The sequence below is a fragment of the Peromyscus californicus genome, unplaced genomic scaffold (assembly GCF_007827085.1).
Source record: "Peromyscus californicus insignis strain IS unplaced genomic scaffold, ASM782708v3 Scaffold_14__1_contigs__length_90479793_seg_2, whole genome shotgun sequence".
Taxonomy (NCBI): Eukaryota; Metazoa; Chordata; class Mammalia; order Rodentia; family Cricetidae; genus Peromyscus; species Peromyscus californicus.
The window spans coordinates 60,351,736-60,423,824 of NW_026294436.1; the positions used below are offsets into that span (position 1 = coordinate 60,351,736).

The window sequence follows — 72,089 nt, forward strand, 5'->3', positions numbered from 1 at the left end:
ATACGAACTCGGGAAGATAAGAACAAAATGTGTATTAGCAGCTGTGCTAAGGGTAAGGAGGTGGGTTATAGACAGAGTAGTGCCCAGGTCAGTCTACCAGTCTCCTGTCTTCCTCAGCATCTAGAAGCTGGCACCCAATGCCGTCTCTTCTCCATCTCTGCGTCTTCCTTCTGGTTCATTGCCTGTTCTCCTTTGAGCCTCAGCCCCTCACTTCTAAGTACAATATGATAGAGCCCAAGTTATTGAAAATTATTTATAGCTCTCAAGAACCCCCCTTCCTAAATTCCTTCCTCACCTGACTAAGGCCAGACTAAGCGTGCTCCACTCCAGGCTCTTAAATAGTCCTGCGTGAATACAGAGCAGTGACACAGGAAGACATGTCTCCACTTCATCCTCGGGATGCAGGGCTTTCCCTTCTACACTGACGGGTGATGTCTGATGCTCATATAGCAGGCAGGAGGGAACAAGCAGCTTGGAGCTCGTTAGTCTTCGGGGAAAACCCAGGATCGGGGTAAAATCTCAGCAGTTCACAATGGTTTCAGCTGCCTGTACTCACACAGTGCCTTGTGATCGCCCCTTTTAAAGCTTAAAACAAAACCAACATTCAATAGCTTCCTCCTCCTGCTCACCTCGATTCCAGACAAAAGTTCTGTTAGGTTAAATCGCCAATTCAATGAATTTATTCCAAGAAGGTCAATCATTCGGGCTTACCAGTTTTAATCTTGTCTTTGGAAAGTATTTCTTTAAAACAATTACACTGGACTCCCAGGCTTCTCCCCATCATTTCAGATCAGATAGTAGAAGAGGAAGAAAGGAACACACCATGTAGGAGTGTGGTTGTTAATAGGTGTAGGCCTGAAGTCTCCAGTGTTTGTGATTTCTCTATTTTTTTTTATGCCAGCCAGACTAAATATGTAAGAAATGAGTAAGTGTTACTGTCTGTGACAAATTCCTTCACAGACAGCTCCGGAGGGACCTGTTCATTTCAATCCTCTGATTCTCCTCCTTTGACATGTTTTGCTCAAGAAAACCTTTTACCAAAAGTGGAACAAGGCGCCAGGTAGCTGTAATCTCAGTAATCAGGATACTGCGACAGGAGAATCATACCTTTGAGGCCAGCTTGAGCTCCATAGCAAGACACAGCTGAAGAAAAAAGTGGACAGCAAACAGACAAGAATGAAAAGGCAGGGCAAGTCCCTGGCCGTCTTCATGTTTGTCCACAGGTGTCAAGGGACTGTCTACTTCTCTACCCTAAGCCTGACAGTTTTGCAAGACTTTGACCCTGTTTGTGCTGTTGTTTTGGTTTTTTGATTTTTTTTTTCTTTTTTTAAAGACAGGGTCTCACTATGCGGTCCTGCTAGGCCCTGACCTCATGGAGATCCTTCTTCCCTTTGCCTGAGTGCTGTTATTAAAGGCCACCACTCCCCACCTGCCTATCTTTACTGGGAATAGGATTTTTCCTATTAGCACCATGGAGGGGGGAAGGGAGAGAGGAATCGAAACCTAACTGAATAGTCTGAGGACTGGAAAATGCCCTTGGAGGGGGTTCTGCTGTGCATTGTGTTCAAAATCTCTCTGGCTTCAACCAATTAGGTTCCTTCCACAGTTGTTGACACCCAAAGTCTCTGGACTTTGCTAGATGTCTCCAGAGGACAAGTTTCCCAGTGCAAACATAAAGTTAACCTTCAATTTGAGCATCCAACAGAGAATTCTAGAAAGCCTTCTTCTACGACATCACCCTGTACTATTTTGCTTCAGCACCATCAGAGATGACAGTCAATTCAAAGGATTCCTTGGCCTGTAATAGGCTGGGCTGAATCAGTCATACAAATGCTATTTGAGAGGCTGGGAACCTGATGTGTTGTTATCGGTATTACCTAAGTGGTCTCTAGACAAGCTCACTAATGACAACCTGCTAAGGTAGACATCAGCATCTGAACAAATATGTCGCAAAGATTAAGTCTCACAACTACCAGTTATTTGCAAGTTTGGTTGTTGCTATACAATCTAATTGATTTTTATTAATTTCAAAACCTTTCTTAGAAGGAACTAAGAGAAACCACACCCTATCCTAAAGCAAGCTGTAGAAGTATTACAGTATCACCATCTAACGATCGCTGGAAAGACAGAACTAGAGGTAAGAAAATATCTCAATGGTAAAGCCTGCCTAGCATGCTTGAGACGCCAGGGTGAATGCCCCCTACACACACACACACATCAATCATACGGACTAAGAAGTACAACCTTACAATTTCTGCAGTTATGTAAGAAAAAGTTTGAAACTCTTTACAGTAAAAGTGCCTAGGGCTGGAAACATACCTTGGCTGTAAAAAGCACTGGCTGTTCTTCCAGAGGACCTAGGTTCACTTGCCAGCACTACACAGTGGCGCACAACCATCTGTAACTCCAGTCCCAGGAAATCAAATGCCCTCTTCTGGCCTCTAGGGCACTAAGCATGCACATGATGCACAGACATACATGCAGGGAAAATATCCAGACACATAAAAATTAAAAAAAAAAAAAAAAAAAAAAAGAAAAGTGTAATGTCCATTCCGCCTTAACAAATTAGAATTCAGCAAGCTGTGATCCGTCCTGTAGTCCTAGCCCAGGAGGCCAAGAAAGGAGGCTTGCAAGGTCAACACCTGCCAGGACTACACAGACCGTTCAAGGAAACTGGGCAATGCCATGAGGCCTGGTCTCAAAGAGGAAAAAGAAGGCTAGGGATAGAACTCAATGGGAGAGTGCCCAGCATGTGTAAGGACCTGGGTCCCACCTCCAGTACCATCGGAAAAATAAATTCATCTTCCTTAACACTTTTAGATTAGTTTTAATTACTCGTTTCTTCTATATAAGCAACAACTTTAAACTGCCACAGAGGAGTTGGTGGTATAATTACTTTCCCAACAACAAATATTAAGGGATTCTTAGCCCAAGCATACCAGTCTTCATAGCTGTATTATAGCATGTACATGTTTTTAATTAATCCTATTTCCTGACACTAATACACACACACACACACACACACACACACACACACACACACACACACACTTAAAAACATTTAAAAACACAGTCTTGTTTTTTAAATTTCATACAAGTTTATTTTAATATAAATTTATTTAAGTCACTTTGGACCCAGCATGTCCTTGGGCTTCACCCACTCATCAAACTGCTCTGCCGTGAGATAGCCAAGTTCAATGGCCGTTTCCTTTAAGGTTGACCCTTTCTTGTGGGCGGTCTTGGCAATCTTCGCTGCTTTGTCATACCCTGAAGAGAAGACACACAACACACACACATTGGTAGTGAAATGTTTCTAAAACAAAAGGCAGCCATCATTGTTTACTGATGTTGATGTTACAGGCCTCTTAATGATGTATTCTATTTTAAACTATGTAAGAATGACCATGTCAATAACTGTCATGTCTTCTATAGAATACAACCTTGATGTTCTTAGGAAACAGACTGAAGTATACCTCGTTTTATCCAAGATTTGTTCCTATGTTGAAGTGGACCAATAATTGAAAGAGAACATAAAAAATTGAAAATAAAGTACCACGGTATAAAAATCCACATTTGGGTACATTGTGTGTGTCCCCCCCCCCCCCCCCCCACACACACACACCACAGGGTTTCTCTATGTATCCCTGGCTGTCCTGGAACTCACTCTGTAGATCAGACTGGCCTCGAACTCATAGAGATCGCCTGCCTCTGTCTCCTGAATGCTGAGATTAAAAGCGTGTGTCTGGCCATAATTATCTTTCTAAGGAAGCACGAACATTTAAATGTCGCAGGCCTGCAGAACAGACAGCCTTGTAACAGACAGCTGTCAGGACTGCCCCTGGAGGGAGAGCTAGGAAGTCCTTGCTGAGGCAGGAGCAGCCAGACTGAGAGGTTGTCATTCCCTGGCATCTGTTTAGATGTTACAGGATGAAAAGGGTAAGTTTTAGCAGAAATGTGTATTTGGAGAAAGGAACCCAGGCAACCCAATGCACTGTAATCCTAGCATCCAGGAGATAACAGTGAGTCTCAGCCCCTGCCTGAAAACAAAACAAAAGATCACGGGCACTGGTTTACTTCAGTCATCTGCTTTTTAAATAAAGGTGGCACTGGGAAGTTCTCAAGGTTGTTTTGACCTTAAAAAATGGCAGTTTCAAAAAGATAGAAGGCAAAGCAAGGACAATGAAGTCAGCGAGGGAAGACAGAAATAAAACTTCAAAGTCAGAACTATGACCATAGCAGGGGAGCATGTGAGGCAATGGAATAACCAGGGGAAAAGCGGTCCATGTCTGGATGCAGCCACGACTGAACTGGGCCTGCCTGACTTCATTCTCTGATGAATCTAGGAGTGCTCACTGAGCTGACAAGGGCGTGGAGTAACCAGAAAGAATGTGCACATTCAACTCTTGGGTCAACCTGTTTCTGTGCTCTTTATGTGAACGAGGCCTAAAACATAAGCATCCCTGCTCACCAGCACAAAGCACTATTAGCCATCAGCTTCTTGCATCACAAGGCCCTTGAGAGCCCGTGACCAGGACTCACTCAGCCAGTGAGGTGGTACTTGGTGAGCTCATGAGGCACACCTGCCAGAGATGCTGCCCATCCTCACAGGTGGATCTGTCCTCACAGAGCCCAGGAAAGCTTCCCAGTCATTCTGCTCAGACAAGACCTGTAACCTAGAAGTGTCGGAGTATCTCTCACATGAGCCTTAGGGATCACTTTGTACCTTTCCAGGTGAATATTGGTATCTAACAATTTTAAATGAAGTCAAACCATTCTACCAACTTTATAAAATGAGGAAACCACAAATAAAATCTGCCCCCCAAAAGGTCAGGATTATAGAACATTCTAAAGTGAGAACTACGTCATACCACATAACTGCACCACTCATTCAAAAACAGACCAAAGCCATCTGCTCGGCAGAGGGAACATAACGCAGTGACTGCCTCAAGCTGTGGAAACCAGAGCAAACGCCTATGGGCTGGGCAGTGGTGGCCGGCCTGCGACCTAAGTCTGTATAAAAACAGTTACAATCTGGAAAAGGTGAGGAACTCAAAGGGTAATTTCAGAAAAAGTGTTCAATTTTCTCCCCTTTCCCTATAAGCATCAAATATTTTGCCATTCTCTTTTAATTAGTAATGTTCCCTATCTGAATTGGATAAAACAATATCCAAGTATTACATAGTATCTAGAAAAGGAAAACAGTAAGTGGATCCACTTGCTGTTGGTAATCCGGCAGTGCCACCTAGTGACATTACCAACAGCAGGTCTTAGAGAGAGAACCTTCCCCAACTGCATGCAACACCCAGCATCTGGGTCCATCAATATGAAATAAGGGCTAGTGGGAGAGCTTAGTGCGTAACGGTGCTCTGCCAAGATGGGGGATCTGAGTTCTGTCCCACAGACGCACGTGGTGCAAGGAGAGGACGGACCCCTGCAACTCTTCTCTGACGTCTGCGCGCATCCCATGAGACAGATGGACACACAGACAGACACACAGACACACAGACAGACACACAGACAGAGATACTCATGTACACACACATGTACACACACACACACACAAAGGAATGTAAACTTTTTTTTTTAAATTTTTTTAAAGAAGAGTTTAAAGCCATCCTAAGCCTTATACCTGAAACCCTGTCCATAAAACAAGTCACTTGAAACTTTTGGGACCAGCAATGTACACAATGGCACACACGTGCACATACAAACATACACACACAATTTTTGTTTTTAATTTAAGGCTTTTTGGTTTTTTTTTTAAACTTTTAAATGCTGTTTTCAAAATGGCATTATCCTCCAAACTCACCTATATGAGGATTAAGAGCTGTCACCAACATTAAAGACTCATTCATTAGCTTGTTGATCCTCTCTGTGTTGGCCTGGATCCCCACCACACAGTTTTCCGTGAAAGACACTGAAGCATCCCCCAGCAGCCTGGCTGAGTGTAATACATTCTTAATCTGTCAGAGAAACAGAGAAGACGAAGGAAAGAGAATCATTTCTCAGCCTGTTTCTTTTGTTTTGCTTTTGTCCAATGACATGTGTTATTTGATATTCCGTGATGGATATTCGATAACCATACATCACTCCTACAAATTTGGCAGTATATACCCAAGAAGACAAGTGAAAAAAGCACTGAGAACACAAAGTTACAAATCTAAAAATGATAGAAAAGACATAAGTGTTGAGTAATTAACACAAGACAACCCATGATAGACAACTAACACAAGATAGGCCTCAATGAGTGACTAACACAGGATAGCTCATGGTGGATAACAAGACAGTCCATGGAGAACAACTAATGTAAGATAGCCCACAGTAGATAACTAACACAAGATAGCCCACGGTGGATAACTAACACAAGAGGCCCACAGTAGATAACTAACACAAGAGGCCCACGGTGGATAACTAACACAAGAGGCCCACGGTGGATAACTAACACAAGAGGCCCACAGTAGATAACTAACACAAGAGGCCCACAGTAGATAACTAACACAAGACAGCCCACAGTAGATAACTAACACAAGAGGCCCACGGTGGATAACTAACACAAGAGGCCCACGGTAGATAACTAACACAAGAGGCCCACAGTAGATAACTAACACAAGAGGCCCACGGTGGATAACTAACACAAGAGGCCCACAGTAGATAACTAACACAAGAGGCCCACAGTAGATAACTAACACAAGAGGCCTACAGTAGATAACTAACACAAGAGGCCCACAGTAGATAACTAACACAAGAGGCCCACGGTGGATAACTAACACAAGAGGCCCACAGTAGATAACTAACACAAGAGGCCCACAGTAGATAACTAACACAAGAGGCCCACAGTAGATAACTAACACAAGAGGCCCACAGTAGATAACTAACACAAGAGGCCCACAGTAGATAACTAACACAAGAGGCCCACGGTGGATAACTAACACAAGAGGCCCACAGTAGATAACTAACACAAGAGGCCCACAGTAGATAACTAACACAAGAGGCCCACAGTAGATAACTAACACAAGAGGCCCACGGTGGATAACTAACACAAGAGGCCCACGGTGGATAACTAACACAAGAGGCCCACGGTAGATAACTAACACAAGAGGCCCACAGTAGATAACTAACACAAGAGGCCCACGGTGGATAACTAACACAAGAGGCCCACAGTGGATAACTAACACAAGACAGCCCACAGTAGATAACTAACACAAGAGGCCCACGGTGGATAACTAACACAAGAGGCCCACAGTAGATAACTAACACAAGAGGCCCACAGTAGATAACTAACACAAGAGGCCCACAGTAGATAACTAACACAAGAGGCCCACAGTAGATAACTAACACAAGAGGCCCACGGTGGATAACTAACACAAGACAGCCCACAGTAGATAACTAACACAAGAGGCCCACAGTAGATAACTAACACAAGACAGCCCACAGTAGATAACTAACACAAGAGGCCCACAGTAGATAACTAACACAAGAGGCCCACAGTAGATAACTAACACAAGAGGCCCACAGTAGATAACTAACACAAGAGGCCCACAGTAGATAACTAACACAAGAGGCCCACAGTAGATAACTAACACAAGAGGCCCACAGTAGATAACTAACACAAGAGGCCCACAGTAGATAACTAACACAAGAGGCCCACAGTAGATAACTAACACAAGAGGCCCACAGTAGATAACTAACACAAGAGGCCCACAGTAGATAACTAACACAAGAGGCCCACGGTGGATAACTAACACAAGACAGCCCACAGTAGATAACTAACACAAGAGGCCCACAGTAGATAACTAACACAAGAGGCCCACAGTAGATAACTAACACAAGAGGCCCACAGTAGATAACTAACACAAGAGGCCCACAGTAGATAACTAACACAAGAGGCCCACGGTGGATAACTAACACAAGAGGCCCACGGTGGATAACTAACACAAGAGGCCCACAGTAGATAACTAACACAAGAGGCCCACAGTAGATAACTAACACAAGAGGCCCACAGTAGATAACTAACACAAGAGGCCCACAGTAGATAACTAACACAAGAGGCCCACAGTAGATAACTAACACAAGAGGCCCACAGTAGATAACTAACACAAGAGGCCCACAGTAGATAACTAACACAAGAGGCCCACAGTAGATAACTAACACAAGAGGCCCACGGTGGATAACTAACACAAGAGGCCCACAGTAGATAACTAACACAAGAGGCCCACAGTAGATAACTAACACAAGAGGCCCACAGTAGATAACTAACACAAGAGGCCCACGGTGGATAACTAACACAAGAGGCCCACAGTAGATAACTAACACAAGAGGCCCACAGTAGATAACTAACACAAGAGGCCCACAGTAGATAACTAACACAAGAGGCCCACAGTAGATAACTAACACAAGAGGCCCACAGTAGATAACTAACACAAGAGGCCCACAGTAGATAACTAACACAAGAGGCCCACGGTGGATAACTAACACAAGAGGCCCACAGTAGATAACTAACACAAGAGGCCCACAGTAGATAACTAACACAAGAGGCCCACGGTGGATAACTAACACAAGAGGCCCACAGTAGATAACTAACACAAGAGGCCCACAGTAGATAACTAACACAAGAGGCCCACAGTAGATAACTAACACAAGAGGCCCACAGTAGATAACTAACACAAGAGGCCCACAGTAGATAACTAACACAAGAGGCCCACGGTGGATAACTAACACAAGAGGCCCACAGTAGATAACTAACACAAGACAGCCCACAGTAGATAACTAACACAAGAGGCCCACAGTAGATAACTAACACAAGAGGCCCACAGTAGATAACTAACACAAGAGGCCCACAGTAGATAACTAACACAAGAGGCCCACAGTAGATAACTAACACAAGAGGCCCACAGTAGATAACTAACACAAGAGGCCCACAGTAGATAACTAACACAAGAGGCCCACAGTAGATAACTAACACAAGAGGCCCACGGTGGATAACTAACACAAGAGGCCCACAGTAGATAACTAACACAAGAGGCCCACAGTAGATAACTAACACAAGAGGCCCACAGTAGATAACTAACACAAGAGGCCCACAGTGGATAACTAACACAAGAGGCCCACAGTAGATAACTAACACAAGAGGCCCACGGTGGATAACTAACACAAGAGGCCCACAGTGGATAACTAACACAAGAGGCCCACAGTAGATAACTAACACAAGACAGCCCACGGTGGATAACTAACACAAGAGGCCCACGGTGGATAACTAACACAAGAGGCCCACGGTGGATAACTAACACAAGAGGCCCACAGTAGATAACTAACACAAGAGGCCCACGGTAGATAACTAACACAAGAGGCCCACAGTAGATAACTAACACAAGAGGCCCACAGTAGATAACTAACACAAGAGGCCCACAGTAGATAACTAACACAAGAGGCCCACGGTAGATAACTAACACAAGAGGCCCACAGTAGATAACTAACACAAGACAGCCCACAGTAGATAACTAACACAAGACAGCCCACAGTGAATAACTAAGAAAATAATATAACCAATGACTGATAACTAACACAATACAGACAATGGTGGATAACTAATACAAGATAACCAATGACTGATAACTAACACAAGAGAGGCAGTGAACATGCAAAACAGGAGAGGTGTGTTGTAGCCACAATCCAGGAGGAGTCCTACTAGACACAGACCAAGTGGACAGCCAAAGACGGATGAAGACTCATCCATGCAGGGGAAAGAGGTGCAGAGGTGTAGAGGCCTGAGACAGTTGCTAAATGTTGGATTCTCTTGTTTTATGCTTAATGGAACAAACACTGCAACACTGTTTTAAAGTAACATCACACAACGCTTAAGATCATATGCAGCCAACTGGTACTTAACTGTTACTTCTTTTGAGCAACACTTCTCATATACCTGTCTAACACCCCAGGAAGATCTGGAAGCTATACTTCCACCAATGGACTCTAACAGAAGCTAGACATTAAAGCTTCATTTGATTCTAATGACTTAATTGTAAGTTAAATATTATCTTGATTTTCTAACTAAAGCCAAACTTTTTTTTTCTTCTTCTCAATTAGGTCTATCCTTGACCATAATGTTCTCCCATCTCTCAGGGTGATATCATAGTTTTACTCTATGTGATGGAAAAACTGTTTCTACCAAACTCTTTTTTTTTTCTTCTTCTTCATTTTTATAAAGGAATAAGACAGCATTACTTTTAAGACATAGTAAATGATTAAAAATCTAACAATAAACAGTTGTTATACATCTGTACATGTCAGGCAGCTGGTATTAACTGTTGGGAATATAGCCTTGATGCAAAAGTACATAGATCTGAAGTTCACTTTGGCCTGTCTTTATTTACCAATCCCAAAGGCAAAAACCAAAAACCTCATTAGGTTTATTGTTTTATTGTGAACACCTAAAACTGTATGATCCAAAGTGAAACTTAATGAATATACTAGTAATAGTCATCTGCATATTCTTATCAATTAGACTTCATACCACAAACTAGTAAGAAATAAGCCTCTAGTGTATTTCAGATTCAGCACTGTACAAATACAAATGAAGGACTTAATGGTGACACAGCTCGGCTGTCTGAAGCTCAGGAATCTGCACACAGGATGGATGACACCATCTTGTTCCATTTTTGGAGTATTGAAGGAAAAAGGAGACATTCGGAGGACAGTTTCTGGGGTACATGGACAAGGCAAAAGGAAATTAAAGAAAGCCTTGTTGGAGACAGAAAGTCCTGAAGAAATGGAGAGACGGTCAACACGTCATCCTAAGAGAATGGGGGATGTCCACTAGAAGGTCACTGATGATGGAGAACAATGCAAGCAATGTGAAAGGGCTGAGGGCTGGACCACAGTGATCAAGCATAAAGCAAAGTGACAATGGCTGTCTTTCCCATCCAAACCTGAGGAAGGCACAAAGCAGCAGGCTGAGCAGGAGACAGGGCTGTAAGGAAGGCGTACTTTTTAAGCTAAGCAGACCTGAACTGATTTCTAGCTACTGGCATTCACGGTGGGAGGGGACAAAGGAACACCCCCCACCCAGAAGTTTCTCCGGTCCTACCCAGCCCCATGGTCCCACAACCACTTATAAAATAATCACAGAGAGGCTTATATTAACTACCAACTGTATGGCCTATGGCAGGCTTCTTGCTAGCTAGCTCATTCATCTTAAATTAACCCATAACTATTAATCTATATATCGTCACATGTTCCGTGGCTTTACCTGAGCCCCATTACATGTTGCTCCTTGGACGGCAGTTTGGTGTCTCCCCCCTCCTTTCTCCTCTCACTATCTCTCTTGGCTTTTCCTGCCTGGCTCCATCCTGCCCTGCCATAGGCCAATGCAGCTTTATTTATCAACCAATCAGAGCAACACATATTCAGTGTACAGAAAGACATCCCACAGCACCGTCTTACTTCCAGACTTCTACTTAAAAAAGCAAACAATCAAATCACTTGAGCTGAGTAAGACTGAATCCCAATATCCCAAGTTATTCCAGTAACACTTCAGTGCATTGATTTGCAGTTGCTACATACACCACATACTACCTAATGTGGAAGCTCCAGAAAATTTCAGGAAAGACAAGAACACTGGCAATTAGTCTTCAATTAAAAACTGCTAAAAGTCAAAATGAAAGCTTACCATCATTGGTTTAAAAACATTCAACTCAAAATGTCCATTGCTGCCTCCAATAGTAACAGCAACATGATTCCCCATGACTTGAGCTGCAACCATGGTCATTGCTTCACATTGAGTAGGGTTCACCTTTCCTTTGAGAAAACAGTGCAGAATCTCATCAAATATGCTCATGGTTTCCCATATCACTTAAGACTATTTTTATATCAAAGAAAGAAATGTAACATTATTAAATAAAGACATAAAATAAAACAAAGCTGATGCACAGGCTTCTAGTCACTCAGGAGGCTGAGGCAGGAAGATTCCAAGTTCAAGGACTACCTGAGTCAAGGCCAGACTAAGCAAGATCTCTTAATAAGATCGTGACTCAAAACCTAACAAGAATTCTAGGGTTATACCTTAAAGACAGAATACTGCACTGGGGGAGATGTTAGGCTGGAACTCTATATGCCACCCAGGTCCCCACGGCTCTAGCTCTGCAGTGCTCCTTTAGTAAGCCCAAATCCAGGCTACACACAGCAGACTCCTCTATCCAGTGTAAGGGAATGCATTGGAGGATTGTCCCTTTGTCTATGACATTCTTCCATTTGTTTTTATTTGGGAAACAGGTTTTTGCTTTAGTTGCCCAGTGAGGCCTAAAATACTGTTTGTAGCCCAGGTTGGCCTTGAACTCATAATCTTCCTGCCTCAGCCTCCTAAGTGCCAGGATTAACCACATGCATTACCACAGCTGGCACCATTTCTCTTTTTAACAATTATTTTGAATTAGCAATCAACTAAACCGTATGTCATTTTTCAACACAAAGTATTACAAATTGAGATCTTTTGGTCTTTGTATACATATATAGTTAAAGGTCTAAGAAAAACATTTTCTATATAATAAACTATTAAAAGTCACTTTGTCAGTTTTAGTACAACTCAACTGGCCTCCAGGGAGTCTGTGAACCTTGACTCTGTTATACAACATACTGCCACCTCAACTTTTGCTATGGACTAAATGATTAGCAAGTGCTCCTGGTCTCTACCAAGTCACCAGTAAAAAGCAGTAAAATGGTTAGAGCCCAGTATCAAGACATTTCTCCAAGTAAAGTCAACTCATTAGTCACTCCCTTAAATGTCTATTTGCCCAACTACATTCTCCTCCCAGACTCCAGTGTCTGTCATTTCTATTTAACAGGCCAGAACCTGAGGCAAAGACGATGTGAGGACTTCGGTAGGGGGCTCATATTTATTCAACCCAGCCTGACTGCTTAACTCTGTTGTTCTCTTGGCTTCAGAATGAGGATTCAACTATCACGCAGGCTCCAGTATGAGAGCCTCAGCATGCCCCTCACTCAAGTCATTTTCTTGACTTGGTAAGTGATATTTCTAAAAGTTCTGCAATGATCCACGTGGATACTGTGGAACAAGTGCTCCTCACATGTTCCCATCACTTCAGGATGGCAGTCAGTGCAAAGGCATGTTCTGTGATTGAGAGTCCCTAGGTCTAGGAAATTCCAGCTCTAGAATTCATCAGCTATGGGCTCACCTGGCATGATGCTGCTCCCTGGTTCATTCTCAGGCAAGATCAGCTCTCCTAGACCTGACCGAGGTCCGGAACCCAGGAAGCGGACATCATTGGCTATCTTCATCAGGCTGCAGGCGGTCGTGTTCATGGCCCCACTAAGCTCCACCAGAGCATCGTGGGCAGCCAGGGCTTCAAACTTATTGGGGGCAGTGACAAAAGGCAAGCCTGAAGGAAGGAAAGAGTGCCGAGGGTGAACAGAGAAGAGTAAACACACCGGCCAACCTGAAGAAGTTAAAGTCCAGCACACACAAGGCGAACTGGAACAGAAGGCTGGGTGTGCACTTCAGTGACAATGCTCGCCTAGCACGGGCAAAGTGCTGGCTGAGTTTAAGTCCCAGGACTATGGACATCTAGAACTCAATAATAAGTAAATAAATGCAAATTTCCACTTGAGGAGAATGCTTAAGAGTCAGTCTGGGTCAACACTCCTTTAAGACATCCCAAAGGGCTTAACCCGACTCTAACGAGCACATGTGAAGGAGGCCAGACTACTTCCAAGTAACAATGCGAACTGTGAAATGCACTCTAGTTTTTGTCCACACTCGGATCTTACACAATTATTTTCAATCTCTTTGTCTACCCCAGTCTATTCCACTTGAGAGAAGAGGGAACACAGATAAGCTATGGTCTTAGTCCATCCATCCCACAAGCAAAGAATCTGAAGTCTGTGTACTCTAAATCCTAACACAGTTCCTTTGTATTAGAACATGATTTTCAAAAACAAACACACGCAGCTGGAGGATAAGCAACTATGTGCTCAGCCATAGAAAGCACATCTATATCACCTCGGAAGATGGGGAGGAGCGCTGTGAAATGCTGTCCTCTGGACATGGACACTGAACGTGAACATGTGAACACCAGCTGTGGGTGTCTCACAAGATCAGGTCAGTTAGAAATTCCTGCACGGAGCACCCCCACCCCACCTGAGGAGCTACCGCAGCAGCCGATGGCTGCTGAAGGAAGAAGAGTCACTTTTCTTTGGGGGATGGCTACTAGGGCAGCACAAATGGAACTTGGGGATACACGTAGAGAGAGTGAGAGCAAGAGGGAGAGCGAGAGAGGTGGGGACCTGAAAGTTGGGAGGTGGACATATTTGGTGTGTCTGAGAGATGGGGGCTAAATATGGTCAAGATACACTATATACATTTATGAAATTTTAAAAATTTTAACATGCCTTTAATCCAGCACTCAGGAGGCAGAGACAGGTGGATCTCTGTGAGTTCGAGGGCAACCTGGTTTACAGTGTGAGATCCAGGACAGCCAAGACTGTTACACAGAGAAACCCTGTCTCAAAAAAACTAATAATAAATAAATAAATAAATAAATAAGCACGAAAAATAAATGAATATTTTAAAAACTCACCTACTGGCCTGTGGTATGTATTATATAGTTATCACTACCCTAACCTTCTGGTAACAACTGCATCTTAAATCAATTTTCTGGACATGACAATCTGGTTCTAATAACAATAATAACAGTAATTATTATTCAAATTATAGCACTGTTCTGGTGGGAAGACAGCATTTAAAGATGTTAAGGCAAAGAAAGACCACAGTGTGACATAAAAAACAGTAAGCTTATAGCAGTTATCATCTGGTAAGTTTCCCAACAGTAACTGTTTCTGCTTTTGAAAACTGTTCTTAAAACAGCTTTGAAGGGGAAGGACTGACAAGTACCAGCACGCAAAGCCAGCACGGAAACGTAACTGCATGCCCATGAACTCTTATACGGAAGACTCTAGAAAGTAAAATGCGCTTGATTAACTTCGGAAACGGACACGTTTAATAGGAACACATTGCTCCTACATTTCAGGAGAATGCAGCCTAGAAACATCTAGCCAGTGCGTAAGCTGGCACAAGACAATGAGCAGTGACGCGTGCGGTCCCCACCTGTCAGTGCGGCCACTTTCGCAGCCACCTTCTCTGCGAAGCCGACCCTGGTGTTTAAACCCGTCCCAACAGCAGTGCCTCCAGCAGCGAGCTCGTAGATTCTCGGCATGGCAGCTTTTATTCTTGCCATTGCATACTGGACTTGCTGAACGTAACCACTGAATTCCTGAGAAGGACAATCACAGTAAGAACCAACTTCCTAACAGCATACCACTTACTCTAATGGCGTCAAACAGGAGCTTTTAAAATGCACATCAGATTATTAAATTACATGCTACTCAATGTCAATTCATTCACACAATGAAATAAGAGAAAGGAGGAAGGGATACAAATCGACAAGGCAGGACAATGCAAATAAAAACATGCAGCTTAGTCTGTTTATAACTTCATGTTTTAATAGTCCAAGAAAAGAGCTACAAAATAAACCTTTAAGAACAGTTGCGCTACATTAAACTACTGCTCTACCTACCATCCACCCAATGAACTGATCCCCCCGCCCAATACTGAATATTCTCCAAAGAGAAAAGAAAGTGGAAATATTTTCTATATAATTTCAGCTGAAAGACCTAAGAGGGAACCCAAGGGGCTCCTTTACAGGGACCGGAGAGTGAAGCAACTCATTCAACAGCCTGAGGAGGTCACAGTGGGACAGGCTCAGGCTCATAGCGTCACTGTACAGTTAATTCTGCTACAGCGTAACATGTATTACAGTGTAATACTGTCACATTGCTTCCCACACTACAACACTTTAAAGCAACCATCAATCTATCATGTTTTGATCACTGTAAACCATTAATAATTATGCAGAGATAAAAACATTATGCCCTTTGTATTTTATAATGGGTCTTATCTGGGTAAACCAAGATATACACATAAACTAAATCTTTTCTTTTACCTAAAAATACTGAAACACTGAATACTTTATATTAGGATTAGAGTTTGTGGGAGTTTGAATATAATTGACCCCCATAAGCACATAGCGGGTGGCACTATTGGGGGTGGCACTATTAGGAGGTGTGGCTTTAGAGTAGGTGTGGCCTTGTTGGGAGAAGTGCGTCACTATGGAGGCAGGCTCTGAGGTCTCACATACGTTCAACCATGCCCAGTGTCTCAGACTACTTCCTGCTGCCTGCGGATCAAGATGTAGCTCCTCCTCCCCTCTCAGCTCCTGCCCCAGCACTGTATCTGCCTACATGCCATCATGTCCCATCATAATGATAATGGAATGAACCTCTGAAACTGTAAACCACCCAGTGAAATGTTTTCCTTCATAAGAGTTACCATGGTCATGGAGTATCTTCACAGCAATAGAAACCCTAATTAAGACAGGGTTTCATTATATTCTAAAGAAAACATTCTCAAAGGTAGACCTAATTCACGAAACAGCAACCTTTTCTCATTCTCTTCCCATCTCCCCATCTCTCCCACAACCCCACATGACACACTCATAAGCAGTATGCACTTAGAAAATGGATATTGAAAACTGCAAAAACTCAAAAGACAATTCTAATCAAAGCAAATATACATGCTTCTCATAAAGTAAAGAAAAGGAAAACAGAATTGCTGTCATGATAAAAGTGTGATGATGTCATATAGGAGACAAAGTCGTGGCTCAAACGGATTTTTAATGTAGTGGCTTTCAACATGCAACAAATCAAAAAAAAGTAAAATTAGAAACCAGGGAAAACAGACTAAAATGCATATATTGTTCCTCCTTAGAAATTACACACAGCCAGGCGGTGGTGGTGCACGCCTTTAATCCCAGCACTCGGGAGGCAGAGGCAGGCGGATCTCTGTGAGTTCGAGGCCAGCCTGGACTACAGAGTGAGTTCCAGGAAAAACACAAAGCTACACAGAGAAACCCTGTCTCGAAAAACCAAAAAAAAAAAAAAGAAATTACACACAGAACTAAGGGCTAAGGATATGAATAAAATTCCCAAAGAAGCAATTTAATCCAGTGGGTACAATTTCATCTCTTCATTCATTTTTAGCTAAGCCTTTGAAGTGTTCCTTATTCCTTCTGTAAAAATTTTGCTAAATAATGAAGCTTTATTTATTATTTGCCACAGAACAACTGAGAATCCGTCCAAGTGGGCAGCAATCAAGTTCCCACCCTCACCCAGTTTTCATAAAACCATTACTTGGTAATTATCAGTTGATATTTGGCAATGGATGGCTATCTCTTGACACCTAAACTATACAAACTCTGCCTCCCAAGCTGGAGTGTGAGCTAAGACAAAAGTGTTTCATGAATTAACTTTTGTTTCTTTGCAATGCACATTATTAGCTCTCCCTTCAGCTGCTGATACAGAAACAGAAAAATATTTTCTGCTATCCTGAAGAGTAATATCTCTTCCAATGTAGTCAAAATAATTGTAAAGGGAAAGATCAACCTCACTTAATTACTTTTTAAAACTCCGCTTTAGTTAAATAACCTCTTAATTTAAGGCGAGACAGATGAAGCATCATGACAATGGAGTGAGAAGATGTGTACCAGAGATGGCTCTAGACACTCTTTGTCAACCAGTGCACTACAGCCTCACAGTCATGCATTCTCTTCACTTTACAACCCAGACACTGAAGCACAGAGAGATAAATAACTTGCCTGCAGTCATATAACTGGTCAAAGCAAAACTTGAACCCAGTGATCCAACTGAGTCCAGCTCACTGCCAGCACGCTCTCATCTCATGTGGGCACTACTAAAAGGTGCTGACTGGTTAATTCTGAAAATCAATACTGACCTTGGTTGTTATAAACTTGGCCTCTACTTTAAAGGCAATTTTAAGTAATTTAAAGGGGAAACATTGACAATCGGTATCAATCCCTAAACTGAACAAAATGAGTCAAACTCCTGTACCTGCCCAAGAGTAAGTGGAACAGCGTCCTGCGTGTGCGTTCTCCCAATTTTGATGACCTGCGCAAACTCTTTAGACTTGGCACTGAGCGCATCGTGTAGCTTCTGTAGTCCTGGTAACAAGACCTCGTGAACTTCCACTGCAGCGGCGATGTGCATTGCTGTGGGAAAGGTGTCATTTGAGCTCTGTGGGGAATTTTTAAAAGAAACGGAAAGTGTTAACTCGGAAAGAGGACTTCACAGCCCAACATACACAGTACTCAATAGTGTCCGTGGGGCAAATAATAGGACAGTTGGTGAAGTGAAAAGCAATCTGGCTTCTGTAAGGAACATACTCAGGACTGTCTCATATACAAGTGTACTTGACATAATATTTATTATAACTAAGCATGCTAAATCCACTATACATTACAAGTGCTCCCTAAGAAAAGACAGTAGACACAGGAGTTAACAAGCACATTTGAAGGGAGTAATGTGTCCTAGAATGCAGCCCTTCTTTTATAAAACATTTACTTAGTAAACTTGAGAAAAATCCTGTGAGGCAGAAAGCCAAAATAAGCCAAGCTGTGAAGGAGATAATGTGACCTGCAAAATATTTAGAACTTGTGAAACTGACAACCAGGTGCGCACATACTCAGTACACAGCTGTCCTCGTACTTGTAAGGCATGATGTAATTTTAAAATACATATTCTCTATTCAGCTATTTCAACTGTTTTTTATGGCAACCATCAAAGCACTTATACAGTTCAGTGAACAGTACAATGGCCACTTATCCACCTCCCCCTGAATCTAACCAGAAATCCAGCAGTGTTGTGACAGCTGCTTCCTCATCCTGTTACACCATTCTGAAGCAGACTTCAGACTATAAACCACATTTAATAAAACCATACTTAGAGGCAATACTGAGTTTGAAAAGTACTATAATGAATTATATAAAAGCGTTGCTTTTGCAGGGAGATGGGGGGAGCAGGTTTGAGACAGGGTTTCTCTGTGTATTCCTGGCTGTCCTGGAACTCACTCTGTAGACCAGGCTGAGATCTACCTGCCTCTGCCTCCCAAGTGCTGAGATTAAAAGTGTGCACCACCAATGCCTGGCTTTTTTGGTTTTTCAAGACAGTTTCTCTGAGTAGCCCTAGAACTCACTCTGTAGACCAGGCTAGACTGGAACTCAGAGATCCTCCTGCCTCTGTTTTGCCAGTGCTGGGATTAAAGAAATGCATCACCACTTTGCTTTTGATACTTAAGAAAACATTAGACCTAGCACCCAGGCCCTTGCTTCTTAAAAAAAAAGACCATTTCCACAGGCTGGAACAGGGAAAATACATGATAATGGGCTTGGTTATCTCAGTGGGCTTAGATATCTTACCATGGCAACATGTAAGGGTGTGGGTTCAGAGAAAAAAAGAGTAGCATGCCTAAAGGACCCAAAAAGCCAGCTGAACAGGGCCCCCAAACTCAGGCAATCTTAATAATATAAATAATAAAATATAGGGTTATAACCAAAGGAATAGCAAGCCACTGTGAATTTAGTGCTAAACATGACTGAAGAAATAAAAAACGGGAGAACAAAAGTTCTTCACAGTAAAATTCCCATTAATAAATGTAAACAGAAGAAAAACTGAAATCATTGTTAAGACACCAGGGCAGTGGGCTCAGCGGTAGAAGAGCTGCCCAGCACGCCGAGGCCTCGGGTTCCATCCCCAGCACTGCAGACAGCTAAGAAACACGATGAAACAAAACAAGAAACGACCAGAGTGGTCAGTGGGTAAGACCCACTGACAACAACTTCTCCTCGTTTCCAGTCTCAAGGTATCTCTGGTAACTTCTGCGGGGAATCTAACACACATCCATAAATTTCCTCTACCTCTCCTCTAACTGGTACTCCAGTGTCATGCCAGGAATAGGGGCAAAGAGTGACAAATACACATGGAAACAAACACATGTCACGGTGATGACACCTAGCAGCATCACCTTACAACCAGTGGGTAAAGCATAACATCACCACGGCAAGTCAGGCTGCCATCGAGTACTCGACAGGTCACAATAAGGGTCTCTCGCTTCTGGGACAGTTAGTCCCTCTAGAAGCTCACAGCCTCTGTCTGTACACCAAGTGAAGGCACTGCTACTGTTACAGACTATATATCCACAACCTGTCCTCCTTTGGGGAACCCTAAACTCAGTGAAAACTCAGTGGAAAACAGGGGAAATCCTAAAAGAAGTTTTTTTTTTTTGTTTTTTTTTTTTGGTTTTTCGAGACAGGGTTTCTCTGTGTAGCTTTGCGCCTTTCCTGGAACTCACTTGGTAGTCCAGGCTGGCCTCGAACTCACAGAGATCCGCCTGGCTCTGCCTCCCGAGTGCTGGGATTAAAGGCGTGTGCCACCACCGCCCGGCAAGAAGTATGTTTAAGAGTACTGTGCCCACAGCAACTTCTTAGTTCCAGTAACTGAAGCCAGTTATAAGAGACATTAGCATTACAGGAAGGTAGCAAGCGAGTAAACTATCTTTACAAATCGATTTTGAAATAAAGAATGTTCTAAATAAATGAAACAATTAAAATGTATTTATACACTAAACCAAGATGTCCTAATAGTGATTGTTTTGTGAAGTTTGAAACCAGCCACGATTCCTGGAAGAAATAAAAGTCTTCTCTAGAAAGAACACAAGCTGGACAAACTCTCCTCGTCAAAAAAGCACATACTTCATCTCCCATATGCGGCTCAGTCTGTCCTGACAGAGCAGAGCATGCACCCACCTGGCTCTTATTAACATGATCATTGGGGTGCACGGGCTTCTTGCTGCCAAGTTCACCTCCTAACATCTCAATTGCTCTATTGCTAATGACTTCATTTACGTTCATGTTTGTCTGAGTTCCTGATCCAGTCTGCCACACCACCAGAGGAAAGTGGTCGTTTAGTTTACCTTCAGCTACCTGCAGGAAAGAAAACAGTAACAGTAAGTCTTTTTAAAACAAGGAATACTGGGTATTTATTTAGCTATTAAAATGACCATGATGGAGTAAAGTTCTGCTTATAGAACTATTTTAAAGATGTCAGTTGTTTCATATGCTGAATGGCTTGCTAATGATTTCAAGACAGTTTAAGGGCAGCTGTAACACAATCCTAATATCTGTGGCAACACTTTTTCTAGTTACAGTTACTTTGAAACACCAAACTTTACATATTCTGAATGATGACAACTCACTGGCTTCAAACGGAAACTGAATGAAAACCATTTTCTTGTTTTCTTTCCTTTACGTGGATTCTGGGAATCAACAGGTCTTTGGGCTTGTGTAGCAGGAATCTTTACCCACTAAGCCACCTCAGTGGCCCTGCCAGACTTTTAAATTCTCAATTTATGTGACAGCTTTTAAACTGTAGGCTTCCTAAAATAATGACTATTTAACTTCACTACAAAACGACTCAGAAGATCAGAATGTATTTCAGCTCCATTAACCTGAATAACTGGCTCCTTTTCCAGGTCTACAAACGTCACCTGTCACCTGCCCAGAGAACTCTGAGAACAAAGGGAAGTGTAACTCCATCACAGATTCAGTACTGCTCCACGTGCCTGTCAGCACCTGCTTCCCTCTCCCCTGCAACGTGTGCTTATGACGGCCCTCAGCAACCGTGGACTCCACCTTCATGGATCCAACCAATCACAGGATGAAGACATTCTTTGGGAACTTTTTAAACGCTGCAGTTGTACTCTTACACAGCATTTACAGTCTCGCTATTACAAGTAAGTGAGAAACAAAACATATGACAGGCAGTGTGCAGGCTTTATCACATATTTTACAAAAGGAACTTAAGCATCTGTGGATTCTACTACCCAATCTAGGGGGGTGGAGGACTGGCATAGGGAAACACATTTTCTGTCCACTTTCTTCTTCTCATCAAAATTAAGATCCTAAGATGTTCAGACTCTGTTCTATACCAATCTTTAAGTACTAATTTCTATTACTGATACCATAACCAAGGTAGCTACCTTACACACACAGCTGTAGTGATGAAAGTCCTTCCTTTCCATCATCATAAACACTGTAAGGCAACACTGTAAACAATATTTCAACTCACCTCTGACCACTTCTTTAAGACAATGCTTAAGGAGATTATATTCTTGATAGGTACAACCAAATAATCAACTAGTTTAAAAGGAATAATTTATGTATGGGATAAAAACCTAAACTTCAAACCATCTGTTTATTTTTTCCATTTATTTACTTATATTTTATGTGCACTGGTGTTTTGCCTGCATGTGTGTCCCCTGAAACTAGAGTTAGACAGCTGTGAGCCGCCATGTGGGGGCTGGGAATTGAACCTGGGTCTTCTGGAAGAGCAGTCAGTGCTCTTAACTACTGAGTCATCTCTTCAGCCCCCCCTTTTTGTTCTTAAAACTATATAAATCAACAAAGAGATTTAATAAGATGCAAAATTACCTAGAAGTGTCACTGCAAGATAATTTGAGCACTGTATTAAATCCTCACTGAATAATACTACCACCCTACCCTGAAATTCATTAACCTGAGACTTCAGAGTGCCCCTTCCTACAGGCAGAGCTTCCTGTCACACAGTGGACCTTGGGACTTTGATGCCATTGTGTAAGCACACTTATCGCCTCCTACCTCATCTGCTGCCTTCATTATTGCGCTAGCAATCTTTGGATCAAGACCATAATCCTGGTTTACTTCAGCAGCAGCTCGCTTCAAGATGCCAAAAGCTTTAATGACTGGGATCTAAAATTAATCAGAAAAATATCTTAAATTTGCAATTTTAGATAAGCACAACAATTTGTTATTTTATGCAGATGCAGAAACAGTACCAATACTGTTACCCTCAAGTTTACAAAACAGAGGAAATTACCTAAGTGAATAATGAACCAACAAAATCTCGAGGCTTGTCTATATGTATACATATTTATAACCAAAACACACACATGCACACAGAAATGTTCCTATAAGGACAATGCCAATGATAACTGTGCTTCATGGATGTATACTGTAAAGTATGCATCTATTTTACACGGTATGTATTAAAGTAAGTAGTATTCAACATCTCCCCTAACAGATGCTGCATCATCATTCTATACCTGACTTCAAAACAACCAGAGGAGCGGGGCATGGCTGGTGCGCACCTGGAATTGTAGCACATGGAAGGCCAGGAGGGAAAATCGTGGCCAGCCTGGGCTACACAGTGAAGAGGAAAAGGAGAGGGGGGAGAAACAGATGAGTAGGAAGATTAAGAAGAAGGGAATTCGAGTATTGAAATAAAAATGTTTGCCAACTGTGAAATCCTGACAAAAACAAAAACAAACAAACAAAAAAACAACCAAACCTTTAAATTGCCCATTTTGGTTGTCAACTTGATCACATCTGGAATCACCTAAAACCTAAGCAGGTGGGCATACTGTGGAGGATTTTCTTGGTGGATCATTTGAGGTCAGAAGACCTACCCTAAATCTGCACCACACCTTCTGGTGGCAGACCATGTGAAACGACATGGAAGAAGAAAGCTTCTGCTTTTTTGCCTGTTTGCTCTTGCTCTTACTGGCAAGTTCATCTATCCTGATGCTGAGGTGATCCTTCATCGGTTATTAGAACCTACTTCTTCAGGATTCCAACACAGACCGAGGTCTAGCAGCTCTCCAGGAATTCCCTGGGACCCAGCAGCAGATTGCAACTGCTGAGACATCCAGTGTTGTGAGTGGAACAACTACCAGATCCTTTGCCTTCACATCAGGAGTCAGCTATCATTGACTACTCAGATCACAGCCTGTAAGCCAGTCTAATAAATCTCACACACACACACACACACACACACACACACACACACACACACACACACACACTTCTGTTCCTTTAAAGAACCCTGACTAGTGCAGCCCATTAGCAAATTATTTAATTATAGCAGCTAAAAATCCAAAGTAATCAAAGCCTTGGCTGAAAGTAATAGCATTCTAAAACTTTAATAGGTTCCTGGCATCTTAATGAGTGAGAACTTACTACTTAGAAAGCCAGCAACTTTGTTTTAATTTTATAAAGTATTTATAACGAACCACGGTTCTAAGCCACCCTCTCCACAAAGCCACCCTCCCCACAAAGTCACTTACTGGCATACGTTCTGTCGCACCTCCGATTTTAAAGTTCATCGTAGATCTCACGGTCTGGGCGCCATAATACTTATCAGTTGGGACCTTCAGTTCGCCAAAGGTGTCATATTCTATACGGAAGGAATTTTGACTTGCCTAAAGACAGAGATAAGACATTATTTTAGCTTGGAAAGAAATCCAGGATCAAAGCAAACAAAATCCTGATCAGCTGTAAAAAGAAAAAAAATTTAATAAGTATTAAAAAAAACAAAACAAAAAAAAAACCATGGTCATCATGTTACTCTATTCCTCACTTTCACTTTTCTTTAAAAAATTTGACATCCATATTTACAAATTCAGGTATTAAAGAAAGCTTATTTAATTAACATACTGCAAACATAGAAAGTCTTTGAAATAAAAAAAAAAAGTGTGCCTATTACTAGTCAAGATTTGACCAATTCAGACCTCACTTAAAATTTATTTCACTGGAAACTTTTGAAAAGTATAAAACACTTTGAGATTTTTAAATTTACTTAAGCAAGGCTAAAATTTAGCACAACGGTCACTGTGCCTGAGACAGCAGCTGTGTCGCCTCTATAAGCCAGCCTTTCTCACCTGTAAACTAAGGGCATCTGCAGAGGAGAGACGCTAAGTCACTGCTTCATCTTCTAGGGCAGTGCAAGCATTTCAGAACCTGAGGAAAGCTACGGAACCTCTCTAGAAACATGAGCGTGAATGAATGCATGCAAATCTTCTGTGACTCAGGAGCCCCCCACATCCTGAAGGTAAACAGTCAGGCAGAGTAAGAGCAGGGACCCAAGGATCCTGTTTCTGGAGAAGCTGGGATTCTAGCAAGTGCATCAACTTAAACTAATGAAAAAATTTAGCAACTACTCAACAAATAATTTAAAGTGAAATATTCTAATATAAAACTTATACAATATTGAACAGTAAGTGATAAATGTTTAATACCTGAGTAATCTTAGCAGAATATTCCTGAAATATTAAGAGATCTCTACCTTTTTGGGGAGGAAGGGCTAGTTAAAATATAATTACATCATTTCCCCCCTCAAGAAATATTTTATAACCCTATAAAAATCTAAAAACTTTAAATTTACACAATATATTCATTGAAGAGACTTCAGAGTGACACTCAGAACTTTAATATATGCATATTGTATGACCGAGGACATAGGTAAGTTAGAGTACAGATGTCCCGCATCCACATAAAAGCCTGGTGGAGCAGCACATGCCTGTCACATCAGCCCTGGAGAACAGAGCCAGGGAGACCCGTGAGGCCCACTGGCTTATCAGTCTAACACAAATGCAGGTTCAGTGAGACACCCTTTCTTGTATTTTTGGTTGTGAATCTAGCCTTTAATAGCTGAGCCATCTCTCCAGGCCAAGACACCCTTTCTTAGGAGGCATGGTGCAGAGCAATAGAGGATGCCTGAGGTCACTCTCTGATCTTTGCACAAGAAAGTGTGCACACATACACACAAAACAATATGCATCCTACATTATTATAACTAAATATAATCAGATGGTTTCAATTTTTTTTTAACCCCCAAGTAATTGCTTTAGTACACAGTCAACTGACAAGGAAAAGTTAATTTGTGGTTTTCTCCTAAGACTAGAAAGAGTCACAAAACATTTTAAATTATAAAGGCTTAATTTAAGGCATGAAGAAAAAAATTATCATCACCTACCCAGGCCCCAAACATGTAGATATACAGGGACTGACCTTGGCCAGTAGGAAGCAGCATTTAATATTTTATATGCATGTCTCATTTGATCTTACAGGGACCTCAGGAGTCCAAAATTAAAGGAGACACTGAAAAATCAACAACCAGCAAATCACCCCAATCACAAGGCAGTGGGTCTGGACTGACTGTGTAGACTCCCGACTATCAACACTCCCTGAAGTGAAGGAAAGACAGCAATTCCCAGGCAGCCCCAAGTCCTCGAGTGCCACCTGTCCTATAGATGGGCACTTCCATTCTCCAATTTGTTTCCCACCTTGTACACCAACAGCGGAAATTTATATGTGAGATGCACAAGTAAATAGCTTGTATCACAACCTTTGTTTCAGATATCCTAAAAAGCACCCTTATGTTACAATACACTCTAGAACAAATAGCAGATGATAACAGAGGCAAACAACATCAGCCCTTCTTTTCTTTCTTTTTTTTTTTTTTATGTAAAAGCAAAGAGTCTTTATTTAAGCTCTGGCTTGGTCCCTCTGTCTGTCCGACGCAATGGTCAGGCAGGGTGGGATTTTTATCATAGCAGAAGTTGGGGTGAGGGGATTTCCAGGGTTCAGGACCCTGGTTGGCTGACAATTGTCTAGGGGTATCTGTAAAACAAAAATAGGTGTGTGCTAGATTCAAGGACATCTGGCCACCTTATGGTAGGAATGTTAGGTATTTCCTCATCCCTGGGTGGTATCAGCTTGAGGCTTTCCTGGATCTGGGTGCTGTCTGCCCGTAAGCCTGTCACAGAAGCTGTGTCTAGGCCCCTAAGCCTGTCATGGCTGCTGTGTGGTCAAGCTATTCTGGGGCCCCTTCACATTCCCCCCTTCATAAGTACCAATGACAGGACCCAATCATGGGTCCTGCCTGTTCATAGGTTCAAGGGGTGGTATTGGGACCCAAGAACCATTAGCTGACCAGTACTGACCTGCTCTCGAATGAAGATAGTCTATTAATAAGGCAAGGGCCAAGTGTAAGCAAAAGAAGCAAAATCACTAAGCCAGCCCTTCTTTTGTTCCTTACCTTCTTAGATAGTACCAGGATGTGGGGTCCCAAGGGAGACCAACTCTCATCTCTAGTTTATGAAATTAAGTTTCAGGTTTTAAATTTTTATGATCACCTTCTGTGTTCAAAATTACTAAAATTTCATCATTAAATAACCATAATGTACCTCCTAAATGGGTTACTGTAATATTTGGAATTAAAAAAAATACTTGACAAGATTCCTTTTAGTCGTGTTCTTCAGCTTTAAATCTTAAAGAAAATTAATTCAAATCGAGTTTAATTCCTTAGAGGGGAAACTTAACAGCTGAGGACTTGCATGTGGGAAACCACAGGTCCAAGCAACAGCACCACAAATGTGGTGGAAAAGATAGAGGGACATCCTAGGATATTGATACCCACATTTTAAAATTAAAGTGCCGAAAAGTGAACTGGTGCTAAAATCCCAATCTCAGCAGCCACTTCAAAGCATACCCAGTGTATAACCACAGCAAACACTGCCGCATCTCAGTTAGCACACAACAAGCTCTTCCAAAAGCTACTTAAAACCTTTAACCTCAGATGTGATGGTTAATACAATCAACCTGACAGGGTCCAGAATCACCAGTAAGACAAGCCTCTGGGCCTACCCATGAGGATCACCTAGACTAGGGTAACTGAGATGGGAAGGACCTATGTTAGCAGTGTGCAGCACCACTGTGTGAGTGGCGCCATCCTATACACTGGAGTGGATTTCCAATACCAAGTGCTCAGCCCTGAAATCATGCACACAGAAGGAGCACTACACTGTGGTTTTTGTATTTGTATATTTAGGCATTTCTTATGTCATGGTGGTTTGAGCAAAATGCCCCCATATTCTCATTCTTGGGCATTTGAATGTTTGGTCCCCAGACGATGGCCCTGACTGGGCAGGCTCAGGAGGTATGGCCTTGCTGGAGGAAGCGTGTCATTGGGGAGCTTAAAGACTAGTGCCATTTTGAGTTTGCTCTCTCTGCTTCCAAATCAAACTCTTCCTTCTATAAATTTCCTTGGTTATGGTATTTTATCATAACAGAAAAGTAACTAAGACAGACAGACAGACAGACACACACACACACACACACACACACACACACACACACACACACACTAACCAACCACTATAGAAACAGAGGCCTTGACTTTGAGATGGAACAAGAGGGTGAGTACATGGGAAGGGTTGAGAGGGAGGCAAGAGAAGGGGAAAATTAAGCAATTACATTTTAATTTAAAAAATAAAACATAAAATAATTTTAAAGGGATAAAGCAAGCTGAGTACCAGCATTTCTCTTTCTCTCTGGTTCCTGATTGTGCACCCAGTGGGACCAGTTACTTCAAGCGCCTACTGTCATGCCTGCCCTACTGTGCTATACTGCACCCCTAAAACATGACTCGCATCTTCCTTCCTGAAGCTACACAGCAGGGACTCTGGCCCTCTGAGCCATCTCTGCAGCACTTCCCCCCCAATCTTCTCTTCGACAAGGGCCTCTAAATTCCAAGCACATACCCACCATCTTATTTACAAGGCCCCAAACAAAGAAGGCAATCAGCAGTGTGTCACATGACGCACTTCAGGTGAACTTTGGGGTGTTCTTTTAAATCACTGGCAACTCAGGGCTTCCAGGGTTATGTGAATTTCTCAACACCAGAGAACAACTTTTAACCAAATCAATAGACATGCTGGAAACGACAAGAGGGTTAAAGGGCAAATGACCTTGGAACTACGGAGAACGAAAACTATCTTGATTCTATTTTCTGACATCACAACCCTAAAAGCAAAGAAGTGCTACGTTTTCACATTTGCCAGGATAGATTCACTCCACTCTTCTATTCCCCAAACAAACTCTAAAACAAAAGGAAACATTCTTCTTTAAGAAATTTTTTAAATGCATTCAAACCACCAAAGCAAAGTTCCAAGAACTCAAAGCAGCCTGGACTTTGTAGTTTTTCAGGATTTATGGTATTGTGTGTATATGCAATATGTGTGTGTGTGTGAGTGTGTGTGTGCAAGCATGTATATGTGTGTGTGTGCACATGCATGTGTCAAGGCCAGAAGAGTGTGTTGCAGATCCAGAGCTGGAGTCACAGGTGGTGAGCCACCTGACACAGGTACTGAGATCACACTCAGTCTTCTGTTCTTCACTGGAGCCATCTCCCCAAGCCCCAGACTTTGTGGCTTTCCGTATAGATTCAAGTTTCTTTTAGTCCAAAAAAAACCGTCTTGGCCCTTTCAAGTACACTAGAGGAGGTATACTTAATGAGCACAGTGTTACATAGTATTTTCCCCAAGTTCAGTCTTGCTGCGCCTCTGTAATTATCTCAATTTTACACGTGGAAACTGAGGCACAAAGACAACCCGCCTGAAAGCCTCAGTGGGATTTGAATCACTTCACACTGCAGAAGGCACCCTAAACTTCGGAGTGGTCTTCCTCACTATTCACATTCTCAGGCCTTTTCTAACAACACACATCCACATTCAAAGCTTTCTAAAGCACTCTAAATAGCAAATGGACTTAGTGAAGCATGTCATACTTTGGGCTTGGCCCTTTAAATTCCTTAGCTGTCTTTCCAACAAAATATTGATTCGGCTACAGTTTGGTCCTATCCAATCTCATCAGGCATGCTTCAGAGTTCTTATGTTCATATTTCCCTAGTTATGGATTTCAGAGTTTTACGAAAGTTTTGAAGGGAAAACACGTGTAATCTCACAAGCTGAGTACTCAAAATTCTTAGGAAAAGCCTTCAGTTCAAAAGACACAAGGGCTTCATCCTTGAGGGCCTGAAAGCAGGAGAGCGCACCTTGCAAGAATCCAGAGTTGAGGGGTCCCCAGCCTAGCGAAGCACTATGTCAGTGCCAGGCCAGTCAGGGCCTGCTACACGGGCAAGGAGGGGGGCTGCACCTTTTCCCGTGCCCTCCTCCATCTCCGCACTTCCTGCATCCCTGCATGCTAAACCTTCCCTGCTACTCCTACATCCTTGCATCCTGCATCCTCCCCCATGCACGCACAGTCCCAGAAGTGTCCAGGGCCGAGGGACTCTGCAAGCTCAGGCGTGGGGCACGTCTGCCCTGACGCCCATCCTGCCCAACAGGAGCGCGTCCCTCAGCGGTGCCTGCAGCCTCAGCACACCCGGCTGGAGGCGGCGCCCGGGAGCGGAGGGTAAGAGTGCGCGCGGGCGCTGAGCCCAGGACCGGCCCGGCCCGGCCCGCGGGGACACCCGGGACATGCTGACATGAAGGTCACCCCGGGGAGGCCCAGCCCGAGATGCTCGCTCACCATCCGCGCGACGTTTGGGGCACACCGCCGGAGGGTGCCTGCTTCCTCTGAGACGGCAGCACCGGCGGACGGGGTCCGCAGGAGGCGACGCGAGAGGGCGAGGACTCGGAGTGCTCGGTACATGGTGCAGCGGAAGGTGGGAGGAAAGTGGAGCCTGAGCCACGCCCCCTGGAGACGTCAGAGCCCGACCGCTCTCATACCCAATCAAACGCCTCAGCCTGAGCTTGTGGGGCGGTACTAAACATGACTGGCCAATAATAACGTAGGGGGTGGGTTGACCTCCCGGGGCGTGTAGTGAGGCTGTTTGAAGTCCCCAGGTTTATGGGAAACTAGTGAGGAAGGAATTATGGGAAAAGAGATGAGATGGGCGGACCTATCTTTCAGCAGCACTTTTAAACGGGGCTGCTAGGAGGCAGGATTACTAGCTGGTGGCGCCTGTGGTACTAGGTCTGTGAAATAGCTTAGAATGAACGTGTTATCAAGTTATTATTTATCATGCAACCACCCATGAAATGAATTCGTTTCTTTCAAATCCTGCCTTCCTAGAAGTTTTAGAAAGTGCCGCGAACTTTAGACAAGGAAGTAGTTATTTATTGTCCCACCACTTACGGTTGCTTTTAATGGTCATGTTGGAGTCAATTTTCCTCTGTCTTTTAGCATGTGCTCCGATAACGTTTTTCAGTGTGTCCACAGTCTTTGGGATTTTTCGTCTCGGAATTTTCTTTGTGGTTACTGGTTAATGTATATGCTTTCAAGCTAAGAAAAGCGTATTGATTCAATGATGACTAGTGATAGAAAATTGCATCTGATCCACCATTTTAATCTCTTCTTTTAGCTTTCTATTGCAGAGCCAGAGGACAGTTTAAAGAGAAAGTTCGGGGTATGGTGCCTCCAATTTATAATCCAGGTATTCTACAAGCCACTGTAGGGAGGTGTTAAATTCAAGAACAACCTGGGCTTTATAGTGAGCCTGCCATGAACCTGAATGGTAGCATTGGCTTGCAATCCCAACACTTCAGAAATGGGGGTAGGAAGTGCAGTAGTTCAGGGTCATCCTTGGCTACACAGTGAGTTTGAGGCCAGCCTGGGATACAGGACACCCTGTCTCAAAATAAGACTCATAAAATAAAATAAGTAAGATTGAGACTAATAATTGGGCTAAAATCAAAATGCTTAAACCAGTATCAATTTTTCAGACCTCAGTATCGGTCTCTTTCCTCTCTCAACTAATGGTTGAGAAATTTCTAGAATATTTGATGAAAAGGTGAAACCAAGTTTGCCTTAAAAGTTAGGCTAGAAAAACCAAAGCATTAAGATAAAGGCTAGTCATATAAAGTAATGAACCTCCTAACCCAAGTGTTTAAACTTTCACCATTAAAGGGCAGCCACAAGTTAATTGTGAAGACGAGTGTGTGTGTGTGTGTGTGTGTGTGTGTGTGTGTGTGTGTGTGTGTGTGTGTTATGAGTTTGAGTTTGTTTAGAGGCATGGATCAGAGTTCATAGGGCACTTGCTGAGGTTTTCAGGTTCGTGTGTCCCAGAAGGAATTGGAGCAGAGACAAATGGATAGTGATAGAAATATAGACTGTTTAGAAAGAGAAGGGGAAGACACTTTCCAAAGTGGGGGTGCGCTACAGAGCTGGGACAGGTTCCCCAGTCTCTTTATAGGTCCTTTACATGATGCTCATGTACGTGGTCTGGTTTTTACATGCAGCCTGCAGTGAGTGATGTGTGTGTAGGGTTGGGTCAGGGTGAGAAGTACTGGGAGGAGTCAAAGGTACTGAGGGTTGCTGCAAGAGCTGGCCAGTATCCACTTTGATATGTAAATAAGCACCTCAGCCATTTGTCAGGGTTTCTGAAACCCAACACCAGTCTTCTCTTCTTCTGCTATTAGTTTATTTTACCTGTGATCTTGAGTCTCTTTCTCCATGTCCTACTCTCCTGCTACAAAATAACAAACATTTATCATTCCTGCTATTTCCTCGAAAATGGTAACAATGTGTTTGTTCCATACCCTTAATGAAATAGAAGATACTTTTCTAAATTTGAATGGCATTTTCTTCTCCCCCTTCCCAGAGGCGCTCATTTTCTTCATATCTGTCTTTCCAGTTCATCCGTGTATGTTGCTTCAGTCACTAATACACAAACAATGGTTTTACAACTTCATTTCAGGCCTGGTATGATGGTGCACCCGTTAGTCCCCACACTAGGGAGGCAAAGGCTTGTGTATTTCTGTGTGTTAAATGCTACTATAGTCTACACAGTCAGTTCCAGGACAATCAGAGCTACATAATGAGACTCTGTCTCAAAAAAAAAAAAAAAAAAAAAAGTCATTTGGAGCCCAACATCAGGCAACGTAGATCCACATAAAACCTGAAAAAGCATTTAAAAGAAGTTCCAAACACACAAAAATGGAGTCAAACGTAGCATCTTGGTAACCACCTTTTCTCAGGTAAGCTCTGTTATGATATATTGTGCGGAGGGGGGGGATGCTTTTATTTCCTCAGGAAATGAGAGGGTATGGATTCATTCCAGGTTGATACAGATCAGGTTTGATCAAGGAAGACCCCCTCAAAATCCTGACTGTGAACTAAGAGATAAACCTAAAGAAACCCTACAAGTCATGTAATGTATATTTTACCTGCTCAAACATAAAACAAAAAATCATCCTTAACTGACGTTTGCATACCATATATTCCATACTTATAATATATGTTACCTTTTGAAAAATTATGTATTTTCAGAACGAAGGGACCAAACACCAGTGAAAATGGATGGCCCAAATGATCCAACATCTCAGAATGCCTCTATTGCAGTTTGTGAATTCTGCATCCAGAACAGCTTCAAGGCTGCTGGCTGAGATAATCCAGCCTCACAAAATGCTCCATTCAATACCTAACAATTACCCTGATTTTTCTCAATGTTCCCCAAAAGATACCAGTGCCCACAGACAAGAGGAAGTAGTCTAGAAAAGGACATCCACATTCCCAAGAGATGGGGTATGGCTGGATTTTGGTTATTTAATGGATTATAAATGTTCATCATTGTTTAGGGGGTGAATTATAAGTTGTTATTAGACATAGTCAAAAAAAAGCTAAACAAAAGAGTTAAATTCAAAGATTTATTTCTTTCTTTCTTTTTTTTTTTTTTTTTTTTTTTTTTTGGTTTTTCAAGACAGTGTTTCTCTGTGTAGTTTTGGGGCCTGTCCTAGATCTCACTCTGTAGACCAGGCTGGCCTCGAGAACTCACAGAGATCTGCCTGGCTCTGCCTCCTGAGTGCTGGGATTGAAGGTGTGCACCACCACTGCCCGGCATTCAAAGATCTCTTTCTAAAGGAAAAAAGGGGAATATATAAATGATAAGATAAAAGGGTAGGTCATTGAATCTACTTTTAACAACTATTAATCTCAAAATATTTTACATTGGTATGGATTTTAGTTTAATGATACAAATTTAAAGTTAATGATGCTATACTGTATGTATGTTTCTACTCTTGTTTGGCGTATTGTGCTTATATAGCTCATTTAAAAATATAATATATAGTTAAGAATTACAGATTAGTAGTTAGTCATCTATAATAGTCAAACTTATAGTCATATTAGGTATGTTTTCAAGGTTAAACAGATATATTTAGATAGAGAGATGGTCTTCAAAAACTTTAAAGACCCACAGAATATGGCATGTAAAATGTTTTAATAACAAAAGTCTTTTCATGACAGTGAGATATATCAGCTCCTGACAGCACCAATTTACTTCAAAAGAAGATGATGGACATCAAAGAACCTCCATATGGAGTTTGTTTTCTTTATGGCAAAAGCTAGTCATTTGGGCAAAGAAGCTGCCCTTGCCTCAATTGCTGACAGTATACTGTCCAAACTGGACCAGCAGGATGCAAAAGAAAGCAACTGCCAGACTTTGCCAAGATAAGGTAGGACAGTCCTTCAAAGTTCCCTGCATCTCAGAAATGTCTGTCAGATATACCAGGCCTGTAGGCCAAAGTTGGATGCCCCAACATTACAGAAGAACCTAGGGTGGTTGTTCAGGCAGCCAGACATTCCTAACATTAGGTAACATCTTACCCTTCTGGGATCTTTGATAGAGTTGAAGACTAGATAGTCATAGTTAAAGTTTTCCTTAGTTATGATAAAAGGTAAATTTGGTATAAAACTTTAGACTCACAAAGATAAGATAAATAATAGAATATTTTCTCTAAATTTGCCAAATACAAATAGACTGGATATTGCAAGTAAAATTCTTACCTAACAATTTATTTTTGTTACATATAATTTTACTATATTCAAGTTAAAACCTTCCTTTTAAATTAGACAAAAAGGAGGAAATGCTGTGGAACAATTTTTTGTACAATATGAATATGTATTAATATGTATTAGTAAAAAGCTGATTGGTCAATGACTAAGCAGGTTTTTTCGAGGCAGAGAGAATTCTGGAAAGAAAGGTGGAGTCTAAGGAGTCGCCAGGAGACACAGAGGGAACAAAACATGCTGGAAGACAGGTAAAGCCATAAGCCATGTGACAATATGTAGATTAATGGAAATGGGTTAATTTAAGTTTTAAGAGCTAGTTAGTAACAAGTTTGAGCTATCAGCCAAGCATTTATAATTAATATTAAGTCTCTGTGGTTATTTTGGAGCAGCTTCCAAAACACAGAGAAACTCCACCTACAGTCATTTTAAAGCCTACTTCTGAAATGGAATCCTGTGTCGGGAATGTAATCATGATCTTTTTAATTTAATAATATTCTATTTCATGAATTTAAAATTTTATTTACATTTTTTAATGTCATTTTGGGCTTGGGTTTTGGTGCCACAGTACACACATATAGGACAATTTGTGGGAATTGATTCTCTCCTTCCACTATGTGGATGCAGGGAATGAACTGAGGTCTTCTGGCTTAGTAGCAAGTACATTTACCTGTTGAGCTGTCTCCAGGATCCAAGGATGTCTATTTCTATTACTGTTTGTTATTTTAAGTTCTTTTTAATATGGGTATTTGTACAAATTTCATCTGATTAGAGTTATCATTTTGTTTTTGTTTGTTTGTTTCATTTCTTTTTCAAGCATATCTCCAGTTCCTACAGCCCAGTTTAACTTTTTGAAATCCCTCCTGATGAGCTTTGTATGAGTGGGTTGTTTAATATCACCTATGACACATAAAATATTCCAGAATTTTTCTCTTTATAGTTTTCATTTTGTTGAAATACTGTGTAGCCCAGGCTGGCCCTGAATTCACAGTCTTTTTGCCTCAATGTTTCCAGGGCTGAGATTACAGATGCCTTTCATTTAAAATGTATTAATTCATTAAACACTGAGAGTAACTTTATGAGTATGAGATAATGAGATGGTCCATTTTGCAAAGAGAACATTAATATCCAAGAACTCCCAACTATTAACTTTTAATTTTATTTACTAATGAAGGTAATTTCTACTTGTAACAGCAATATAAAATTCCATTTTAGCTAAATAAAATGTACAGGAACATAAATAAACAGAAACAAAAGGTGAAGCATGTAGAAAAGGTAGAATACAAGTGACTGAAATGTGGAGAACAGTGGCTTAGTTAATTGTTGTCAATAAAGAAAATGTTTTTAAAGCCTTTTCATTAATGGTTGGCACTGCACATCTTTATTTTAGGGTGCAACCTTATATCTGTGTATAGTAGTATTTTTGCATTGCTTAAAGTTGTATTTTTTTAAATTCTGGACTTGTCTGATAATAGTGACCTGTTTTGTTCTCATTGACACTTGCTGATTTTTTTGTGTTTCTGATTTATTTACACTCTGTTCTTTATGGGATGTGACCTTTGTCCTGCTTTAAGAGACAAGTGCAAACCTAGCAGTTTTCCCTTCTGCTCCAAATCTCAGCTCCCAGCTGACAGAATTGATCGCACTGTTCAAATCTGGTCAAATCATCCCGGGGCTTGGATAATAGTTAGCAGTAAAACACGTGCACAAGAGCTGGAGTTCCAATCTAGCAATGAGGCAAGAGACTGAGCAGGGGAGAGACCTCTCCCTCTTTTAAATAAAGATCTTGAGATGTAAATACACCACCTAGCTTGGGTGGTTAGGAGGGAGATTTTATTTTGTTTTGTTTTTTGAAACCTTGTTTAAAAATATAACTTATAAGCTGTACATATAAGAAAATTCTATGTGGATTTCTGTGGGCCTCTCTAGCACTTTGCTTCTTCCTATTCTCATGTGGTCTTCATTTACCATGGTCTCCTATTCCTTGTTCTCCCTCTCTGTTGTTGATCCAGCTGGGATCTCCCGCTCCCCCAAGCTCTCTTTCCTTCGACCCTCACCCTTCATTACCCCCACTCATGTCCAGGCTGTTCATGTAGATCTCTTCCATTTCTCCGTCATTGGGCGATCCCCGTGTCTTTCTTGGGGTCCTGTTTTCCAGATAACCTCCCTGGTGATGTGAGTAGCAGTCCAGTCATCCTTGTTCCACATCTAGTATCCTCCTATGAGTGAGTACATACCATCTTTGTCTTTCTGAGTCTGGGTTACCTCACTCAGGATGATTTTTTTCTAGATCCATCCATTTGTCTGCAAGCCTCATGATGTCATTGTTTTTCTCTGCTGAGTAGTATTCCATTGTGTATATGTACCACATTTTGTTTATCCATTCTTCAGCTGAAGGGCATACCACCACAACAGACTGCTGACAATGGTCGAGATACAGCTCGAACTGACCTACTCTGGTGATGGGATGGCCAAACACCCTAATTGTCGTGCTAGAAACCCCATCCAACTACTGAGGGATCTGGATGCAGAGATCCATGGATAGGCCCCGGGTGGATCTCTGGGATTCCAGTTAGCAAGAATGAGGAGGGTTTATATGAGTGAGAATTGTTGAGACCAAGGTTGGATAAAGCACAGAGACAAATAGCCAAACGAATGGAAACACATGAACTATGAACCAGTGGCTGAGGGGTCCCCAGCTGGATCAGGCCCTCTGAATGGGTGAGACAGTTGATTGGCTTGATCTGTTTGGGAGACATCCAGGCAGTGGGACCAGGTCCTGTGCTCATTGCATGAGTTGGCTGTTTGAAACCTGGGGGCTATGCAGGATTGCTTGGCTCGGCCTGGGAGGAGGGGACTGGACCTACCTGGACTGAGTCTACCAGGTTGAACTCAGTCCCTGGGGAAGGCTTTGCCCTGGAGATGGGAATGGGGGGGGGGCTGGGGGGAAGGTGAGGGGGACGGGAGGGGGGAGAACAAGGGAATCCGTGGCTGATATGTAGAACTGAATTGTATTGCAAAATAAAAATTAAAATTAAAAAAAAAAGAAAATTCTATAGAAAGTTTATAAGATAGAAACATAAAATTCTCCTAAGAAGTAGAGCAAATACTGAAAGATAAGAAAAACAGTATGGATGTGTTCATAAGAATAGCAGTCTGGTACAGTAAACATAAAATGATATACAGGAATAAAGTTGGAGAAAACCTTTACACCAATAAATTCAAAAAGGGGCCACTGGGGCTGGAGAGATGGCTCAGCGGTTAAGGGCACATGCTGCTCTTGCAGAGGACCAGGTTTGGTTCCCAGCATCTGTGCAGAGTGCTCACAACTGTCTGTGGCTCAGGTTCCAAGGAACCCTGTGCCATCTTCAGAACTCTGAAGATGCATATACTGCCATATGCGTGCCTCTCTCACAGACACACAGAAGTTTAAAATACAGATACATCTTTTTGTTTTGCTTTTTAAGAGAAGAGAATTCCATTGATCCAGAAAGTATGAACAAGTCAGAGCAAAGAGCAAAGTATGTTATCAAGAAATGTTGGAACTCCAGGGGCAAAGACAAGAGCCCAGAATCTTCCAGGGAAGAACATAGTACCAAACTCCGTACCAAGAATCCAAAATACCTCAAGGTTTCTGAACATGGCAACACCGAGAAAGTAATAATACAACAATGAAAAGTAACAAACCAGAGCTATGTGACACAACGCAGATGGATCTTAAGAAGCGTGACACTGAATAGAAGAAGTAAGCTATGAAACAAAACAGGGCCGAGGATATAGTCAGGGGTAACTAGAGAGCTTAGCATGCACGGGGCCCTAGGTTCAGTTCCCAGTGATGAAACTTGCACACACATGCACACACACACACACACACACACACACACACACACACACACAATTATGTGTTCGTTTATAGTAAACTTTAAAAAGAAAGAGATACAAAGTCAGACTATTTCTAAGATGCACATATGATGGCACAGATTGTCCAACCCCAAACAGGAAGATAACGCTGGCACAGTGGCCCCTCTGAAAGGGAGTGAGGGGCCTGGGGCAGCAGACTTCTGGCAAGCTGGCAATATTTTCCTTCTGGAATTCCACGATAGGCACATGCTGCGCAGGAAGTTACCACGCTTACATTTGTGCTTGAGTGCTTTCCTTGTTTGGATAATAGTCCTTAATTTTTAAAAAGCTTCTATAAAGATACGTTTCTCTCTATATTGATACTAAAGAACTCTTGAGTTATACGTTGTTAATTGAAAGGAAATAAATGGGGTGGAAAGAGGTGTGAAATTTGCTAACATTTATATTGAAAAGGAAAGGAAGAAAGAGAAAAGGGGAAGTGAGGTCAGGTGAGAAAGTAGGGAAGGAAGAAGAGGGGGAAGGGAAGGAGAAAGGAAAAGACGTAGGAGCTTGGAGAGGAACAGGGTAATCCACACAGCAAAACCACTGCTAGATTCTTGTCTCTGGACAAAAGAACGAGGCTCCCAAGGAGACAGAATTCACAGAATTGCCCTTCCCTGTGTGTCCTTGCTGGTCTTTAACTTCAGGCCCATGGTAGATTACCTACTACTATAAATACTCAGGAGTTTTCTGGCACCTATAATGTACTCACCCAGAGGGGGCGCTATCGAGTGGTGTTTCCTTCCAGTCCCTACTCAAGGCAATGACCCTCTGAATTCTTTGCGTTCTCACCAAAAATTGGGAAAGAAATAAATCTTCATTTATGCTTTCATTTCACTTTATACCACAATGCCTCCTAGAAAGAAGTACAACTCACTAATAGCGCCCCCCCCCCCCCCATCAAGAAGAAGTAAACAAGTCAAAAAGTCAAAAGAGTGACCAGGTGCCCCAGACACGAGTCTAGAGATGCTGCTGTGTGTGTTCACCACCTTGCCCATGGCAAAGCACAAGCTAGATTCTAAAGTCCTGTGCTAAAATAACAACAACAACAAAGAGAAAATGTGGCCAGTCGGTTACACATCTACAAATCCTGCTCAGGAAACTATTAAAACAGCAGAAAGTGTTTTCCAGCAGAGACGGTTAAAGGCAACCAGCCCACAAAGACCTTTGGGCCAGATTCTTGGTTTGTCTCAGTAGCAGGGATAAGTTGTGGATCCAGATCATCTCACTCTCTCTGAGAAGTGGAAGATGCTGCAGAACCTCAGACAACACACGTTTCATCTTACTGTATTTTGAATGAAAACGAAACTAACACATGTAGAAAAGAAGAAGAAGAAAAGCCCCAAGACTGCTATTTTTTTTTTTTAAGTGTCTTGTACATGACTAGGTTTTTCAAATTTTGGTCATGGCAGTGAATTGTCTCTGAGAAGAGCAGAGCTGATTGGACTTTGGGCTTCTAACGAGTTAAACCCCGTCAAAGGAAGTGAGCTTTGACCAAGACTTGCTGCTGGCTCACAAAGGCCCCGGACTCCTGGCAATAAAAAGATCGCAAAACAGCAGCATGTAGAACACAGAGTTCTAACCTGGACAGAAGAGGTGTTCGAGCAGCTATGGCCTCATCTGACGCTCAAGGGCAAAGAGTGGCTGTTATCGGAGGTGGTTTGGTAAGACTGTCGGGACTTGTATTGCTCTTCGGGTGTTTTTTATTAATATTATCTCACGAATGGTTTTTCATCATATGTAGATTATTGATTCTAATAGTTAAACCTTTTAATGTTTAAATACAACTGTTACAAATATGGCATTGCTTTTTATTACAATTATTAACATAATAATTGCTGATATTGCCATATATGCCTATCCATGTACTAATCATGTCTATCTACCCTTATACCCTCTTCCTTCCCTCACACCTCCTTCTCAGTCTCTTACATTTTTAGGTCTTCTTTCTCCTCCCTTGTGTGTGTGTGTGTGTGTGTGTGTGTGTGTATGTGTGTGTGTGAGTGTTTCCATAAGTGACAGAATACACAGTACTTGTCTTTATGTATTTATATTATTTCATTTATCCTGATGTCCTCCAAATCCACCCATTTTTATTAAAATGACCTATACATATTCTTGTTTTAAAATAACAGGATTTTTATTCTTCTTTATGGCTAAATCTACTCCATTGTCTATGTGTACCATGTTCTCTTCCTCCATTCATTTACTAACAGCCATCTCGGCAATAAATAGGGCAATAGCATTTGTTTTAAATTGTTCTTTCCTGGAAAGGTATTTTATATCCACTAAGTATAAGGGTGTCTGTTTTCTTTTGTTGTTTTGGTTTAATATTTCCAAAAAAAAAAAAAAAAAGATAAAACAAATTAAACTTGATTTTGCTCCCAAACATGGCTATGTGCCTTAGGCCATTTTAATAAAAACATTTTGCCCCATGATGGTTAATAAAATGATTCAGTACTCTCTAATGAGAAGAAAATTGTCAAGACACATGAAATAAATAGTTTTTAAAACCTATCAGATACTCATTAGTTATTCAAATAGATGAGAAATAACACATTTGCTAACCCAAATGACTTGGCAGTTTCCATGTGGTGGTGTGGTGAGTGAGCCCCTTACTTTTACCCCAGCAGGTGAGGTCACAGGGCCATCACTCAAACCTAGCAAGATGTAAGATAGTGCTAATTTTTTTTGCCCCCAAGGGGAGGAAGGAGTGTGAATGTGTGCTATATTTTTACAGCCAAAGGTAGTTCTCCCCCCAAGGCCCCCAAAAACTGCACATTTTTCCAACAGAATAAATATTCCAATTAATGAAAAACCATCACACAGAGCTCCTTAAAATTAAAAATAGAACCTCTCTAAAATTCAGCTACACTACTTCTCCGTTTATACCTAAAATAATTAAGTCAGCTCTGTAGAGATACCAGTATGCCCATGTTTACTGCTACAGTACTCCCAGCAGCTAGGTTACAGACTCGGCCTAGGTACCCACCACCACAAAATGAGTGGATAAGGAAAATGTTACACACACACACACACACACACACACACACACACACACACACACACACACACGGGTATTATTCTCCCATAAAAATAATAAAATTGTGTTGCTTTCAGGAAAAATGGATATAAAAGGTCCTTTTATATATCTGATTCTAAATTTTTAAATGCCTAGAAATGAGCAGGTCCGATTGCCCACATCTATAATCCTAGGACTTGGCAGGGGGAAACAGGGAAGCAGAGTGAAACTGGGGCCTACATGGGATACACGGTACGATCCCATGTCTCAACAAAGCCAAGCAAAGCCAAGCATTATGGGAGATCATTGTGTGCTGTGGTTCTCAGGCTTCAGGCCAGGCCTCGCTCTAACTCTTTCCTATCAACTCGTTGAACAAAACGAGAATGTATGTCTTCCTGGTATTTAAGGCATTATGGTTAGAGGAGTGGGCATTCTAGGGAGGAGAAAGGCAATAAAGAAGGAAACAAGACAGCAGTGAGCTGCAAGAATAATGCAAACAGGGCAATGCTTGCAGAGGGTCTTGGCAGTTTCTGTGTGTAGTGGCATCAAGGACAAGATGGGTCCAGACACCTCCATGAGATGCAAAGCTGACATGGCCAGTGCTTACAGCATCTTAGGAGATCAGGGAAGAAGACTGCATTTTACTCAAAGTTGCATTGTGTTTGAAGGCCTTGGGGTGATTTCAGTAAGAAGGTAAAACTATGACTCTGAAAGATCCTTCATGCTGGGCATGGTAGTGCATGCTGGTAATCAACACTGGGAGACTGAGGAAGGATGAAAAGTTCCAGGCAAGTCTGGGCTTCATAACAAGTCCCTACCTCAAAACAAACAAACAAGCAAACATCCTCGGGCTTCTTATGGAGAACATTTAGGGAGATTAGGAGGAGATAAGACCAGTTAGAACGCTGCTGTCTATCCATGAATTACTCAAGGGTAGTAGCAAGGATGGCTCTTTAAGCATCTCAGAAATGCACAGTGGGAGGAAACAACTCCACATACGATTGCAGAAGATGCAAAAGTGTGCTGGTTTTCTGTGGATTTCTCCCCAGATAACACTCAAACTCTTCATCCGCTGTGAAATCACTTCCCACACATGCCCTGAAGCTCCTCAACTGGCCTCGCTGAGTTTCTTTCTGCCAGTGATTTCCAAACTCAAAACGCTGTTGATGCTACATTGGTTTCCAGTGTTACTGCTGCTCAGTGACCTGGAGATTCTACAGCACGGCCAGTGTGAATTCAGCCTAGAGAGTGTGGACAGCCCAGAGGCACAGCAGTGTCTGCCGCAGGGCGGGCAGCTCAGGCAATCCTGCTTTCTTCGGTTTCTTCAGTTTCTACTTCCCTCAATTTCTTCCTCTTGGGTTAAAACTAAACCCTGAGTGTTGAACTCAACTCTTCTGCCTTTTTTTTGCACTCCTCACACAGAGATCTCTACATTATTCTCAACCTGGTCCTTCCTACTGCCAAATTCAGGTCACTTGGAACTTTCGTTTCTCCTGAAAGCAAGGTCCCTAATGCACAGAACCCAGCAAAGCTCATGTAGCTTGGGTCAAGGTCTATTATAGTGTGTTGTTTGGGTCAAGTCTATTGTTTCTGCAAATGCTGCTGATTTGTCCATGTAGAGGACTTGCTGTTAGCCTTCCTTAGGGCTCTTATTTTATTAATACCAAAATCTCGATTCAGTTTTGTACTGATACCTTAAATTATATTTTTGCAAAGAAATGAATTTCCTTTGTGACATTTTCGTACTATGTATTTCATTATACTTTTCTTTTGCTCATCCTTCACATGGTTCCCTCCCTGCCCTCCTTCCTTGCCTCTTTCGGGCCTCCCTTCTCCCCACAGAGAGCTCCCCTTCTGTTTTCATGGCATGCATCCCAATTACCCTGCTGGTCCCCCCTCTTTAGATCTCTCCCTTCCTCCTCAAAGTTACCCTCCTACCTTCATGCCCCCTCCACACATATTTAAATCTGTATTTCATATAGGAGAGGAAACATCTTTGTCTTTATGATCCTGCTTACTCCACTTAATAGAATCATCTCCAACTCCATCTGTTCTCCTGTAAATGTTCTAATTTCTTTAGTTAATCTTTACAGCTAACTAAAATACCACTGTGTACATGGACCACATTTTATTTTCTTTTGTAGTTTTTATTTAGTTCTTTGACAGTATAAAATGCATACTTCTTACTCTCTCCTCCCCACTCTTTCTAATCTCCCTCCCACATCCCTCCTCCATACCTGTCTCCCAGATTCCTAACTTTTGGTTTGGTTTTGTGACCTATTCAGTTTAACCAGGGCCCTCTTTGTGACTGTTCATTTTCCTTCCCACTCTTTAGGCTCCGAGATTTCTCTCTGTCATTCCATCCCTAGAATATCTTTCAGCAGGTGGAATGGACTTTGATGGGCTGTGGAAGTCTATCTTCCTTTGTTCAGGGGGTCAAGGGACACTTTTGATGTTTCTGTGAACCTTCCTCCATCTTTTGAGGCTCTGGCTTCATCAAAGAAGTTTCAACTTTCATGTTCTCTGCCTGTATCTCTCCAACAGTCTTGATGGGGTTTTGAAGTACTTCACAGAAGCCAGTCTTGCCTACATGCAAGGAATTTATTCCTCACACTTCATTTGCTACCTGCTTCCTATTGTAGGCTCTGCGTGCAGTGCTTTCAAACAACTGCAGAGTTAGTTCATAAATGTCCACGTCCCTAGGAGAGACTACTCTCATGAAGTCTGGCTTACTGTGCCCAATTTCTTCCTTCCTCTGCCCTCCTTCCTATGGTGTCTTTACAGAATTGTGGGAGGCTTGGAGCGGTTTACACATCACGTTTCTGTCTATCTCTTCTTGTCTTCTTAGTTACTTCACCACCTAACAGCTTAAGATGCTGCTGACAGTTATTCAGTTATTCTAAATTATGCACTTTCTACAGAAAGTGAGAAGAGGTAACACGTTCAGAGTGTAGAGTCCTCATCCCCAGCATAGAATCAGCCCTTGCAGCTGAGCATATATGCCAAGGTTTTCCTCGTAGCTTCATTTGAACCTCACTAACACAGAATAGGAATTCTCATAGTCTTTGATATACTGCTGTTACTGGACTTAAAGAAGGCTCCTAATTACCACTTTTGTGTTGTTGCTAGTTTACTGTTAATAATAAGCACTCGCGAGCTCACTACTCAACGTGAAAACCAATATATTCCAGTGAATTTCACTGACTTCCTCACCCACTAGAACACTGCCATGAATACTTTCCTTTTAATTAATATTTTTATCACATCCATACCATATGATCATATATGCATTAATAAATATAAACATATTTTAATTATATATATATATATATATATATATATACATACACACATATACCCATGGCTCTGTCTCTATTATCCTTTTTGTAAGAAGGTTACACAGTATGAATCATCTGTAACTCACTCTTCACTTATGCTTTTGTGTAAATACACCAGAATTCATTTGTTCGTTCCTTTGTAATGGCCATTTTGGGATGCTAGCAGAGTATTTATTCATTTGATTATGAAAAGGTCTTCTCTAAATATTCTAACACATGTCCCCTCCTTTGCAGAAAAAAAAAGCCAAACCTATGTCTACAACTATACCACTTAATTTTGAATTAATCTGATTGTTGTGTTCTTCTTTTCTTTTACATTATTGGGGAATGAATTCAGAGTTCTGCACACGCTAGACAAAGGTAGTATCCCCAGTCACCTTTTGATACTGAGACAGGCTATTCCTAAGTTGCACAAGCAGGTCTTGAACTCAAGACCTTCCTGCCTCAGATGGATTATAGGCTTGCATGATCAGGCCTGGATGGTCTGACTGATCTTGCCTTTGATCTTCTTGGACAGTGACTACAACCAAGTCAATGTAATTAATGGAGTAGTATATCCATCCATACACGATAGTGCGTTTTTCACCAAAATGTCCATGTGTGTACAGAACCAGACAAAGACATGAAAAAGTTGGTTTTGATTTCTAGGTTGGAGCATTGAATGCATGCTTTCTTGCAAAGAGGAATTTTCAAGTTGATGTGTATGAAGCTAGAGAAGGTGAGTCGGCAATGGAAAATGAGGAAGGGTTTCCAATTGCACCATCTATTTCTTTGGATGTTCTGAATAAAAGAAGTCTTAATAAAAGAAATTTAAGATATAAGAACTATTAGAATACTTTTAAAACCTCAGTGACCTAAATTTAATTGAATACTAGTTGACACCTGGTATTTTCTTTAGATGCATTAATGAGTCTTTTAATTTGACTCTAAATTGAACAATTGTTCAAATGCAAGGATTTGCTCACTCCTTAGCCGCATTTGAGGAAGTGTGTGCATCACAAAGTCTGCTTCCTGTTTTTAGATATTCGAGTGGCTGAGTTTACTCGTGGAAGAAGCATTAACTTGGCCCTTTCTTATAGAGGACGGCAGGCCTTGAAGGCCATTGGTCTGGAAGATCAGGTACATTGTTGATGCAGTTTTCTTTCTTTTAAAAAAAATTGTGTGTGTGTGTGTGTGTGTGTGTGTGTGTGTGTGTGTGTGTGTGTGTGTGTGTGCACGTGCATGTCTGTCTGCCTGTGTGTGTGTGTGTGTGTGTGTGTGTGTGTGTGTGTGTGATGTAGACCTATGTGTTTATGTATGTGTTGGGTGAGCATGCCCACACTAGTACCTGCAAAGGCCAAAAGAACGTGTTGGATGTCCTGTTCTGCCGTTGTCTACCTTTACTCCTTGGGCCAGGGTCTTTCATTGACCCTTGAACTGGCCACTCGATATCCAAAGGCAGGCCCTCATGCCTGCATAGTAAGCACGATTACTCACCAAGCCAATGCTATAGCCTCATAAGTTTTTTGTGGAGATGAATATCCTCGATGGTTTTCAACAATTCATGGCATTGATTTTATCCTGATATGAAATGTTATTTGATACCAATGACCTGCATATGAAAATTCACTCACCAAAGGCTTGAAAAATTCCAGATTTGACATGCTAGTGAACTTTTACCCCATGATGGGTGTTGAGACTTGAGGACTGGGGGAGTCACAGACATGACACTACAATTCCATCTGGTATCATGTTTCACACTGGACTCTTACAGGAAAGTGGGTCTCTGATTGGGCAGGTCGGGTTTGCTCTAGTTTCCTTTCAGGCACTGTGATGAAACACTCTGATCAAAAGCAAACTAGGAGAGGCAAAGGTTTTTTCCATCTCACAGGTTACAGTCCTTCATTGAGGGAAGTCAGAGAAGGAACTTGAAGGCATGTCTGCTTGCTATCACATGCAACATTACCTCTAACCAGGGAACTCATAGCCAAGGAATACAACAGAAAGCATGGAGGATTACATTTTTCTCCTCACAATGACCCTTCTCATAGTCAGAAGAAAATCATTTGGCCCCCAACTCAGTACCTCTAACATCTAACTACTCCCCAAAGTCTGTGATAGAGAGTTTAAACCAGATAAACATTCATTTTTTTTTTCCAAATTAAAGAAACACTGACATACTTGGGAGCAAAGTAGCCACTGAATGACATTAGGCTTCCTGGGTCCCTTTAAAGGTTTAACTGAAATATCCCATTTATATTCATGTCTATTTGATTCTCGTGGTGGTAGGTCACAGCAATGGAAATGGTTGTTTCTGGTTCTTCTCAGGTTGTCTCCAAAGGTGTGCCCATGAGAGCGAGAATGATCCACTCTCTCTCAGGAAAGAAGTCTGCAATTCCCTATGGGAATAAGTCTCAGGTAGGTTCACACTGGAGGCAGTGGATTGCACATCAATTCTATCTGAAATGATGCCTGCCATGGGCCACTTGCTCTTCTTTAACTCAGATACTCCAGCCTCAGTCTAGACACCAGGAACACATACACTGGTTAGTTAGTCCACAGATGTTCAAACCAGGGCCCAGGCAATAACGACCATGACAAACATTGACCTACGCCTATCCTCATCATGAGGCCACTTCTTGTTCTGCATGTGGCTCCCACTGGCCCAGCTGTTTGGGATGCCCTCTGCCTCCCTTTCAATTAGAAAGAATTACCACGTTATTTGTTGTTGAGTATCATGTACGAGGACAACTCTGGGGCATAGTCCATTGCTGTTGCCTTCCCCTCAATGTCCCTCTTGCCCTGGATTTGCTTATAATAGAATGTATAGAATGAACCAGAAATGCTTTCAGTACTTTCTAATTCCCAAAACAACAGAGGCCAGATGGTGCTGTAGTTTTTGAAAGCAAATCCATTACCCTGCTCTGTGTTTTCCTCATCTTTTACGTGCTGACGTTCCTAACTAAAAGAAAATGTATTTACATCTAATTATACCCTTTGAGTTCAGAAATAAATTTGAGAGAGAATGAAGTCCTGAAACTCCATCAACAAGAGGGGGAATTCCCAGTTTGCTTTATTTTTGTGGAGCCATGCCTTATGAGAAACAGAGCCTGAGTAAGGTTCGCAGTCTTCTTCTGAAGGACAAGGGACAGTCATTTGTTTCATGGGGAAGAGATATCAGTAGAAGAAGACGAGGGGAGGGTCACTGTGTGGTACAGTCAGGAAATGGAAGAGTGACTTGAAGAAAGGGGGAAGTTGTAGCTTACAGGAAGGCCACAGAGAAAGCAAAAATTGAAGCACTCTGTAGAAATTTAAAATCAGTAGCAAAATAGAATTACCCTAATCAAATGGAGGAAAGCTGAGCAAGACTTCATCTCTAAGACTTAAATCTGAAATGCAAAGTAATTTCAGAGGCTTGACAGAGAGGGCATGTAAGCTCACTCTAGCATAGCATAAGTTATTGAACTTGAACCCAGCTACCACGCTTTATAGAAGAGGAAACAGCCTGCAGACTCACATGAGATTCATCAAGGCACAAATAAGGCAGCTTTCTTCTTAGGGGTGTGACAGGGAAGCCCAGGCAGCCATGCCTATGGCCCCATTGCTCTCTGTCTCCGTGGTGAGTGACTCACAATATCATCTCACTAGTCTTTTGTATTGCCACGGAACATCCAAAGGAAGCTGAGCTGTCCAGCCAAGTTCACTCCAGGGCCCTGGCCAATCATGTATCAGTGGGCAGAAGAAGATAGAGTTCAAATACCAGAGAAACTAGACGAGGAGAGTGATTGGGACCAGAGGCCATGATTGCTTTCAACTGTTGTGGTGGGGATTGAGTCCCCAAGAGGGAGCAGGTGTGTGGGAGAGTTCCAATTTTGGAGTTTCACTGCAATAGGGAGGAAGTGGCCCCTTTCCCGCCACTACTGTTATTTCTCGGTTCTTACGAACTGGGCGAAGGCTAAGTTTACAGCCACCGGCATTCTTCAGTTTCCGCATGATTACATTGACATCTGCTGTGTTTTAGTCAAACACAAAGGCCGCTTTGCCTTTTAAGAACTACATCAAGTTGCTTTGAACCACTCAACTGCTCTGCCTGAGGAAGTGCAGTCATCCTCACGACCCCAAGATTTCTTCACATCTTCACATCCACCTTCTTTTGGCTTCTGCAGCCTCTTGGCCCCTGGGTCCCCCTCACCCAGTATTAGCTGGCTATCACCAAGATCCAGGCATGAAATCCACCCTTTGTTAATCTCTACTCATAAATGACCTAAAACAGCATATTTGGAGCTGCACTTACTGTGCAGCCTTGAGTTCAGATCCCCAGCATTCAGTCTGCAGAGAGGGCTCAGCAGTTAAGAGCACTTGCTACTGTTCCAGAGGACCTGAGTTCAGTTCCCAGCACCCACACTGGGAAGCTCACAACCACCTGTAACTCCAGCTTCATAGACTCCATCACTCTCTCCTGACCTCCACGGGTGCCTTTTTTCACTCATACAACCACATGTATACACATAAATACAAATATATCCTCAGTGACCCAGCACCCACATATAAAGCCAGGCATAGGCACACCTGTAATCTCTGTAATCCCAGTGCTGTGAGGTACAGAGACAGGGGGATGGCTGGGACTTGCTGGCTGCCAGGGCAGCTCCAGGTTCAGTGAGAGAACCTGTCTTAGAGGAAGAAAGCAGAGAGAGAGAGAGAGAGAGAGAGATACCTGGCACCCTCCTCTGGCCTCCATACCATCCCATCACACACATATGTTACACACACACACACACACACACACACACACACACACACACACACACACAAACACACTAAGAGAGAGACAGAGGAAGGGAGACAAGGAGAGAAGAAGGGAGAGTAGGGGAGGGGGAGGGAGAGAGAATGAATCTGCTGAAGAGCTCTGGGCCACGGATGAAGCACTTTGCATTAAGACACACAGTTTAGATATCCATAATGCGCAAAACTGACTTCCCAAACCATCCCTGGCTGTTTGTCTCTTGGCCCTTTCCCCCACACCATGTACAGATGCTTCCTGGCTTTGTGGACATCCCCCTCTCCCTCCTAGACTGTCCTGGGAATTGTCAAGATACCGTGTAATACACAGAGGTGGTCAAAGCTCCCGGCACACTCCTGAGCCTCTGTGTTCAAAGTTAAGCTACCTCGCTCCCTTAATAGGAGGCATTTTCCTTTGAGGGCATTGAGGGTGGAGAAAGTAACTGCTTTCCCTTGTTGTATCTGAAATGGTCTGCATTTGAACAATCACATTACATGCCTCCAAGTAAACTCTCTAACATGGCTTTTATCCTTGTGATTTTGGAATGACAGCCACTTTATATCTCTAGACTCCTTGACTCTTAGTAGTTCCTCGAGGGACCAGCCTTTTAGAACAGGTGTTGGAGGCATGTTCTGCGTCAGGAACAGCACTGACTCTTGCTGATGATGTAATGCCATCCAGACCGCTGAAGTAAACGGTAGACAAGTCCTGGTGCCCCATGGGGCTGATAGTGTCTATTGGTTCCCACAGCACACAAGCCCCGTAACTAACATAAAAAGTCTATTTTCACCACATTAATTGAAATGAATATTTATAATCAGAACATTTCCTAACATCCTCTAGAACGTTTGCTTGCTGTGCTGGGAATGGAGCCCAGGGCCTTGTGCAAGTTGAACAAGTACTCTACTCTTGAGCCGTTGCCTCTGGCCTTTCACACTCAGAATACACATTTGGTTTCCACTGAAACACAGTGATTAGTGACACAGAAGTGCAGGAAACAGAACTATGAGGCAAAGAAGAGGTCTGTCTTCCTACATCACTGTTACTCCTGTAGTGGCGTTTGCTCCGCCCATGACCTTGGGCTATGAGGCTTGGAGGAAGCAGTGCTTCTGCTTCTTGCCATCCTACACTACCTCTTTAAAAAAGAGGAGAGAGAGGTCAAGTGTTTCTGTCTTTTTTTTTTTTTTTTTAATCCTGGCGTGATTGGACACCGACAGTCTGGGAATTGAACCCGGGTGCTCTAAAACATGTCAGTGCTCTTAACTACTGAGTCATCGTTCTTCTCTTCACTGGGGTGATTACTCAGACATAGTGTACAGCCAGTTGAAAATCTTTATTTCAGCTGGCTGGGACTACATCCAAGTGTCTGGGGACCTAGGTGCGGCCCCAAGTGTCCCGAACATGGAGTTATTTTTTTTAAGGACAGAGGCCTTATCCAGGCATCTTGCTCAGCATCTGCAGGGGTGGGGGCCGGGCCTTCACAGAGTAAGCAGTCTGAAGCAAGCACTTTTAACCAAAGCTAAGTGGTTAGCTGCAGGGAGGTTCTACACAAACAGGCAGTGTTAACAAAGGCTAAGATAAGTTAGCCAGGACATCCTGGCCTTTGCTTCCTAGATGGAGTTGGGTAGTTCTCCATGGGATTCTCCATCAAGGGGACCACATTCTAGTTAAATCTGGAAATGGCCTCAGCAACAATCCAAGATGGAGGAGCCTCTGCGTTGTCTTGCCCCATCACAACAGGAAGCAAGCAACTCCTTAGCCACTGCCACTGTGATATGACTGAGTTATTTTTATACCAAGTTTAGATTTGACTGCTAAGGTAAAATTTCTACCTCAGGATGAGAGGAAGAGCTGTAAATGAGTATTTTCATGTTAAAAACTGTGTGGTCTCCCATCATTTGGAAAAATGATGTGCTTTAAATATTTAATGGATTCTCTTTAAATCATAAGACTGTATTATGATTTTCATGGTCCATGATAAGTATTTTCGCTATAAAATAACTAATACTTAAACTTAACTGGGTGTGATGATGACTACAAGCAACCTAAGATGTATTATTATAGATCAATTTTTATTTTACTTGATTTTTTTTCTTTCTGCTTTTAAACTAAACTAAAAATAAAACATTTTAATTGATGCTTACAGCATTATGGTCCCGAGACACCATACGTGCTTTGCATTCTAGGACAGTCAACATGCCACATTTTACCACAAAGTCCGAAATAAGCGAAAGACTGTAGTGAGGGGTTGTCTTTCTCCTACAGCCCCTCCCCCACCCCCTGTTATTCACAGTTTTCTCTGAGGTTAAGGCTTGGGAGGTAGATTTGGTGGGGGGAGATGGGGAACAGTGCATTTGCTCTGATGTTATCAGTAGTAAAGCAATGTAACAACCATATTTAGAGAGCTCTGATGGAAATACGAAATTTACAATGTTAAAATTATGTTAATGAAACTAATATTTTCACTGTATGAGGTTTTGATTTTTATAGTTCAAACTTTGAAAAAGCCTAAGATAAAAATTTGAATATTATATTAAGCATATTTGGTTAAAGTTGTTTATTATCATTGTATTATTATTATGGTTGTTATTATTATTATTATCATACCACTTAAATAAATAGTTCTAAAACTAGTTTACAACCTTCTGCTAAATAGTGAAAAGTTCTTCTTTCTGAGTAACTAGAGTTGCATTTGCCCATTCTCCAGAAACAATGTCTACTTTGTTTTTCTTGCAGTATATCCTTTCCATTAGCAGAGAAAAGTTAAACAAGGATCTACTGACTGGTAAGCCTAATGCTTTTGTTCACTCAGCTTGTCACATGACTTACTAGGGTTTGCTTGCTGTTCCTTTCTATGGGCTATAAAGAATAAGATTGTGTACGGTACAGAGCCCTTGAAAAGTAGTAGCAAAACTGCCACAGTGCCTCTTTTCATCTCATCAATTATGTAAAAGAAGATAATTCATTCCTCAGACATTGGAATTCTACCACGCACTGTCTGGTCAAGAATTCACAGTCCAATGGGTCAACAGACATAAGCAGACAACTGCCAAGTGCCCTATTAGAGGAGCATGTCCAGAAAATAAGATGTGAAGGCTTGAAAGGAGGCTGCAACTTTGAGGGCATTGCCATAGTCCCCGAGTGCCTAAGCAAGGCCCTGGGCAAAGTCAGATAGCAGTGTGGTGAAGGGGAGGGCAGATTCATGTCTGTAGGAGACCAAATGTGTAGAGGGGACTGAGAAAGGAAGATGCAAGATCTAGCTCTCAAGTTTGTACTCTGAGTAACTAAAAAAAATCACCCATAAACTGAAGCTACCGGGCTGCAAGTTTAGTGAACCATAGCATCACATCCCTGGTAACCTTTCATACCTCTGGTATCCTTTCAGTCTTCATTACATTTAACAGTAGATTATACCAGTTCAGTGATTATACTGAACAGATTCATTACCAGCAGAGCATACCCCTTGAACATTTCTACTATCTTCTTTTTTTAATTTTAAAAGCATTTACTTTTGAGATAATATAATTGCATCATTTCTCCCTTCCATTTCCTCACTTCAAAACCTTCCATACACTCCTCCTTACTCCCTTTCAAATACATGGTCTCTTTGTTCATTAACTGTTGTTTTATATATATATTCCTCAATATAACCTTTTCAGTCTGTGTAATGTTATTCATATGTGTATTTTCAGGGCTGACCATTTGGTGTTGGATAACCAATTGGTGTGCCCTCCCTGGTGTCTTAGGGTTTCTATTGCTGTGAAGAGACACTATGACCACGACAACTTTTATAAAGGAAAACATTTAATTGGGGCTTACAGTTCAAATGTTTAGTCCACAATCATCATGGCGGGTAGCATGCAGGCAGACACGGTACTGGAAAAAGAGCTGCGAGTTCTACATCTTGATCCACAGACAACAGAAACAACTGTGTGTCCCATACTGGGTGGAGCTTGAGCATAGACCTCAAAGCCCATCTCCACAGTGACACACTTCCTCCAACAATGCCATATCTCCTAATAGTGCCACTCCCTATGGGCCAAGCGTTCAAACACACAAGTCTATAGGGACCATTCCTATTCAAACCACCAAACCTGGGAAAGACAACTGATTTCTCCTGCTCTCAGCATTCCTTGCCTATAGTTCCATGTGTAGGGTTGAGGCCCCATGGGCTTCCCCCTCATCCACCTCATTGTTGTCCTTGTTCAGCTCATCTTTAGGCAGCCATGTTGATGAGACGTTATGGGTGTCACTTCTGACATTCCTAGGAGACCCAATCTCACAGCAAACTCCCTGATCCTCTGGCTCTTACAGTCTCCCTGCCCCCTTCCACATTGTTCCCTGAGCATTAGGTGCGGGTGTGTTTTGTAGACACATCCTTTGGAATGGCTCCACAACTCTGCATTTCAATTGGTTGTGGTTTTCTGTAATGATCTTCATCCATTGCAAAGAGGAGTATCTTTGATAAGGGTGAGAGCTGCACTTAATCTATGGGTATAAGGACAAATGTTTAGAAAGCAGTTGGGAATTAAGCTGGTTTAGTAAAGTGGTAGTCATAGGCTCTCCTCCAAGATCCATGACTTCATTAGCCTTGGGTAGTTGACTAGGTTCTCAGTACCCACCATGGTTTCCCTCTTGTTGAGCTTCTATTGTCTTTTTAACCAACACTTCTTGATATATTCTAGAAGCCTCTGTCTGTTTAGCAAGTTAAATGTTCCATAGAATTACTTTTTCACCTCTGGCTATATTTGGAGCTGTCTTTCAGCTAGATGGTGGGTGGAGGGGGAACAATATACTACACACATCCCTGCTCATCTTTAGAAAGAAGAGAAACACCAAGCAACTTTTTAAAACGGCAACGTCACAGACCTGTTTACAGCCTCTGAATTTACTAAGATAAAGAGAATAGCAAGTTGTTACTGAAGCACCAGGCACTATAGCATGTGCTTTACACGCACTGATTTCCACAAGCCCCACAACAACCATGTGAGGCGGAAACAAGTTTATCTCAGCTTTACAAATGGCAAAATGATAGCTTAGAACTCTTAGGTCCCACTATTATAATTGGTAGAATCTAGATATGAGCTTTAGTCTGTTTATTCCAAAGTCTCTGCTTTTTAATGACTTAATTTCTGCTTTTATTATTATATATGGAACATCAGCTAATAATAAAGAGCTGATTATATATATATATATATATATATATATATATATATATATATAAATTGCAGTCTTGGTATACATGACAGACATTTCCATACTGTTCTTCTTTGAGGATGTGCTTCACAGACTCCAAATTAATAAAGGACTGCATGTATCTTTCTTTCTTTCTTTCTCTCTCTCTCTCTCTCTCTCTCTCTGTGTGTGTGTGTGTGTGTGTGTGTGTGTGTGTGTGTGTGTGTGTGTGTGTGTGTGGAAAGAGAGAGAGAGAGAAACAGGATCTCTTAACCCAAACATTGTTTGGCATATAAAGTTCTCGTTTCTTTGCAAAGCATGAAACATGTGATCCATACATTCCATATATTTGATTAACTATAAATACTTATTTTTCTCTAACTTAATCACCTCCCCTCCAAAAACATTGTAAGTGAACCCCATTCTCAGATGAACCCACATTTCATGCACAAATGTTTCATGGTTTGCTCTCCCATTCAATGTTTATAACAAGGAAAACAAGATAGATGTGGTTGGGACATTCAGTAACTCCTGTACCAAGACACTTTTAAGACTCTTTTCCTAAAAATAATTCTCAAGATCTTTATGTGATGATCTGCTCTGTGAACCTCCCAAGGAGGCACTGTCCAGTCTGGAAGCACAAATGCCAAGCCACATATATAATATTTTAACTGTGTGAACATAATTTTATTGTAACCTAGTATAACAAAATGTATTTAAAAAAAAAAAGATACCCTAACTGTTTCAGATAAACTCTGATTTCTGCAGTTATGTGACAAGGAAATTACCTTTTTTCTTTTCTCTTTTTTTCATTTCTCTTTTCAGAAATATATTATTAATCTTAGTAGAAATACATTACCATTTTCATTAGATTATTTGTTGGTGGTGGGGAGGGATGGTTCATTTTCTTATTTCCTTTTAATTCATTTTTCTTTTTTGAGACACAGTCATACTACATAGCTCAAGCTGGTCTTGAACTCATGATCCTTGAACTCCTGCCTTAGCATGAGTGAAGAGATTATAGGCATGCACCACTACACCAAGCTCGACTGGTTCTACAGTTGCTCAGTATCCAAGGGCCATGGCACCGGGAGCACCGTCAATCAGAAGCCAGAGAAAGAAATAGCCATGCATAATGGAGGGAATGTTCTTAATGGCTGAATGTTTCTGCTCACAAATCAAGCTGGAAAGGCAGCTTTTGAAGAATGTGACAATCGTTTCTTCCCAAGGGCACAATCACAGGGATGCTAGAGTTTGTACAATGCTACTAGTTGAATATTTTTAAAGTAACAGCAGCTGTTTTTCTTTTGTCTGTATTGTTAAAAGTTATACTTGACTATCCACAAAACAGTTGCCAAATTAACGTTTTAACAAATCCATGTCATATTAAGAATAAGTATCTCGTTGGTTGGCGGTGGCACACACTAATCTTAGCACTAGGGAGGGAGAGGCAGATGGATCTCTGAGTTTGAGGACAGCCTGGTCTACAGAGTTCCAGGACAGCCAGGGCTACAAAGAGAAACCCTGTCTCAAGAAAACCCAAACCAAACCAAAATAATAATAATAATAAATTAGTAAATTAATAAAAAGAAAAGATAAAGCCATGCACCACCATGTCCTGCTTGACTTAAAAAAAAAACTGGGCATCATGGTGAACACCTTTAATCCCAGCACTTGGGAGGCAGAGGCAGGCGATCTTCAAGGCCAGCCTGGTCTACAAAGTGAGTTCCAGGACAGCAAGGACTAAACAGAGAAACCCTGTCACAAAAAAAGCAAAAAAAGAAAAATAGAGACTAAGTATCTTTTCTGGCATGATAGGTACACACATGAAAGCCCAGCATTCATATGGTAGAAGCCAGGTATTGTGAGCTGGAGGCTTACCTGGGGTACACAGTGAATTCAAGATTGTACTACATAGTAAGACCTTGTCATAAATAAACAGATCAGTTAATTATGTGGTCTCTCTCTACTATTCACAGCAAATGATCAGCATTTCAGTTTGATTAGGTGAAGCCACAGCTGAAACTCAGTTCTGTTTAACCTTCTGTTTCCTCCCTCAGCGGTGGAGTCCTACCCCAATGCAAAGGTGCACTTTGGCCACAAGCTGTCGAAATGCCGTCCTGAGGAAGGGGTGATCACCGTGCTTGGGTAATCACCATTCAGGCTTTTGGCTTCAGAGGGCAAGGGTGGGAGTGGAGAACTCTACCTGCAAACTTTGTTCTTTGGCTCTTCTGCAAGAGTTAAATGATTACTGAAGCGAAAATTCAAACAGTCTTCACAGCCAGGCCTTTTTGTTTGAGAACAGTCCACCATGCTTCCTGAGTCTCCAGAACTGGTAATTCTCCTTCATTTCCGTGCTTGGGTGAACATTCTTTGTTCAGACTCTCTCATCCTTGGAAAAAGGTGGCCCTCCCCTGCCTTGTGTTGCCTGTCCACTTTCATGGGGTGACTTCTCTGCCTGTCCTTGACCAGCTCTATGTCCTTTAAAGTCCCACCCTCGGGATACCATACATCAGTCACAGGTTACATGAGCACTTGTAAATTCACATCTCCAGCGTTAGCATGTGTGCCCAGGCCGCTGGCCTCATTCTTGGCCTCAGTGCGGTCCTGATCAGTGATGTCCCAGTCCCAGTACAGTTGCATTATTTCAGATTCCTTCTCATCTCTGTTGCCTCCCTGCCTCCAGACATCCCTGTCTTCCCTGGTACTGTTTTGTCATTATCAGTTCCTTACGGTGTATTCTTCTCCCCTGTTTTCTCCCATTCAGTCTGTCCATTCTTGTCAGTATATCTTTCTTTCTAGTCTCTTTCTTTCTGTGAGATGATGGTGTCCAACTCCTGTCCCTACACGTGTGTGCTGCTGCCATTGCCTCCTGTGTGTCCCCCTTCCACTTCACATGGGAAAGTCAGCTTTCTGAAACTGCCACTCCTGAATCATCATCCTTCTAATGGAAGAAATAATACAATGAATTTAAACTTCTGTCTTTATATCCAAAATTCTCCTTCCCTCCTCCTTTGCCCTTTGTGCGTTATACAAGTTAACCTCCTGTATCTAACAATGCTTTAATCATGGGTACAACCAACCTCAGATCAAAAGTATCCAGTTTTGATTGCATCTCCAAGAAAACACAAAAGAGAAAGAGGTCTTCTGTGCTGACCATGCAGAGACTTTTACTCTTGCCCTTGCTTCCTAATGATACAGCCTCTCACACAGCATTTCTAGAGAGAAGTTGAAGCATCTGGGGGAGAGGGGTAGGACATATGCAAATACTGTGCTGTTTTACACAAGGAACTTGAGCATCTGCAGATTTGGATATTCTAGAACCAATCCTGGAGATGAACAAGGGACAAGTGTGCTCCGTTTTTAAGCTTATTATCTGGTATCCTTTACTCAAACCAAGCTTTTTTCCTCCAGCAAGCCCTGGTCACATCTCTGCAGATGCTCCTGAGTTCACTCACATACTCGGGACTTACAGATGTGTTTACCTCTGCACTTCGGGACTGCTTTCCCATTTTCTCAAGGTTGTCTTTCTTCAGCTCTGTCACACTTTTGGAGCAAGCATGTCTCTCTTTAGTATCAGGGCAGTGGTACATTATTCTCATTCTCAAAAGCAAAACCATGTCTGGGACAAGCATTTTCATCTTAATTTTAAATCTATTGAATTCAAGTTAGATTAAGTCAGGCTCTAAATTAGATGTGTAGAAGCAGGCTTTTTGAATTACCTCTAGAGTTTGCTTTTTACACCCAAGTAGAAATATATTACCATTTTCACTAGATTCTTTCTTGGCGGGGGGGAATGGTTCATTCTGTTTTTCAGACCTGACAAAGTCCCCAGAGATGTCACTTGTGACCTCATTGTCGGCTGTGATGGAGCCTATTCAACCGTCAGAGCTCACCTCATGAAGAAGCCCCGCTTTGACTACAGTCAGCAGTACATCCCTCATGGGTACATGGAGTTGACAATTCCACCCAAGAATGGGGAGGTAGGTCTTCTCCGTTCCTGTAGCCCTTCCCCGACAGGTGCATCTAGGGAGAGTTAGTGGAGTAGATTAACAATGTATTTCTGAAAAGAGATTTAAATTTTGTTTTTCTCATTCCCACATTGTTCCATGGCTAAATAATATGTTATGCCAGAAGTAAATAAGTGCTATGGAAATTTTCACATGAAATTATTTTGATATAAAATTTTATGGTTTTTTTTTTTATTGTATCTTTTTTTTCAGTTTTTTTTTTTTATTAATTTATTTTGCAATACAATTCAGTTCTACATATCAGCCACGGATTCCCTTGTTCTCCCCCCTCCCATCCCCCTCACCTTCCTCCCAACCCCCCCCCCCCATTCCCATCTCCCCCAGGGCAAAGCCTTCCCCACAGACTGAGGTCAACCTGGTAGACTCAGTCCAGGTAGGTCTAGTCCCCTCCTCCCAGGCCGAGCCAAACAATCCTGCATAGGCCCCAGGTTTCAAACAGCCAACTCATGCAATGAGCACAAGATCTGGTCCCACTGCCTGGATGCCTCCCAAACAGATCAAGCCAATCAACTGTCTCATCCATTCAGAGGTCCTGATCCAGTGGGGACCCCTCAGCCATTGGTTCATAGTTCATGTGTTTCCATTCATTTGGCTATTTGTCCCTGTGCTTTATCCAACCTTGGTCTCAACAATTCTCACTCATATAAACCCTCTTCATTCTCGCTAATTGGACTCCCAGAGATCCACCCGGGGCCTAGTCTTGGATCTCTGCATCCAGATCCCTCAGTAGTTGGATGAGGTTTCTAGCACAACAATTAGGGTGTTTGGCCATCCCATCACCAGAGTAGGTCAGTTCGGGCTGTCTCTCGACCACTGCCAGCAGTCTGTTGTGTGGGTATCTTTGTGGATTTCTGTGGGCCTCTCTAGCACTTTGCTTCTTCCTATTCTCATGTGGTCTTTATTTACCATGGTCTCCTATTCCTTGTTCTCCCTCTCTGTTGTTGATCCAGCTGGGATCTCCCGCTCCCCCAAGCTCTCTTTCCCTCAACCCTCGCCTTTCATTACCGCCACTCATGTCCAGGCTGTTCATGTAGATCTCATTCCATTTCTCTGTCATTGGGTGATCCCTGTGTCTTTCTTGGGGTCCTGTTTTCCAGGTAGCCTCCCTGGTGATGTGAGTAGCAGACAAGTCATCCTTGTTTCATGTCTAGTATCCTGCTATGAGTGAGTACATACCATGTTTGTCTTTCTGAGTCTGGGTTACCTCACTCAGGATGATTTTTTCTAGATCCATCCATTTGTCTGCAAACCTCATGATGCCATTGTTTTTCTCTGCTGAGTAGTATTCCATTGTGTATATGTACCACATTTTGTTTATCCATTCTTCAGTTGAAGGGCATCTGGGTTGTTTCCATGTTCTGGCTATTACAAACAATGCTGATATGAACATAACTGAACAAGTGCTCTTATGGTGTGGTTGAGCATTTCTTGGGTATATGCCCAAGAGTGGTATAGCTGGATCTTGGGGGAGATTAATTCCCAATTTTCTAAGAAAGCGCCATATTGATTTCCAAAGTGGTTGTACAAGCTTGCATTCCCACCAGCAGTGGAGGAGAGTTCCCCTAGCTCCACATCCTCTCCAGCATAAGGTGTCTTCAGTGTTTTTGATCTTAGCCATTCTGACAGGCGTAAGGTGGTATCTCAGAGTTGTTTTGATTTGCATTTCCCTGATGATTAGGGATGTTGAGCAGTTCCTTAAATGTCTTTCGGCCATTTGAGTTTCCTCTGTTGAGAATTCTCTGTTTAGTTCTATAGCCCATTTCTTAATTGGACTGTTGGGCATTTTGATGTCTAATTTCTTGAATTCCTTATATATTCTGGATATCAGTCCTCTGTCAGATGTGGGGTTGGTGAAGATCTTTTCCCATTCTGTAGGCTGTCGCTTTGCCTTGTTGACCGTATCCTTTGCTCTACAAAAGCTTCTCAGTTTCAAGAGGTCCCATTGATTGATTGTTTGTCTCAGAGTCTGTGCTACTGGTGTTCTATTTAGGAAGTAGTCTCCTATGCCAATGCGTTCAAGACTACTTCCTACTTTCTCTTCTAGCAGGTTCAGAGTAGCTGGATTTATGTTGAGGTCCTTGATCCACTTGGACTTAAGTTTTGTGCACGGTGATAGATATGGATCTATTTGCAGCCTTCTACATGTTGATATCCAGTTTTGCCAGCACCATTTGTTGAAGATGCTTTCTTTTTTCCATTGTGCACTTTTGGCTTCTTTGTCAAAAATTATATGTTCATAGGTGTGCGGATTAATGTCAGGGTCTTCAATTCGATTCCATTGGTCCACATGTCGGTTTTTATGCCAATACCAAGCTGTTTTTATTACTGTAGCTCTATAGTAGAGCTTGAAGTCAGGGATCGTGATGCCTCCAGAAGTTGTGTTATTGTACAGGATTCCTTTGGCTATCCTGGGTTTTTTGTTATTCCATATGAAGTTGAGTATTATTTTTTCCAGGTCTGTGAAGAATTGTGTTGGTATTTTGATGGGGATTGCATTGAATCTGTAGATTGCTTTTGGTAAGATTGCCATTTTTACTATGTTAGTCCTGCCTATCCATGAGCATGGGAGATCTTTCCATTTTCTGACATCTTCTTCAATTTCTTTTTTCAGGGACTTAAAGTTCTTGTCATATAGGTCCTTCACTTGCTTGGTTAGTGTTACCCCAAGGTATTTTATGTCATTTGTGGCTATAGTAAAGGGTGATGTATCTCTGATTTCCTTCTCCGCTTCTTTGTCCATTGTATATAGGAGGGCTACTGATTTTTTTGAGTTGATCTTGTATCCTGCTATGTTGCTGAAGGTGTTTATAAGCTGTATCAGTTCCTTGGTGGAATCTTTGGGGTCGCTCAAGTATACTATCATGTCATCTGCAAATAGGGAAAGCTTGACTTCTTCCTTTCCAATTTGTATCCCCTTAATCTCCTTATGTTGTCTTATTGCTCTGGCTAGAACTTCAAGTACTATATTGAATAAGTATGGGGAGAGTGGACAGCCTTGCCTCGTTCCTGATTTTAGTGGAATTGCTTTGAGTTTCTCTCCATTTAATTTGATGTTGGCTGTTGGCTTGCTGTAAATTGCCTTTATTATGTTTAGGTATGTTCCCTGTATTCCTGATCGCTCCAATACCTTTATCATGAAGGGGTGTTGGATTTTGTCAAATGCCTTTTCTGCATCCAGTGAGATGATCATATGGTTTTTTTCTTTGAGTTTGTTTATATGGTGTATTACATTGACGGACTTTCGTATGTTGAACCACCCTTGCATCCCTGGAATGAATCCTACTTGATCATGGTGGATAATTGTTTTGATGTGTTCTTGGAGTCTGTTTGCCAGTATTTTATTGAGTATTTTTGCATCAATGTTCATGAGGGAGATCGGTCTGTAGTTCTCTTTCTTTGTTGTATCCTTGTTTGGTTTAGGAATTAGGGTAATTGTAGCCTCGTAGAAGGTGTTTGGTAATGTTCCTTCTGTTTCTATTGTGTGGAACAATTTAGAGAGTATTGGTATTAACTCTTCTTTGAAGATCTGGTAGAATTCTGCGCTGAAACCATCTGGTCCTGGGCTTTTTTTGGTTGGGAGACTTTTAATGACTGTTTCTATTTCATTAGGGGTTATTGGACTATTTAAATAGTTTATCTGGTCTTGATTTAACTTAGGTATGTGGTACCTATCCAGAAAGTTATCCATTTCTTTTAGGTTTTCCAGTTTTGTCGAATAGAGGTTTTCGAAGTATGACCTGATGATTCTCTGGATTTCCTCAATGTCTGTTGTTATGTCCCCCTTTTCATTTCTGATTTTGTTGATTTGGATGCTCTCTCTCTGTCTTTTGGTTAGTTTGGATAAGGGCTTGTCTATCTTGTTGATTTTCTCAAAGAACCAACTCTTTGTTTCATTAATTTTTTGTATTGTTCTCTTTGTTTCTATTTTATTGATTTCAGCTCTCACTTTGATAATTTTCTGGCGTCTATTTTTCCTGGGAGACTGTGCTTCTTCTTGTTCTAGAGCTTTCAAGTATGCTGTTAAGTCTCTAGTGTGAGATTTCTCCAACTTATTTATGTGGGCATTTAGTGCTATGAATTTCCCTCTTAGTACTGCTTTCATAGTGTCCCATAAATTTGGATATGTGGTGTCTTCATTTTCATTGATCTCTAGGAAGTCTTTAATTTCTTTCTTTATTTCTTCCTTAACCCATTGGTGATTCAGTTGGGTATTATTCAGTTTCCATGAGATTGCAGGTTTTCTGTAGCTTTTGTTGTTGTTGAAATCCAACTTTAGACCATGGTGGTCTGATAGAACACAGGAGGTTATTCCAATTGTTTTGTATCTGTTTAGATTTGTTTTGTGGCCAAGTATGTGGTCAATTTTAGAGAAGGTTCCATGGGGTGCTGAGAAGAAGGTATATTCTTTTTTGTTAGGATGGAATGTTCTGTAGATATCGATTAAGTCCATTTGAGTCATGACATCAGTTAAGTCCTTTATTTCTCTGTTAAGTTTCAATTTGGGAGATCTGTCCAGTGGTGAAAGTGGGGTGTTGAGGTCTCCCACTATTAATGTGTGGGGTTTTATATGTGATTTAAGCTTTAGTAATGTTTCTTTTACATATGTGGGTGCCCTTGTGTTTGGGGCATAAATATTCAGAATTGAGACTTCATCTTGGTGGATCTTTCCTGTGATGAGTATGTAATGCCCTTCTTGATCTCTTTTGATTGATTTTAGTTTGAAGTCTATTTTGCTGGATATCAGGATGGCTACACCCGCTTGTTTCTTAAGACCGTTTGATTGGAAAGTCTTTTCCCAGCCTTTTATTTTTAGGTAGTGTCTATCTTTGAATTTGAGATGTGTTTCTTGTATGCAGCAGAAAGATGGGTCCTGCTTTCGTATCCATTCTGTAAGCCTATGTCTTTTTATAGGTGAATTAAGTCCATTGATATTGAGGGAAATTAATGACCAGTGATTGTTCATTCCTGTTATTTTTTGGTGGTGATGTGTGGGTACTTCTATACGTTGGGGTTTACTGCTGTGGCTTTATCTGTTGCCTGTGTTTTTGAGGGTGTATCTGACTTCCTTAGATTGGAATTTTCCTTCTAGTGCTTTCTGTAGGGCTGGGTTTGTAGATAAGTATTGTTTAAATCTGGCTTTGTCATGGAATGTCTTGTTCACTCCATCTATGGTGATTGAAAGTTTTGCTGGGTATATTAGTCTAGGTTGACATCCATGGTCTCTTAGTGTCTGCATTACATCTGTCCAGGTTCTTCTGGCTTTCAAAGTCTCCATTGAGAAATCGGGTGTTATTCTGATGGGTTTGCCTTTATATGTCACTTGGCCTTTTTCCTTTGCTGCTCTTAATATTCTTTCTTTATTCTGTACGTTTAGTTGTTTAACTATTATGTGGCGAGGGGACTTTTTTTGGGGGTCTAGTCTGTTTGGTGTTCTATAAGCTTCATGTATCTTCATAGGCATTTCCTTCTTTAAGTTGGGAAAGTTTTCTTCTATGATCTTGTTGAATATATTTTCTGTGCCCTTGAGTTGGTATTCTTCTCCTTCTTCGACCCCTATTATTCTTAGGTTTGGTCTTTTCATGGTGTCCCAAATTTCTTGGACATTTTGGTTCATGACTTTGTTGGCTTTAGTGTTTTCTTTGACTGATGAATGTATTTCTTCTACTGTATCTTCAACGCTAGAGATCCTCTCTTCCATCTCTTGCATTCTGTTGATTATACTTGCATCTGAAGTTCCCAATCGTTTTCTCAGATTTTCTATTTCCAGCATTCCCTCTGTTTGTGTCTTCTTCATTTTTTCTATTTCCCTTTTCAGGTCTTGGACTGTTTCCTTCATTTGTTTCATTGATTTTTCTTGATTTTCTCTCAGTATTTTATTGTTTTCTTCCAGGACTTTATTGATTTCTTCTAATTTGTTTGCCCTTTCCTCTAGTTGTTTACAGCGTTCTTCACATTTTTTTGTCTTTTCCTCTACGCAAGCCTCTAGCTTCTTCATGATGTCATTCATAAGGCTGTTTTCTTCTGCTTCTTCCAATTTCTGGTGTTCAGGTCTAGGTGTTGGAGGAGGGCTAGGGCCTGGTGATGCTGTATTGCTATTCATTTTGTTGTATATGTTTCTGCCTTGACGTCTGCCCATCTCCTTGTGGTTCGTTCTTGGCCTTATCCGCACACTTGATTCAGACAGACCAGTGTTCCAAAAGGGAAGTCAGTGTTCCAAAAGGGAAGTCCGGAGCAAGATGGGAGCTGGGGGCCGGCCTCTAAGTCTCAGGAAGAGGCTTGGGGCTCAGGAGGATGGGCGTGGGGGCAGGGCGTGGAGACTGCAGGGTCTGCCAGGGGTCTTGGAGAAGGGGATCCTTCCTGGTGGGGCTAGCAGGGAACCTGCCCGGTGGCCAGAACCTGGGGCCGAGTTGGGCAGGTCTTCCCTGGAGTGGCTGGTGCCCAGGGATGGGGTCTGGGGCAAGGAAGGGTACTCACAAGTGTTCCAAAAGGGACGTCCGGAGCAAGATGGGAGCTGGGGGCCGGCCTCTAAGTCTCAGGAAGAGGCTTGGGGCTCAGGCAGATGGGCGTGGGGGCAGGGCGTGGGGGCAGGGCGTGGAGACTGCAGGGTCTGCCAGGGTTCTTGGAGAAGGGGATCCTTCCTGGTGCGGCTAGCAGGGAACCTGCCCGGTGGCCAGAACCTGGGGCCGAGTTGGGCAGGTCTTCCCTGGAGTGGCTGGTGCCCAGGGATGGGGTCTGGGGCAAGGAAGGGTACTCACCAGTGTTGTAAAAGGGAAGTCCGGAGCAAGATGGGAGCTGGGGGCCGGCCTCTAAGTCTCAGGAAGAGGCTTGGGGCTCAGGTGGATGGGCGTGGGGGCAGGGCGTGGAGACTGCAGGGTCTGCCAGGGGTCTTGGAGAAGGGGATCCTTCCCGGTGGGGCTAGCAGGGAACCTGCCCGGTGGCCAGAACCTGGGGCCGAGTTGGGCAGGTCTTCCCTGGAGTGGCTGGTGCCCAGGGATGGGGTCTGGGGCAAGGAAGGGTACTCACGAGTGTTCCAAAAGGGACGTCCGGAGCAAGATGGGAGCTGGGGGCCGGCCTCAAAGTCTCAGGAAGAGGCTTGGGGCTCAGGCGGATGGGCGTGGGGGCAGGGCGTGGAGACTGCAGGGTCTGCCAGGGGTCTTGGAGAAGGGGATCCTTCCCGGTGGGGCTAGCAGGGAACCTGCCCGGTGGCCAGAACCTGGGGCCAAGTTGGGCAGGTCTTCCCTGGAGTGGCTGGTGCCCAGGGATGGGGTCTGGGGCAAGGAAGGGTACTCACCAGTGTTGTAAAAGGGAAGTCCGGAGCAAGATGGGAGCTGGGGGCCGGCCTCTAAAATTTTATGTTTAAAAACAAAACTACTTTACTCTGTCATAATCAAACATAGAAACTTATTTTGGTAAAGGAAATATGAACAAACTTCCTCCTCGTCGAATTGTTCCACTGATTTCCCTGTGCCTGCTGTATGAGGGTCCTGACCTCACGGTTGGAGAGCTGATAACTGGATTCCAGGGTGAGATAGTTCTGTTGACAGGCCAGCCCTGACGTAAGAAAAAAAAGTACCCAATAAGGCAGCTGTGAGGTAATCACTTACGTTTCAGTCACATGTAATTATTAGTAATGATTAATAGTCTTTTAAAAAGTCTCATTTTTTCAAGCTACAGTGTCTTGAGACAAATGTGGCCCAAACACAAGGACATTTTAACAAGCCCCCAAACAATCCTAGACAGTGATTTTTTTTTATTTCTCTCTTCTAAGAGTATTTATTTATATATTTAAGCTTTTGGACATGTATTGTGTACTCAGCATATTCTTCCCCAGGACCCTCTGCCCTTTTTTCCTCTCCCACTTTGTCCCTTACACAGTTTTACTTCTACTTTCTTGCCATATATATGCACGATTTTATGCATCTAAGTAAAATCTAGGAACCAAAAACTGTGAGAAAACGTATAGTCTTTGTGGAAAATCAGCTTCGTTCACTTCCTGGAACTTCCTGCACCTTTCCTTCCTCTCTTCTTTCTCTTTTTTTTAATGTACAACTTGCCCTCCACCTCTGAAGTGCGGAGTGGGAAGAGAGACTGGATGCAAGGCCTTTGGGTATTATTAGGAAAATATCTTCTATTCTTTTCATTTCTTAAAGGTTTGTGAACTTAGCTTTCCTGCTTTACCTTGAAGCTTGTATTTTATTTCATTCTTTGAGGATTTTTTTACATGTATACAATGACTTAACTCCCCATCTCCTCTCGACACACACCCCTCCTGGCTTCATCTCCTCTTCTTCCTCCTCCTCCTTTTATTCTTATTTTCATTATTTTTTCACACACTAAGTCCAGTTAGTGCTGCTCATATGCCCATGGATATGGAATCATCCACTGAAACACAGGAAACTTATGAGTGGCCCTACTCTCCAAGAAGAAAGACTCTCCCTCCTCTAGCGTTACCAGGTGCCAGAGTTCTACAGGAAGCCACAATGCCTGAAAATCATCTCCTTTATCTATATGGAAACTTAAGATGCCTCGATTTTGTGCAGATCTTGTGCGAGTAGCTGTGAGCTCAGGAGTGCAATAGCCGTGCCACGTTCAGAAACACCTTTTCACAGCCCTCTTCAGCACCCTCCCGTTCTCACATTCTTCCCGCCTCTCCTTCCATACTCCCAGACGTAATGCAGAGCTGTTAGGGCACAATCAGAAAGCTATCTAGACTTACGTTTTGAGGGACTTCAAGTAAGAGCTGCCCTCAGCCTGCCGTCCCATGCAGGCCTCTCTCTCGAGTGTGGCTTGGTAATAAAGAAGCTGAGGTTTACGGTTGTTTTCTAGGCTTGAGGACTATTTGTGAACTACCATGTGTTCTCGGTAGCACGCTGTTCTTGCCATGACACACAAGCCATCCTTTGTGTCAGTGAGAAAGACAAAACCTAAGTGTTGTCTTCTTCACTATTTTAATCAAGCTCTGACCTGCGATGCTGCCAACGTTGGGAAACCAAGTTAGCTTCTCTTGTTATTTTCCTCCTTGTCTTACATTCTAGAGTTCAGAAAAGACTAGAGAGTGGTGAAAAATACAATAGATGGCAGAAGAGACAGACAGAGTATTCACTCCACTCCCATCCAAGTGCTAGGTGCATATCTGTCTGGTTTAGCTGTGAAGCTGTACCAAAGCCCTGCTGGTTCCTGCTTAGTTCGCCTGTGCTCTGGTCTTCTATACAAGGGGCTGTTTGCACTATTTACACGTCAACCCGCTACTCCCCATACTTTCAGCCAGCACTGAAACACTCACACTTCCCACCTCTTACATTACTAAGGCTAAGCGACTTGGCTTTTCATGGGATCTGTACTTCTGTCCTTGTGTAATCTTTGAAATCAAACAGTTAGGCACTTGATTCTCTTCAGTGTCTGGGTTTTAGACTTTGTTTAGGGTTCTGGGGCAGAAGCAACAACAACAAATAAATACAAAACAGACAATGGAAGAACGGCAAAGTCAGGCGACTACAGACCCTTCTAAGACAGAGTGACTTTGCTACTTCATGACAAGGGGAGCCGGGAGACCGCTGTTCCTTCCATTTTGTTCTTACTACTTGAACTCAAGACTTGTCTGTCCGGTCTATAAAAGCACTAAATGTAAAATTATTGAACACAATCCTGCACACACAAACATCTACCCACATGTGTGTTCTATATATTTTTTATGTGCACATACATACATATGCATATTGACATGCATATTTATATGTATAGAAAGATGGGGGAAAGAGAAAGAATAGCTTATTATAGTATAGTCTCAAATCTCGAAATAAATGGTTACAAAAAACCTGCCTAAGTTTGAATGTATAAAGACAGAACCCTAAGTATCTTCTAAGACAGCATCTACTTCACGCAGTAACACACATGCAATGCACCATATCTATGGGAAGGGTCTATTACTTCAGAAGCAGTGCAAAGCTGTGGTAGAGATGAGTGACTTGCTAATCGAACTTGTGTTCTTTGTCCTACAGTATGCCATGGAACCTAATTTTCTTCATATCTGGCCGAGAAATGCCTTTATGATGATTGCCCTTCCCAATATGGTAATGTGCACATTCCTGCCAGTTACTTACATATCTATAATTGATATTTTTAGTTCTTACTTTTGTGTTGGTTGTTTATGTAACCTAGTTGATCTCATCATTATTTAATCTATTTAATGATTTTTGTCTTTGAAGCTTTGGGCTTCTGAGGAAAAACCAGAAGCAAGTTCAGTATTTACTTTAGAAAGGAGACTATACTGACATGGACAATGAAGAGTTCATATCTAGGGTGCTGTCATTTCAATCAGAGGCAGTCTAGGAGCAGGTGCCACAGTAAAGCCAAAGAGATTTAGGTTGAGTATTAGAAAGCAATTCCAGTCTTTAAGGTCTGTGGGACACTAGGGTGCGTGTGTGTGTGCGCGTGCGTGCGTGCGTGTGTGCGTGCTTTCATTTGTCTCCAGGGTTTTTTCTTTATATCTCTAGCTAACTATGTTCTGTGGTAGTTGTTTTCTTCCTGTTGCTGTCTATCATAGGATCAAGACTTTTTTTTTTTTTTTTTTTTTTTGGTTTTTCGAAACAGAATTTCTCTGTGTAGCTTTGGCTGAAACTCACTCTGTAGCCCAGGCTGGCCTTGAACTCACAGAGATCTGCTTGCCTCTGCCTCCCGAGTGCTGAATTAAAGGTGTGTGCCACCACAGCCAGCCTTGATCAATACTATCTTAAGGGGAAGAAAAAGAGGAGGAAAACAATGACATGAAACCATCTATAAACAATCAAAGGACTGCGGTGTTTACTTGGTGAACATGGACGGTTTACACAGTAGCAATACTCTGAGTGACCCGGGAAGCAAGGAACACCTCTGAGACATGGTGGAGCAGCTTTCCTCCAGGAAAAAAAGTGGACAAAGCTGGCTTGGATGTTCTCCAGGAGATCCTTAGTCCCAGCGAGGGTCCTGTGGTTTAGGGGTCCACTCCTAGTGCCAGCATCACAGTCTTTTTTTTTTCTTTTTTTTTTTTTTCCAGAGCTGAGGACCGAACCCAGGGCCTTGTGCTTGCTAGGCAAGCGTTCTACCACTGAGCTAAATCCCCAACCCCACAGTCTCTTTTCTCTATCACCCTGTTCTTCTCCTTCACAGGACAAATCTTTCACATGCACCTTGTTCATGCCCTTCGAAGAGTTTGAAAAACTCCTGACAAGTGATGATGTGCTGGACTTCTTCCAGAGGAACTTTCCAGATGCTATCCCTCTGATGGGAGAGTGAGTCTCAGCTGGAAACTGTACCTTCATTTCTTTGGGTTGAGTTATTCCAAATCCAAACAAAACTGTTCTGACTTTTCTTGAAAATTGCTCTTAAAATGCACTAGCTGTAAACGAACATTAGGAGTAGAGATTCTGGGACAATCATGCCTAATTTGTTCCAGAAACACAAGTACCAGTGTCCCTAGACTTTCCCCAGGCTCCTGGGCTTGGTATGTGACACAGCAGATGCCTGTCTCAGGCCTGTCCCCTTCCTAGCTGTGTGTTTTCCTATGCTCAGGGCTTCTCATGGTGAAATGCTGCTAAATGATATTACCCACCCTGGGCAGGTTGTTGCAGACTAAGTAAGGTCATCCTATACACTGTTCAGTACAGGGCTCACACAGATTGAGTTCTGCCCCACCAAGGCTCAGTGAGTTCACTAGCTAGCTGGTTTATTATCTGCTCCTCATATGGCCCATGTCAGCATCACCCTCCACATGGACTTTGCTGTATGTTCTCACTTAAGGACTCTGCTTCCTCCAAATACCACACACACACACACACACACACACACACACACACACACACACACACACACCCCTCTACAAAACAAACACCTAGCTCACTTTCCACTCCAGTGTCCTCTCCAGGGAGACAGAACCGTGCTGCAGAAATAGTGCCACCTGTATAGGCTGGCTGCAACAGAACTGCCACACACTGGGTGACTTAGAGGTGAGAGATCATTTCAACCAGCTCTAGAAGCTGAAATGTTCAAAGTCAAGGCACCAGAAGGTTTATGGCTGGTGAGAGCTTCTTCCTGGCTCACAGAAGGCGCCTTCTGCTTGTGAGAACTTCTGTGACTGAAGGGACATGGATCTCCCTTGGGTCTATTTTGTAAGGGCACAAATTGGATTCAATTTGGGCTCCAGGCTCATGAGTGAATCACCTCTCAAGTTCCTGGCTGCAACTACCATCATACTGAGGATTCAGATTTCACACATGAAACTTGGGGCGCGTGAACAATCAGGCCAAAGAAGAGCAGGAGTTTTTGTTTTCCAGACAGGGCCTCCCTGCTGTAACCCAAGCTGATGTGGAACCCATAATCCTTGTTCCTCAGCGTTTGGTGCTGAAAACACAGTCATGTGCCACCAGACCTGGTTTACAACAAGATTTCAACCCAGTCAGCCTCTTTCTTCCCAACATGTACCTCCGAGATGATAATCAAGGTGTCTTCCTGATGGTAGGGTTACAAAATCCACAACTACCTGTGAAAAATGGAAAGTGCAGCCTCAGCCCAATAGGGCTTGCAAAGTGCCAACTGTCACGGGCTTTTGATCTATATAGAGAGATCTACAGCCCTCCAGCCTTGAAAAGAACCTACCTGCACACCAAATTTAGATCCCGTGTAGTTTTAAATTGTTCCATGGCTATTTCTTACATCTTTAGACCGATTTAATATTCTTTTTTAATTTTTTAAAAAATTATATTTATGTATTTATTTATTTGTTGAAAGGGGGACACTGTGGCACGTGAAGGTCAGAGGACAACTTGTGGCAGTTAGTTCTTGCTTTCCATCTTGTGATTCCTGGGGACTGAACTCAGGTCATCAGACTCAGCAGCAAGGACCTTCAGCTGCTGAGTCATCTTGCTGGCCTCGGATTTAACATTCTTGAGGACATGTAGTGTTTTCATATTTATAGTTTCTCTGAAACCTCTGTTGATGTTTTATAACTATCAGGGTTTTCTTTGTGTTTATCCCAGACTTCGTGTTCAACAATAGAGATGAGGAGTTTACTTCAGTTCAACTGAAATCTTGTACCCATTGGTCAACTTATTCCAACCTCCTCAGACATGATTTTGATTACTGTTATTCATTTCCTAAAACATAAAAATTCACATTAATCTCTATTTGCTGTGGTCTAGTAAAATATACTGTAGCATTTGTTCAGCATTTACACAGGAGTCTAAAATATACTAGTGTGTTTGAAAATGGCCTAAAATATAATAATACATTTGAAAACAGTATGGTCCATTTTCATAATAATGCTTTTATGACATGATATACAGACATATTTCAAATTATTCAAATGTTGCCAGATTTATCCTTTTTATGTGGTTAACTTTACCAAAAACAATGGTAATTAGAACAGTGGAATTGTGTGTGTATACATGTTTGTGTTATAAGTGCACATGTATGTATATATGTCCATGTGAGGGCAGTCCAATGTACATATACCCACACATACATGCATGT

At 42.2% G+C, this 72,089-nt stretch overlaps 2 protein-coding genes across 3 annotated transcripts in view; one reads left to right on the plus strand and one right to left on the minus strand.

Annotated features, from left to right (window-relative positions):
- Window positions 1–3,075: 3,075 nt before the first annotated feature.
- Fh (fumarate hydratase) lies at window positions 3,076–30,260 on the minus strand. Its single transcript, XM_052737712.1, has 10 exons — window positions 30,102–30,260; window positions 24,077–24,211; window positions 22,593–22,703; window positions 20,724–20,900; window positions 17,974–18,156; window positions 15,116–15,281; window positions 13,188–13,391; window positions 11,666–11,793; window positions 5,810–5,963; window positions 3,076–3,267 (listed from the first exon to the last, which is right to left on the minus strand). The coding sequence occupies exons 1-10, from the start codon at window positions 30,222–30,224 to the stop codon at window positions 3,125–3,127; spliced, it is 1,524 nt and encodes a 507-aa protein (XP_052593672.1). The 5' UTR covers window positions 30,225–30,260; the 3' UTR covers window positions 3,076–3,124.
- A 7,170-nt stretch (window positions 30,261–37,430) lies between these two features.
- The window catches only part of Kmo (kynurenine 3-monooxygenase), a 52,945-nt gene continuing 18,286 nt past the window's right edge, over window positions 37,431–72,089 (plus strand). The window contains exons 1-9 of one of the 2 annotated variants that reach the window (XM_052737718.1): window positions 37,431–39,925; window positions 45,270–45,339; window positions 45,643–45,740; window positions 46,929–47,018; window positions 52,117–52,165; window positions 56,616–56,703; window positions 58,373–58,538; window positions 68,585–68,656; window positions 69,732–69,853. In XM_052737718.1, the coding sequence (XP_052593678.1) occupies window positions 39,872–39,925; window positions 45,270–45,339; window positions 45,643–45,740; window positions 46,929–47,018; window positions 52,117–52,165; window positions 56,616–56,703; window positions 58,373–58,538; window positions 68,585–68,656; window positions 69,732–69,853 (809 nt within the window). In that variant the 5' untranslated portion in view covers window positions 37,431–39,871. The remainder of the gene's footprint in view (window positions 39,926–45,269; window positions 45,340–45,642; window positions 45,741–46,928; window positions 47,019–52,116; window positions 52,166–56,615; window positions 56,704–58,372; window positions 58,539–68,584; window positions 68,657–69,731; window positions 69,854–72,089) is intronic. The other variant, XM_052737717.1, reaches the window with a different exon arrangement.

Bases quoted from the DNA above. Each gene is read 5' to 3' on its own strand.
- Fh (XM_052737712.1), bottom strand. From the start codon at position 30,224: ATGTACCGAGCACTCCGAGTCCTCGCCCTCTCGCGTCGCCTCCTGCGG. The intron at 22,704-24,076 runs GTAAGTGACTTT...GATTAATTTTAG, and splicing joins GTGCGACAGAACGTATGCCA to ATCCCAGTCATTAAAGCTTT. The intron at 15,282-17,973 runs GTACAGGAGTTT...TGTCCTTCTCAG, and splicing joins TTCCACTTACTCTTGGGCAG to GAATTCAGTGGTTACGTTCA.